The following is a 72,089-nucleotide window of genomic DNA, read 5'->3' as shown; positions in this document are numbered from 1 at the left end:
CATGTATAGAAACCACAATACATCAAAAAATATATAGCTCCTCCAAAGTTGATATTTCTTATGCTGGTGTTGCTGAGGTTCAACCAAGTAACTGCCTTTTGTTCTAAGCTAATTCTCATAGCTTTTCTGCTCATAGAGAGCGATCCAGAGAGATATCAAAGAACGATCCATAGAGAGATCGGGTGTGTGTTTTTTGCTTTGTAGGAAGTCTTAGTGAACTGTTACAAAGCATCATTAGTGTTTTTTTTTTGTCTATAATGTTATTTTCGTACAATTAGTAATAAAATTCTTCAATAAGTGTTTCATTTTATAAAGTGGAAATCCTTCATTTAATTTGTAAAACTTTCCTCCTACCTCTACTTGGTTTCTGATTCATGTTTTTTCTTGCATTGCTTTTGCAGCAAACGTCTGCGGATCTGAAAAGCAAAGGTTGTCAATTTCTGGGTATGGTTTTTATAGGTATGGATTGGTTGCCAAGACCATTTGCTATTTTCTGTATTGTTAATGGCTCCTAAAAACCAATGTTTCCTCAACATTCCTGGTTTGATTTTCATGATTCTTTCTGGCTTTTTCATCACAGAGTATAAATATTTTGTGTCTTTTGCTTCTCAGTTACATTTTTTTTTCCAAGAAAATTCTGTGGGTAATAGCAGGGAAACATTGTAATGATTCTGTACTCTTTGACTGAATCTTCAAGTTCTCCGAAGCTGTTCATCTAAAACAAAAATGCTAGTGATTACTTATATATCTTGGTATTGAGTCAAAAATGGGATCTTAATGATGCAACTTCTTCTGTTGGTTCTTTGTTTCAAAAGTGTTAAAGTTTTGAACTTGGAGATAACTTTTGTATGTATTGTAAATTTGTCATAGGTAAATTTGATGATTGAAAAGGAATCTCGGCGGATGAACTAAGGAGGCTGGTGGAGGTAGATAAGCTTATTGCTGTGGCAAACTAGCTTAGATAAGCACTTTTGGTGAGTGTTGCTAAGCTCTCTCTTATTTTGTACTAGTGTAGCATATAGGTTTATAATATATGTTGTTGTGTTTGTTGATGTGGTTGTTGATTTCGTTATCATTAATATGATGCAATTTATAATATACATGTTCGTTGCTGTATATTTGTGATGATTGCAATGGCTGCCTAAGTGCTCTATGATTCTATGACATGCATATATATAGTACACTTGTGGTTGCGATGAAATGTTAGGTATATTAAGTTGTTTTGTTTTGTGGTTGCATCCTTGGAATATTTATATGTTGTCTGGCTTTCATTGTAAGATGGACAAATCATGGATGCATGCTGATAGGAGATCGCGAGCTTTTGAGTTAGGAGTTGAAGAATTGATTATGTTTGCATTAGAGAGTGGTTGTGATGTCAATAAGGTTTGCTGTCCTTGTATGAGATGTGGTCATGGTAAATCTTGGAAGGCTAGGGTAGTAAGGGATCATTTGGTTGAGTTTGGTATTGATAAAACTTACACAAAATGGATATGGCATGGGGAACTCTCGTCAAAGGAGAGTAGCGAACCCGAAGGGAATTCTGAAACTGTAGAAATGGCAGGTAATGACACTGTGGGGGGGGTCTAATGATCATGAGTTTTCAGTAGACTCTGATGAGTTTTTAAGGTTTGTTGAGGATGGCGACAAACCTCTTTACCCTGGCTGTACGCGTTTTACCAAGTTAAATGGACTTGTTAAAACTTACAACCTCAAAGCAAAGCATGGGTTGAGTGATGCTTGCTATTCTGACATGTTGATATTGATTGGAATATTGCTTCCAGAAGGTAATGAAGTGCCAAGTTCTTTTTATGAGGCCAAAAAGAGTTTGTGTGCGTTGGGAATGAATTATGAAAAGATACATGCGTGTCCTAACGACTGTATCTTATACAGGGATAGTAATGTTGATACCACTAGCTGCCCTACTTGTGGTCTCTCTAGGTGGAAGTTGGGAAAGAATAAAGTAGAAAAAGTCGGGGTTCCAGGGAAAGTGTTGTGGTATTTTCCACCTATACCTAGATTTAGAAAGATGTTTCAGTCGACTAGTACAGCTAAAAGCTTGACATGGCATGCTGATGAGCGACTGAAGGATGATTAAATGAGGCATCCGGCTGACTCCCCTACTTGGAAGTTAGTGGACGATAAGTGGCCTGCTTTTAGTTTAGAGCCTAGGAATCTAAGGCTAGCGCTGTCGTCTGATGGTTTCAATCCCCACAGTTCCCTTTCTAGTAGATATTCTTGTTGGCCTGTCATACTAGTGACCTACAATCTTCCCCCATGGCTCTGCATGAAGAGGAAGTACATGATGCTCACCTTGTTAATCTCTGGACCTAAACAGCCTGGAAATGACATTGATGTCTATCTCCAGCCCTTGATAGATGATTTGAAGATTTTGTGGGATGGGGTTGAAGGGGTATATGATGGTTATAGAAAAAAGTACTTCAAACTTAAAGCAGTGCTCTTTTGGACCATTAACGACTTCCCTGCATATGGGAATTTGTCAGGCAGCATTGTGAAAGGGTACAATGCTTGTCCTGTTTGTTTACAGCATACCAAACCTCATAGGCTGGCTCATGGTCAAAAGATGTCGTATATGCGGCATCGGAGATTCTTACCACGTTACCATCCTTATCGAAAACAGGCAGCAGTTTTCGATAACACTGAAGAACGTGATCTCGCTCCTATTCCATTAAGTGGACATGAGGTGCTGCAAAGAGTAGAAGCTATGAACTGGCCTTTTGGTAAAAAGCACCCTCATCCTCCATATAAGGGTGCTGAAGATGAGAGTAGATCATGTTGGAAGAAGAAATCTATTTTCTTCGAACTTGAGTACTGGAAGTTTCTTCCCGTTCGACATAATCTTGATGTAATGCACATCGAGAAAAATGTTTGCGATGCATTAATCGGTACATTGTTGAATATTCCTGGGAAAACCAAAGATGGGGTGGCTGCTCGTTTAGATATGGTGGCAATGGGTATAAGGGCTGGTCTGAAGCCTAAAATTGGGGGGGAAAAGGAGAAATTACCTTTGGCAAGTTGGAATCTCATGTTAGAAGAAAAGAAAACAGTTTGCAAATCTTTTTTTGGCATGAAGCTTGCTGATCGGTTATGTTCTAATGTGAAGAGTTTAGTGTCCATGGATGATCTACGGCTTGTTGGTATGAAATCACATGATTGCCATACCGTCCTCCATCACTTGCTCCCCATTGCAATTCGTTCAGTATTAGAGAAACCAGTTAGATATGCTATCATTAAGTTCTGTCTCTTCTTCAAGGCCATATGCAGTAAAGTCATAGATGTAGAGAAGCTAAAAAAAATTCAAGCTGACCTTGTCGAAACAGTTTGTGATCTTGAGAAATTCTTCCCACCGTCCTTCTTCGATATCATGATTCATCTTTCGATCCATCTTGTTAGAGAAGTTGAGCTATGTGGCCCTATTTTCTTTAGATGGATGTACCCTTTCGAAAGGTACATGAAAACATTAAAAGGATATGTTAGGAACCGTAACCATCCAGAAGGTTGCATTGCTGAATCATACATCGCCGAAGAAGCAGTAGAGTTTTTGGCAGAACGTAATCTAACTGAACCTACTGTTGGACTACCATCTAGCAGTACATCTGACCAGAAGGGGAAGTGCAGACCTATGTCAGGTGCCACAATGATCTATCCAAATCAAAAGAAGTTGCAGCTAGCACATCTTTGTGTGTTGCAGAATACGAATGAAGCAAGGCCCTACTTTGAGTAAGTCATGTGTTCTGTTTATTTGTTTTTTATTTTTTAATTTTTATACTGTGTCATTTCGGTACAAATAAATACATGTAGTTGGAGTTTACTAAAGGTTTTGCATTTTTCTTGTCTTTTGTAGTGAACATTTGGAATGGTTGAAACATGTTCATCCAAATTTTAAAAAAAATAAGAAGTGGCTAAAGGAGAAACATAATAAAACATTTGCGAAATGGATACAAGACAAGGTAAGTACAATGATCTGTTTATTCCAGTACCTTTTATAGTTTGGGTAGATATTAAGTATAAATGACAGTTTAACTAACCATAATGTTATTTCTTTGCATGAAGGTTGCTGCTGGGTGTATTGATGATCATATTAATGTTTTGGAACACTTAAGGTGGATTGCTGATGGTCCTAGTTCAGAAGTACCAACATTCAGTGCTTACAAGATAAATGGGGTTAATTTCAACACCAAGGATCGTGATGATGTTCGAGCAGTTCAATGCAGTGGTGTTTCATTGTTCGCCAATGCAATGCTAATCTCTAGTGCGAAGGATAAAAACCCGGTTAATGATGATACGACTTTTTATGGAGTCGTTAAAGATATATGGGAGTTAGACTATCATAGCTTTAGGGTTCCTGTATTCTACTGTGATTGGGTTGACATTGATAAGAGCATTAAAATAGATGATTTGGGTTATACATTAGTAAATTTGAATAAGTTAGGTCATTTTAATGATCCTTTCGTGTTAGGTACAGATGTGAAGCAAGTCTGTTACATAGATGATCCTCTTAACGCTAATTGATCTGTGGTCGTACGATGTCCTGATAGGGATTACCATGCAGGTGATGATGAGGAGGTTAGAGTCATTGAACTTGAGAACGAGCTGTTTGATACCACAATGCCTTCGATCGACACTACAGATGTAGATGGTGACCAAACTAGCAATTATATGCGGGATGGTGACGAAGGAATATGGATTGACTGATGAAATGTGTCAACTCTTAGTTTAGGGTTTATTATTGTTATTGTTGGCTATGTACTTTATTTATTTGAATTCGGATGAATCTTTTTTTAACTTGATTTATGAATCGTTGTTTTTACTTGATTTGTTTCGTTTCTTATCAATGACAATGTTCCTTATCTGTTAAGCTTTCTGTTTTCAAGATTGATTTTTTTTTTCTTTAAACTTGATAATTTTACAATAAGGTCAATATATATTGCTTTACTATATATGATCTAGCATGCCCCATTTATATTTAACTAATTCTCATGTGTTTTTGGTTGTAGATCATGGCTCCTTCAAAATCTAGGGCTGCCACTAGAGCAAGGCAGAATATTATCAATGCATTGAAAGTGACAAGAGCGAGATCTGCACCAGAACTAGCATATTCTGGTCAGTCAAATGCATCAGAAAATAAGCCATCACCAAAGAGAGCAACGACATCGTTAAGGGTCAGCAAGTCATTGACAAAGCATAAGAAGAAAAAGTCATCTAAGGCATCCAGCCCAGAAAAAAGCGGCTTAAAGTTGCTGAAGCGTGGTTGTGTTACAATGCACAGGATTATGAGAAGGAAAATTCTTGGGGTAAAGTTGAAAGTCTTGTTTAATCAAAAGGGGTCGCCTTATGGTGCTGCAGCCAAGGAAATGCAATCATATATTGGGGTACTAGCACGTACTAAGGCACCAATATGGAGACCTTCTTGGAAGCAGGTCCCAAAGGATCGAAAAAATAAGATTTGGAGGTGTGTCGAGGTATAAAAATACTGATCCTTCTTTTCTTGATTAATATAAAGATTCCATGTTCATAGACTGGTTTTAATTTTTGCTTTATCATTTGGTTAGATGGCATTTGAGGTACCTTCGGAGGCAAGGAGAATGGTCCTATCTTCAGCTTCACAGAAGTGGAGAGAATTTAAGAGCAAGCTGACTACACAGTACATCATCCCACATAAGGATGAACCTGAATTGTTAGAGTATCCCCCAGCTGATTACAACTTCATCGAGAAGTCTCATTGGGACATCTTTGTAGCTGATCGATTGTCTGAGGAATTTCAGGTACAGTTTGTTTGTATTTTCATGTTTTCAGAACTTGGATAAATTATAACTACTCATGTTATAACTATAGTGAATTGAGTTATGATGGTCATTACTTTGATGGTTTATAGGAAATGCAGAAGGTGCAAAAGGGAAAGAGGTGTAAGAACAAGTACCCTCATCGCATGTCGCGTAAGGGATACACAAATCTGGAGGCTGAATTGGTGAGCATATGTAGAGTGATTTACTTTTATATCTTGCATGCTGAGTTATTGTTAAGGTTAAATGGTTACTTATAGTTATATTATTTTGTAGTCTGAAATCAATCCTGATTCGGAAATCGACCGAACAACAATGTGGATAAAGGCACGGCAGGATAAACACGGCAACTTCAAAGATGTTGAGGTAGAGAAGTGTGCCGCAGACATAGTAAGTAAAGTGTTATACTTGTTTTAGCTTATCTAAGCCATTTACTACAACTACATTACAAGATATACAACTTTAAATCAAAAACTGATTTAAATTAAATAAAATTTCTTCTTTTAGGAAAAGCTGAAGAGACAAGTGAGTGACGGTGAGGTGACATCTTGTGGCACTGATGATGTATTGACAAAGGCTCTAGGTAACCGTGAACACCATGGAAGAGTGCGTGGTGTGGGGGGTCATGTCAAGCCTAATGTATATTTTAACCTACTGAGGCAAAAAAGGAAAATTGTTGAAGAGAGAATTAAGGAAGGCTGCAAGAAATTAATAGAGGAGGAGGCAGAGAAAATTGTGGCACGAGAGAGAGCATATTGGGCTGCAACAATAATGAGGTTGGAAGCAAAAGTTGATGGGAAAACCCTTCCCATTGAGTCCCCTACGGCAGGCCAGAAGGACCATGGTTGTGGACAAGGTAGTTGCTCTACTTTGCGGGAGAAGTGTGCATTACAAAAGATTGAGGACGCTGCTGGTATCTCTGCAAAGAAGCGGTTACACTTAGTGGATGACATTGCGAAGGAAGTGGAAGAAGATAAGGTTGTACAGGTTCCGGTGGAAGAACCAGCTGCTGTAGTAGTTCATGAGAAGGCTATTGAGTTGGTTGAAGTTACACAGCAGGTATATATGCTCTAATCTACGACGTAGATAAATTAATTAAACTGTTTTGATGCATGTGTTTGATTTGTATATTAATAATCAGTGTTGATATGTCGAGTTGTCCTAGATGGCTGAATTGGTTTCTCTTGAAATATGTGTGATTGCATAAAACAGGAACTTAAAGAGTTCGAGTGCAGATTGGCTTTAAGGTCGATCGACAATATTGTTGCTATTGCAACCATTGTTGAAGTGGACACTAATTGCGAAAACCAGACACTTCATGGTGTTGCTTTGGAAGAAGGGAATGTGCGAGTGTCGATTCTGCGTCCACTTGATCCTCAAGCTAAGGTTCCATTCCCAGTCAACGATGAGATAGTTACTGTCAAAGATGCTGTTGGGACTTACATTGCTTGGCCAAGGGACCTCATACTTCAATCCCCTCCCGACACTATGAAGGTAAACTAACTGAAACTGCAACTGAAGCATGCATGTTCTTCCATTGTTCTTCCATTGTGTATTTAGTAATAACTCGATATGTTATCATGTAGAAACAACCAAATAAGTCCAGTAAGGGTTTGAAGAAGAGGAAAATGCAATTAGGCAGTCCTGAAGAGGAGAATATTGACATGAAGAAGCTACCAAAAGATTACCCTGCACCTTTGAAGTGCTTGTGGATTTGGACAAGGGACAATTTGGCAAATGGGAGGACAATCTCCTTCAATTTGGAACAGAAAGTGTTTGGCATCGACAGGAAGCATTATCTGTTTAAGTCAGACATTCATGCATTGTGTACAATGACTGAACTATCAGGTGGAGTAATCTCAATGTATATATGGTAAGTTGGAAAAATCAATAGGCTCCGATGAATTATTATCTCATAAATGTATTCAATATGTATACTCTTATTTGTTTTCAAATGTATTAAGGTTATGTACTTTTACAGCTACTTGCATGAAGTCTTGAAGAGAGCAAAGATGTCACACATGGTTAGCTTTGTGGACCCTTCACAGATTGGAGCAGCTGGAAGTGGAAATACAACGGAAAGATCGTGTTTTCTAGCAAATAGGTTCACAACTACAGAGAAGGGCCAGATTTTTTTGTTGCCGTATAATGCAGGGTGAATGACTTATCTTGAACTTGTCTAATTAATTACTTCAAACATGTCGTTTAGTAAGTAATATATATATATATATATATATATATAATAAAAAAATTGCAACTGACTTAATTTCTTGGTATAAAATTATAAGTAACCATTGGATGTTGACTGTTGTCAATCCGGAGGAAGAAACTGTCTATTTCATGGATCCATTGCGGCGTCGACTAGTTGGTGGAGAATGGCAAACTGTTGTAGAAAAGTAAGTCTGACCAAGTCTGTGATTTTGATAAAATACTGGAATGATGATTTTTATGTTGGTTTGTTTGTTGCCGATTGATTAAACTTACTGCTGTCTTCTATTTTATTGTTGAAGTGGGATCAAAATTTACAATGCTCAAAGAAATAGGTCTGGCCGGAAATCAATAGTGTGGCAAAACATGGGAGTATGGTAGTATTCATAATTGTAGGTTCAGATTTTGTACATGCTATGGTTAGTGCACTGCTGAGATTTTGTAATGACTGGTTTTAGGGTATTCCGGCACAACAAAATGTGAAGGACTGTGGCATATTCATCATGCGGTACATGAAGGAAATAATTGAGGATAAGAACCTGGGTTTTGCTTCAAAGGTAAAGCCTTAAATTTTAGTTCGACAGCTTTATAACTTAATGTTCTTGTTGCTGCATGATGTTGTGATGTTGAGATTGTACTATGCCTTTTGTTTCAGTGGCAGCGACGATCCGAATTGTTCTACACCCAAAACGATGTTGATGTTGTGAGGTCAGAGTGGGCTAAGTTTGTGATGAAGTATCATATTGCATAGCTGTGATGGTTGTTCAAGGCAGGGCTCTTATTTTGGTATTTTGATCACCTGCCTCCTGCTAGCTGGTTTTAGTTTTTTCTTTAGTTATAGGCATGGTTAATGCGCAGTTGAAGACATTTTTGTTTTGGTATTTTGATGAGCCTCCTGCTAGCTAGTTTTAGTTTTAGGCATGGTTAATGCGCAGTTGAAGGCATTTTTGTTTTGGTATTTTGATGAGCCTCCTGCTAGCTAGTTTTAGTTTTTGCTTTAGTTATAGGCATGGTTAATGCAATGTGGACGCGTTTATGTTTTCCGGGCTTTATGCAGTTATAGCCACTTAGGCAATGTTAATTCTTATGTAAATGTTGGGATGAATATTGCTGATGAATGAAATGGCTTTTGGAATCAAGGATGTGTTCAATTGTACAGAATGTATGTCTTCTCTTATATCTCAGACAATTCAAAACCAACAGCAAACCATTGTCTAACAAATGAACATGATGAAAAAAGAAAGAAAAATCTGTTGTCTGAATCATATATCTACAATAGTTATTAAACATATTCAGTTGTCTAACAAGATATGACAAAAAAAAAAAATATGTTCTGTTGTCTGATGAAAACGAAGACCACAGAGAATTGAAAAGCTACAATTGTATGAATTGATAAACTACTACAGCATCTTGGGAGGCCATATGGTTGAAAAGAGACTTTAAGGATCCATGAAGCAAGAAAGCTGTAGTTCAAGAAAATCTCAGACAACAGTCTATTTTAGGATGCAATAGTATGAAGCAATGATACACAATGGCTTTAATAGTTTTGCTCTTGTCTTGTTCAAAGTCAGTCAATAGTATTCAATTACTTTGCAGATGTACAAGCTTCCTTCAGACAACAGTTTTTTTACAAATCAATGTTCTCTAAATTTTCATTACACGTCCATATTCTTCTAGGGTCTGTCAACTGAAATTACTTTGCACAAGAGTTAAGTTGCCAATTGCTGTTGTTCTTCGTGGTATTCAGACAACAGACAATATAGTAGTCGATGTTGAAGTAAACTTTATCAGACGACAGTTTTTGGTATTATTGTTGTTGTTCTTCGTGGTATTCAGACAACAGACAATATAGTAGTAGATGTTGTAGTAAACTTTATCAGACGACATTTTTTTGGTATTGTCTGATTATGTATCAGACGGCATTGAGATAGACAACAGCAAACTCTATAATCAGACGACAGTGAAAAACTGTCGTCTGATTGAAAAATTGGTGTAGTGAGATGAGGTGACCGTTAATGGCTTTGAGGCGACGCTGTGGTACTAGAAATGAACTCAAAATTGCAAAGCCCAGATTGTCATCACGGAGGAGAGAGAGATATATAGCATGGAGGAGAGAGAGAAGGGAGATGGCACCGTCGCGGTAAGTCGAACTGGTGGCCGGAGAGAGCAGGCGGTGAGGTCAAGGGAGGGCGTTGTCGTCTTCAGGCGTGGATGCCATCACTGCGCCGGATATCGGAGATATGAGAGAGAGAGAGAGAGAGAGAGAGAGAGAGAGAGGATATGGAGGGAGGAGAGAGATAGAGAGTGGCATGTTGCAATTTCTTAATCAGGTTAAGGGTAAAATGGTTATTTCTTGTTAAATTGTGTAGGTGGGAATAAAAATTTGTTGCTGGGGTAAGTGAGATAATTTTAGTTTATTTTGGTGTTTTGGGTCAATAAAACCGGATGCCGGACTCCAATCACCTGTCGCCGAAGGTAGCCTGAGGTCCCCAAATAGGTCTTTGAAGATCTTATAGGTCACTGAAGAGGTCGCCGGAGACTTTTATTACCCTAAAATAAAACTCAATAAATTCTTATTGGGGGGCAACACAAGTTTATTGGGTTTTATTGGGGGGCAATAAAAGTTTACTGGGTATCATTTCGGGCAATAAAATCGGACACCGGATTCAGATCACCAGTCACCGGAGGTCTCTAAAAAGATCGTCAGAGATCTTATATAGGTCGCTGAAGACTTTTATTACCCGCAATAAAACCTAATAAATTTTTATTGGAGGCAGTAAAAGTTTATTGGGTATTTTTGGGGCGGGAGGGAATAAGTGTCTTCGTGTAACTTATGAGATCTTCGATGACCTCTTTAGGGATTTCCGGCGAGGTTTTCGGAGAAGTTTGATGACCAGCTATAGGTGATTGGAGTCTAGCAACCGGATTCTTGTGGCCGGTGACCAGAGTCCAATGAAGTCTCGATAACTTCTTTAAGAAGACAAAATTGTCTCAAAAATAAATTTAAAAATAATAAAAATAAAAAAAAATAAAAATTTAATTAGATATTAGGGCAACAAATATGTAATTTATTAGGGTAAGTAGAAAATTTTTTTCAGAGTAAGTGAGAATAAAGTAAAACGATTCCCGCGCTTTCCATTTCATCAGCCCGCCAAAAATAGAGCCTTTCCCTCTCTGACGCGATATCCAAGACCCCTTGGCCTCTCTCTCTCCCTCTCTCTCAGTCTCATCATCTTTCAGACGTACTTGAGACTCAGAAAAAAACAGCCCAAAAAGAGCCCCCAGGATATCAAATGGATGCTTAGCTCTCACAGTACTGGGAATGCTCTCTCTAAGGTCAGCCACTGAAATCGTTACCTCTGCTCATCTGGGTCTTTGTTGTCTTGCTCTATTATCCTTTAACCACTTTGTTTCTTTTTGCTGCTGTTGTTGTACTTTTGTTATAATCTGGTGATTTCTTTATTATAATCTGGTGACCTTTTAGGCTTAGTTTTGTATTATTTGGAATAGGTCTAGGGTTTGGTTTATTGATTTCAAGAATGAGTCTACGGATTATATATGGTGGCAGGTAAATGGGTCTAGACTTTGTTTATAGCATGATTTTGATGTTTTGGCAGGGATTTGGGTATTCCAAACCTTCTGAACGTCTAGTACCACAACTTGAAAGTCAGAAAGCTAGACTATAGTCTGGGGTTTTCATGAATGTTTATCATAGTTTCTTGTTTTCCCTGATTATAGTCTGGGGGTTACTTATTAAGCTTGCATTTATTGTATGGCCTTGTCAATAGTTAAACTTTGTCGCGCTGGTCGAATCTCTACATGTTGCATACTGTATGTTAACTATGATACCTCTTTGATTATGTAGGGAAATTGGTTTGACCTGAAGAGAGACCGTTATTAACTAACAGCATAGCACTCCTTGCCTTTGTCTCATAATTGCTTGGATTGGTGGACCGTCTGAATGACAGCGGGTTAAGTGGGTCAATCCCCAGCGATCTTGTAGCATTCAGCCTCAACGTTGTGTGAGTGCTTCTTGTACCAATTTAGTTCTTCTAACCCTTCCTTTTTGTCCTGCAAATGTGGAAGTGTTCGTACTATCTATTATAGACACTAAAAACAACTGAGTTATTTAAAATTGCCACTGTACAAATAATGTCAATTACATTCCCATGAGAAGCATGGATCATTTTTATGTGGATGTTATCATTTGGATCATTCTCATTTGCTATGTGCTCTGTGCTTCTGCGTATTGTATCAGTCCAGTTAGAGTAAATGGTCTTGGGATTGATCTAACTTTACAATATATTTCTTTGAATTTAGAGTTCTATCGATCTCCTTCTGTTGCTTTAAATTTTCTGTACTTTTGAGTATCACTGGAAAATGTGTCATTGTTACAAGTGCTTCCAGATGTGAAACTTTTCTAGTTTGACATCGAGTAAAATGTACTACTGTTATTTTTGGTTTGATTGGGTGCTAGAATTTCATTTGTCTCTGGAAGTTGGGCTATTTTTTTTTTCAGGTAATCCTTTCAGTTCTCTACTGTTTCATTTTAAGTCTTTTTTCTGGATTTGTCTTAATTTTATGTTTAGTTTTTCTTCTGATAATATGGAACTTTAAAATTCTCAATTTTTACTTGAGTCCTATCACTGTTTTTTCTTGCAGCATATATATTATATGTCGTTATTTTTTTCATTGAGAAATAGAATTATATAAATTGTTCTTTCCCCACATCAGTCGTTTTAGTTGGGTCCAATTTGGCTTGGTGATCTATTGAATGAAATTATGATCATACTTTGTTCTTTCATTCTATAGGTTCCTAGGATAGCTATGAAAAGGAAAAGGAAGTCAATAGCTTATCCCACCAAAGTAGGCAACAAAGATGAACACATTGAACAAATGGGCCCTGTTATAACAGATCTTCCTAAGTTTATTTGTCAAATCATTCTACTAAAGCTCCCAACACGCAGCATTCTCATATGCAAATGTGTATGCAAGACTTGGCGTGTGCTAATTTCAGACCCGGAATTTGCCAAGATGCACTTTGCACAAGCAGAGGCCTATCCCATGGTCCGACCTTGGGGACCAACACGGGTGTCAAGAACCCTTTACTTGGTTGAACCTGAAGATGAATTCAGTTTGGCTATAAAGGACAAGGACTATTTGTCCGATTGTGACTATGGCTCATTGAAGTTTGACAAGTGTCATTTCCGCATGAATCTTGCCAAATATAAATTACCATTGCGGGATGCTGAGAAGGTAATGAATAATGATGATAATGTCAATCTGATGCGTAATAGGAAACATGGCTCTAAAAGGATGCCTTGCATCAAGATTAGGCCCAACGATCACAAATACAATGTGGTGAATTCGTGCAACGGCTTCCTTTGTTTGTCTGAACCAATTTTTAATGACCCAGTTGTTGTCTGCAACCCTGTAACAGGAGAGTTTATGCACCTTCCTGAAGCTTCTAAGCGGGAGAACCAAAAGGTTACCATCCATTGCGGAATTGGTTTCAGTCCAAAAGCTAACAGATATAAGGTGGTGCGAATCTTTGATCAAGGGTCACCTCATCCTATTACGATGGCTGAGGCACACACTCTTGGGTCAAGTTCATGGAAGCTCATTGGTAGTTGTCCCTGCTCATCATATAACCAGCTAGCGTTCCCCACCTATATTGAAGGAGCACTTTATTGGTTTTACTATGATCCTTTAAAATATGTCATACTTTCATTTGACTTGGACAGTGAGAACTTCCAATCACTTCCACCACTGCCTTTTCAACGAGAGCAATATCGTAATGTGAGCATGGGAGTTTTGGGAAATTGCCTTTGTGTCTGTGATGCTCATGGTATTCATATCAATTTGTGGGTACTGAAAAATCATGGTGCAAAAAGATCTTGGAGGAGGAAGATTTCTATTGAAACAGATCATTTTGGGTTTGATGGTGAAAGGTGGCCTTCTGGCTTATATAAACCAATGAAATACTGTAAGGATGGGGGCTTGTTGATGTTTAACTATCGTACTAACGCGTTGATTTACCATCATCCAAAAACCCACAGATTTATTTATCTCAAGCTTCGTGGCATCAAGTCAAATTTTTCAGCTATCAGTCATGTTCCAAGCTTTATTTCACTCAAGGACATTTTGGTGGGGGATGATGTCAACATACTGAATATAAATTCGAGGTAAGAGTGATAGTTTGAAGGTAATTTGACATGCACACAGGTACACAAATATGTGTTATATATTTAAAATTCACTCCATGTTCTCACAGTATTGCTCATAATTTGTCATTGTGGTTGCGGTTTCATTACTCCATCTATGCACACACTATGGTTCATTAATTTACTTTCAAACTGTCAATTGTCACAGTGATATATCTTTTCTTTTGGGACAATAATGCAGTTCCCATGTTGAAATAGCCTCAATTAGAAACAACCATTACAATATTTCAGCTAGTGGGAGCTTCTCTAGGGGTAGAAGAACACTGAATACATTATATACATTTTACACATCATGAAATATGATTAATGTAGTCCGTAACATTATTTGTGTTAGATCCTTTCTATGTCCACAGACTTTCCAAAAAGATGAGTCCTTTTCTGGCAATTGTTATTTGGTTTTTTGGTGAGAATATACATGTCCTGTAGTGAAAACTATTGATGGCGCTTTGCCAATATTTTGATGGCACACTGAACACAACACACACACACATATTTTATACCATGGAATATGATTAATGTAGTCCATCACATAATATTTGTGTTAGATTTTTTTTATGACTGCAGAAATTTCCAAAATTTCCAAAAGATGAGTCCTTTTTAGACAATTGTCAATTTTTTTGGTGTTAGGCAACTGTCAACTTTTCTGGTGAAAATATACGCCCTAGTGTAGTGAAAACTTTTTATGGTACCTTATACAAGATTTTGAAAAAAAAATAAAATAAAAAACTGATGTTGGCATTAGTTCTTAATTTTTTTATATTTTCTTAGTTTTTCATAAAATAAAAAACTCCTTAATCCATGTACAAGCGCACATATAAACCTATACATGTATATCTGTTTGTATCTGCAAGTCATGTTGCAAGATGTAGGATTTGGTTTTTTCCATTTGTGTATATTGCTACCTTATCCCTTATTGTTTTATATATCACATTGGGGATGTAGAAGCTGGCAAAGATGGTGTATATTCTGTTTTTAACAGATTACATATCGAGCATTAAGAGAATATCATCTGATCCACTATTTCCAAGTGCCTAAAAACGAAAAGTTCTCTATTTGAGGGGCTGCAATGACAAAATACATAAGATCCACTCTTGTGAGGCATCAATTTAGACCGTATTGCATGTTTTCGTATCTCATCTAGTTGTTATCTAAGATTATCAGAAGAGACTGTCATGCTGATGTTTATACAACGGTACACATAAAGCCAAATAAATAACAGCAATTTTTGTAATTATTTTGCTTTGCAGTTATAGGGGATACGTGCTTATTAGAAAGTGACGTTATGAAACTACTTGGAGTGACTATTATTTGTTGAATTATTTTGTAGGTGTGCACAGATGAAGCTGCTAGGAGAGACAAGAGCTCTTTTTCTGGAGGAAGAAATTGCAGATTTAGCATCAGACTTTTTCACGTCTGATAGTAGCGATGAAGACTAAAATAGATCTGGAGGGCTGAGTTGTCGAGTGCACCGTGTCCCATTTTGCTGAAGGATTATAAGTGGCCGTAGTATCTATGTAGTTGGAACCTTGATTCCTCTCACCTAAACTGACCGGCTACTATTTTGTTCTAAGCTACTTTTGTTAGTCTTGCGTCCGAAATTTACTTATCATGTTTATTGCATTAGAATGCTAAAGGCTTTGCTTAGTAGGGCGCAAGTATTTCATCTATGGTTTTCCAAATATTAAGAAAGATCGTTTGTTAACATGTTGATTGTCTCTCCCAAAATTACTTGTGAACGTAGAGTTTGATTGAGTTAATTATCATGATCTTTTTTTTTTCTTTAGCAAAGAAGCATTCTATTAGAGAACAAAGCAGAACAGAGAAGAAGGGCAAAAACCCATAACAAAGTCCCATTCTCAAACATCAAGGGGAATAGCACTTGCATCATACAAAAGGATGTGAGGCCGATTGATGACTCAATCTGGAGGAGACACTTTCTGACTAGCGAAGCGGGCCACAGTGAGGCGTGGACCACTATCAGCTACAAGAGACAAAGGAATGAGAGAGATCCTTGATAGTGCAAACTAGAGGGGCTATAAACTACTCTTCTAGCACAGAAGGCCTAGATAGAGCATGAAAAGAAAGGCAACCAACTATAAAGACTCCAAAAGAGCGCACCCCTCTGCTGCACTTGCCGAAATATCCCCTCTAGTTCATTGATCCAGCAGTCACAGCCATCTTCTACAAGTGGTTTTGTAGGATGTCGCATTTTTGTTTCTGTTTGTAACAAAATTGAGTGATTAGGCTTTTTAGTACGAGGAGATAAGAATGATTGATGTTCGTAAGTTTGTAATTTTGTATTAATAAGTGAGCTTACTGCTTTCGAATGAACTTTATTGCCAAATGCGATCAGCCTTTGGCTTGAGATACTAGCATGCACGAGGGGTTTAGTGCGAAGGATGTCTGAGTAGTGATACAATATTCGCACAAGTCTATATATAAGTAAGGATTTAAATTAGAGAAGTTTTAAATACACGCCCCTAATTACTTAATACACACTCCTTACTCAATACACCAATCATTTAATTACTCATTCTAATATTTTACTAAATACACAACCCAAATTACCTAAAATATCCTTACCCTAAAAAACCATGAAATACACTATTATTTAACTACATTAAGGCTACTATTTAATTTGATTAGTATATATTAACATATTAGTACTTTATAATTGACCATATTAATTACTTGTGTTAGTTATTGAGAAATCCATAAGGAATTATTATTGTTCCCTTCAAATAGATGCTTAGAAATAGGTTTTGTATTATTTAAGTTCTCATCCACCAAACACCATATTGATCAAGTATAAAATTTTGAGTCGAACATTCAACCAAGACTGTATCAGTAGTTTCTCCACAATGGCGAAACTACGAAATTGTCATTGGATGGTCAAACAAATTAACAATTACAAAATTTTATACCTGTGATTTTTTTATATTAGATAATAAATTGACTAATCATAACTTTTAGAAAAAAAAAAACTAAAAGTGGGAGTAAAGCGATTTGTTTTAAAAACATTTAATGCCATTGATCTTGTAAATGATATGGTTTCTCACCCCATTTAATTACAATTTATTTAAGGAAAATTTAAATTAGATGGTTTCTAACTTTATTCTTGTTTATAATTATAGAATCATATAAGGAAGATATGATTATTATTATTATTTTTCTTCTAATATATAGATGTCTATTTTGGTCATTTAATCTACCTATAAAATCTGATTTGAAATATAAAATAATAGGGATGTGTATTAAGTAGTTTGGGATGTGTATTTAAAATTTCTCTTTAAATTATTTGTTTTGTTTTTTTTTTATCCAAATATACTACTTATTTAATTAAGTGGACCTAGTTGTCACACCCTAACCCGGAAATTTGCAATTTTTTTTTTCCGAGTAAGGATGTGAATAACTTTTAATTGTCAAATATAAGAAACACTTTGGCAAATAAAAACTATATTGAAAAATAAGAATCAGAGGTGACTTGGTTTTTGAACTCTTTATTATATAAGAGCATCTTTAGCAATGCTAGCCATTTTGTAGTTAAATTTTAGCTAAAATAGGTAGAAAGTCATTTTGGCTAGCCACTTTAGAAATACGTCTGTATCAATGCTCTCTATTTTAGCTAATTTTGAATTTATATTATTTTTTAAATGATGACTAAAGAGTTTAAATGTATTTATAAATTACATAAAATAACTTAAAAGGAATGTTTTAAATTATAGAGAGCCTCATCTCGCTCTCTATATTTAGGAGCGAGATAGCTAAAAGTTATAATGGAGAGCCACTTAGGAGTCTGGTGCAGCTGCTAAAATAGATAAAAAGCTAAACATGCTCTCCAAAATAGCTAAGGAGCTAAAATAGAGAGTCTGCTAAAGATGCTCTAAGTAAGTTCTTACAAGAAAAACAAAAGCAAGCTTATAAAATAAGCTTTATTGTACAAAGATAAACCAAAACAACAAACTAAAAATTTATTTCTCCTTCTCCTACATCCAGATTTCCAGAAATTAAGTTCTAATCCTCAAGAGTATGATCTGCACAATATCATAAAAGGGGTGAGCTTAAAGCTCAGTAGAGCAAACCTCATACATATAATTAGTGATGGTGCAAGACAGAAAATAACTCCTTATACTCTAGTTGTTAGTAATCTTGTACTAATCTCGGTCACCAGTGTCTTCTTGCCAAACAACAGATCGTTTTATCAATAATAATTGAAGGGGTTTCTCTCCCCAAGTGTATATACCATTGGCTGACATTGCTGGTCCCTTACGAGTATTAGGCTCAACTACACAACCATTTTTACTCTTTCTTCAAGCTAGGATCAGATAAAACAACATGATGATGAACTAAGCATATATTTTACACAGCATAAACATTCTGGTCAGCAGTAAATGTCACTAAAAATCATATCAATAGACCTATATAATCAAACTTGAGGTCCCCAAAACTTACCCTACCTTAAACCTGGTTTAGTAAAGCTGAGGCTTTGTTTCCAGACCTTAAAAAATTTGTTTCTGGACCCTGCTGTTTCCAGATTCTCTAAATTGTTTTTCTGCTATGTTTCCTAACTTGTGTTTTCTTACTGCAGGTAAAGGCCCCTTTATACTAGAAGATGTAATAATCAGAACCTATGAGTAGACTAGCCACCTCCTATTTACTCTAGCTTAGCTTATTCAGCTAGATAAACACCTGAGAGTAGCTTACTGCTAGCTCCTGCTTAGAAAAATCACCTAAAGATTATCCCAAACTGCCAGCTCTTGTTTTGAGCTTGCTGCCCAAGTTTTAAGCTGCTCTAAGAGCAGCCACTTGCAGCACACAATTAAATTTATGTCTGCAGCCTCTTATTTATGGTTAGAGGTGTACAAGCATGTGTTTTCAACAAGCTACTAGGTGACACAACAGTTAGATAAAACAAAATAACACTCTAGATTTTTTATTTTTATTTTTATTGTTCTCTAATCTGTTTCTATGCATGTGTTGCAGGTTTTAACAAAATTTCCAGCCAAAGAAAACTCAAGAAGAAGAAGCATAAATAGCTAAACGTTTGCTGGAAATTTTGATACTTTTGCAAAAATGTAATGGTAGCAAGTCAAGGAAGCTATAAGTACACATCATGAACAAGAAATTGATGTAATGTGGCATATGGAAACATGTATTAATGTAGATATAATACTTTGTAGATAGCTATGTATGTCTCCTTCTTGAAACCATGTACAATTGGTAGTATCTCTTTTCTTTTTCTTTTTGACAAAGATTGTATACAAGTTAAAGTTTGTTTTTTTCTTTGTAAGAAGTACTTGTGTTCTATTCTAATATTTTGTCAACAAAAGCTAGTTAGTTTTTGACAAAAACTAAAGTAAGCAGAAATCAAGCAATGAACCCATACACAAAGCTAGACCTCTATATTTGACCCTTCTTTTACTAAAACAAATAAGTATATAGCTATAACATAATTTAGAAGTAGTAAACTATACTTTATTAACTTAAACCAAGTCAAGTTTTCACACTAGTGCACCCTTAGGGTTTTGAGAGTCTCTTCTTTGAGTTATTTTCTCTTGTACCTTCTCTGTTGATTTGTCAATGGTGGCCATAGGAGGCTTAAGCCTGTTCATCTTGTGTGTTTATGGAGCGATCGGTGGTGGCGGTGGTCTAGGCCATTAGGTCTCGAATGAAGGCGGCTATTTGGTGGCTATGGGTGAGGGGAGTGCTTTTGGGGCTCAAGACGAGCTGAGTGGTTTGCGGTGGTGGTTTCTGGATCCATTTCTGCCGGATTAGAAGCCTAAAAGCACGGCTGACGAGGGCTATCGGAGGACTAAGGGTGCGGCTAGAACACTCGGTGGCGCCGAGGACGAGTCACGTCGACGATCAGAGGATTCTAGGTGGGGTCCTCCTCTCACTGCTGTTGGTGCTTTAAGCATGAGTTCAATATGGTTCGTGTTCAGGGTGTTCAGGAGGGGACCAATGCTGCTCATGATAGGGGTGATACGTATTGCAGCGGTGGTTGGAAGCTGGTGATGGAAGATGATCGAGGAAGACCTGATCGGTGCAGGATTTCTTTGGCGACGACGGCGGTACGTAGTCGGTGACTTGGGCGATATGCTATTATGTGGTTGAAGTGGGGTGCCCTTAGTAATCTTGCGTAATTGCCATGTGGGTTGGTGTTCACTGGTGGGCCTGATGGGCTTGCCTAACTTTGGAGGGGATGGCAGGTGACTTGTCATCTTCCACTCCTAACATTTAGTTCTTTTTTGGGTTGCAAAAACCAGGTGCTCTGAGGGTTCATTTTACTACTTGCTTCGGAGTTTTTGGGTTTTTGTTTGAAATAATGGTGCGTGGACTTTCTAAAAGTTGGGTGTACTGGAGGCATCTTGGGTCTTATTCTAGTTTCGAAATAGGTTTTAGGGTTTTCTAAGGAACGATTTTTCTGTCGACCTTTACGGGTGTTTCATTTTTGTACTGGTTGCTGAATCTGTATAATGGACTAACCTCTTTTCATTGAAAAAAAGAATTTAAATTATTTTGAAATTTGTCGAAATTTCCGTACATTACTGATATTTGACCAAAACCGAAAATAACTTTGAAATGAGTTGTTAATTAGTACCAATATAACAAGCGGATATTTATCAAAATTCCAATAAACACTCAAAGTTTAAGTTGATTTCCACCGAAATGAGTGAAGACTGTTTTTCACTTCTGACATGTGTTTATCTAAACATTTGTTCACTTGAACATATTATGGCAGCGTGTCTTATAATATATTCTTTTAGAATGAAATTCACATTTCTAAAACCCTTTCTAAAATTTTGTCTTTATTAAAAAAATTAAGATCTTTTCAAAAAAAAAAAAAATTAGGATACACAAAATGTCACGCCCCAGATTTTGAATAACTAATTCAAATCCGAAACATGAATAAACAACTTCACCACACACCACACAACTTCAAATCTCAAATTAATTAATACAACTCACTTGTACAAGGTAAATTTGTAAAGCTCCAATTGAGCATCACTCACCTCACAATTTACAAAACTGTTAAACTAAAACAAAAACTCTAATCCGCACAATCTCCGCCATGATCCTCCTGACCTGCAGGACTACCCGCTACACAATTTGAATAGTGTACCGGGATTGCAACAACACCAAACCCGGTAAGCCATGACAGCCCGTATGAGTAAACAAGAAGGAACTGTTGATTTTAAATCATATTTCTTTTAAACTCAAGTAAACAACTAACAATCTCAACATCTGTAAGGAAACATCAAACAAAACACGGAAAATCCACAACGAATACATTTCCACAATCCTCTAACCACAATATCACCACTTTGGTCCATCCCAACTGTTTGGACCCAACACCAACAACACATTAGAGTTCTAACTACATCGTTATCTGTCACCTCAGCCAAGGCTTAAATAAACGATATACATCTCAGTTAATATTTAACCGGCGGTCTTCGGACTTTCCCCCTGTCCTCAGAGCACTACATCTCGGTTATTATTTAACCGGCGTTCTTCGGACTTTCCCCTCTCCTCAGAGCACTACATCTCGGTTATTATTTAACCGGCGTTCTTCGGACTCTCCCTGTCCTCAGAGCACTACATCTCGGTTATTATTTAACCGGCGTTCTTCGGACTGTCCCCCTGTCCTCAGAGCACTACATCTCAGTTATTATTTAACCGGCGTTCTTCGGACTCTCCCTGTCCTCAGAGCACTACATTTCTACCCTCTAATCAACTCAGGTCAACATGATTATCACACATATTTATCGGTTAACATTATCATAAATAATCATGGCAATTTCAAAGACAATAACATATCAAAACCAAGTTATCGTAATTCCACACACACTTCAATGTCACACCATTCCATATATATATCCACGTAAATATATATATATATATATACGTAATCATCCGCTCAGGGATAATCACTAATACCAACTATAAATCAAGCACAAAAATCGTGAAATTCATTTTGTATAATTTTAAAATCATTTTACTTACCTATGGACCGTAATTGATCAAGTCTATATGATTTAAAACAAATATTTATTCCATAAATATTTTCACACAATTACCTCAGAAAATAAATTAATTAAAGGTACTCGGTTCGTAATATGAACCACGTGAGGTTTACTCACCTCTAATCCCGCTGCGTCTTCAATTTCACAATACACACCAAAACCGCTCACCAAGGAAGACCGTCAATCACCTAATCAAACATGATCTTAACTTAGCCAAAAACTCAAAAATATAAATAAACGACGATCCAACGGTCGGATCGAAATTAAACGATGATCCAACGGTCGGATCCTCGTAATTCGATAATCGAAACCCTAAACTTCAGGAATTCATAATTAATTCCAAGATCCTCCAAAAATTACCAAACTTCACATACAAGCTCTACAATATTTATGTGATTTAACTAACTAAATAAAAAAAAGAATTTTAATCACTGTTCATACACCGCACTATTCACCCATCGCACTGTTCATGCTGCAAACACTGTTCATGCGGCGGCCAACTCCTCCTCCGGCCACCAAATTTCATCCACAACATCATCTCAACATTTCCAATAACTTTCTCAACTGTGACAAAGTCAGAAAATACCTTGAAGTGGCCGAACAATTAAGCACACCGAAGTACAGTGAAATTTTCCAATTATGCTTTCTTCCTCCATGCTTCGATCTGGGTTATGAAACTTGGCAAGCATGAAGAGTGGCTCAAGGCGCTTCTAATGGACCTGGGTTTAAGACTGGAGGTGGCCGGAAATCGGCGTTGACCGATTGCTACAGTAAAAAAATTGGCTTCAATCTCCATATTTCCGGCCAAACCGCCATAAACAACTCCTACATGCGTGTTAAGAAGGAAGAGACGAGTCTATTGACGCTCGCAGCTCGCCATTTGGTGGCCTAGAGGTGGAGGAAGAGAGAGTTGCAGAAGAGAGAAAGAGAGAGTTTGCAGAAGAGACACAGAGAGAGCACGGGGGAAGGAGAGAGAAAAGAAAGAAAAGTTATCCGGGCACAGTAACTTTTCAAATTTATACCAATCCACCCTAAACAGTAACTTTCATATTTCGCTTATAACTTTTGCATACGAACTGCGATTTTTGCGTTCCACATATGTACGAGATCGTATCGACGAGCTCTACAACTTTTATAAGGAAGTTTTCCCAAATTCTGTACGTATAAAAAGTCAATTTTTCGCGTGCTCTTAAATAACGTACGTTTTCGAAATAAAATCGTTCGAACTAATTTCACAACTCCTCAAAGCTTCGTACTTCCTCCCATGACCACGAAATCATTACTAAAATTTCCTCGGAAAATAATTTGAATTTACGGGGTATTACACAAAACAAAAACACATGGAGTGTGGATTGTATCATTGTAAAATAAAGAGTGTGAATTTCATTTTCCAATTTTTCCTGCATTTGATGTTAGGGTAGTAAATGAACCGTCATATTATCAACCAACGGGAGCTTTTGTATATTGGTGTGTACTACAGTACAAATATCTCAGTGCGATAATAAGATGACCGTCTTCTGTGTCGTGAAGCAAAGCAAGTGAAAACAGAAAACCTAGCCGTTGGGTTTTAGATCGCGCTCTCTCCATCCAGGGCTATCCAACACTTTCAGGTAATACTCCTCTATTATATCTCGGTTTTTCCTGTCTCGCTATGCAACTTTGATCTCGGTTCGTATATCTTCTTGATTTGTATAATCATTTTCGTGATTTCTCTCAATTATATCGTTTTTCCCGCTCGAATCAGATCAAGTATGGGATAGATTCTGAAACTTTTTTTTTTCCTTCACCAATAGATTCATCATTCATAGAATAGCCATGAGAAGGAAAAGAGCGAGGAAGCCAAAAGCTGACATCCAAATAATTAAAAACAATGAACAAATTCAACAAATTGTGGATGGTCCTTTTACAACAGATCTTCCGAAGTCTATAGTTCAAGTAATTTCAGTAAATCTCCCAGTAAAGAGCATTCTCATTTGCAAAATTGTGTGCAAGACTTGGCATGGTGTAATTTCGGACCCTGAATTTACTCATATGCACTTGCATTTGAACCAAGAAGAGGCCTATCCTACGTTCCGACCCTGGCATAGATGGCGTGTGGCAAGAACCCTTTACTCAACAACTCTGGTTTTGATTTGGAAGACCATGCTGATGACGATGGCACTTTAAAGTCTATTCCCTGGCCTGTCCGCATGAGTATTACCAATTGCAAAATTCGGTTGCGCAATCCTGGGGAGGCATTCAACTACCACAATAAGCTCATTAATTATATACTTAACAGGAAACGTGGTGCTAAAAAGGAAACATAGATCTTGCATCAACGACATAAATCCACTCGATCACAGGTACATGTTGGTGAATTCGTGTAACGGCTTGCTTTGCTTGGCTGAAGAATGCATCGGACCTTCTGTCGTCTGCAATCCAATAACTGGCGAGTTCATGCACCTTGCTCAAGTTTTGAAGAATTAATGAGAGCCACAAGAGATGTATTAGTCGAGGATTTGGTTTCAGTCCGAAGAATAACAAGTATAAGGTGATAAGAGTCATTCACGAAGGAGCAGAGCATCCCATTGGGGTGGTTGATATAGAGATACACACACTTGGGACTCATTCATGGAAAGATGTTGGTAGTTCTCCCTTCGCCGAGCATATGGCATATCCCAGCAGTTTGGATTGCATAGCTTCTTTTGACTTTGACAATGAGTTGTTTCAGTCAGTTCCACCACTGCTTCTTCAGCTGGATACTTGTGACTGGGGGATGGGGGTTTTGGGAGATATTCTTTCTGTGTGTGGTACTCACGATAATCATATCGATGTGTGGACAGTGGAAGATCATGATGCACAAAAGTCCTGGACCAAAAAGGTTTATATTAATATGGATGTTGGGGGAGGACTACTAGGCTGGCCAAAGGGCACATATATACCGATGAAATACTTAACAGATGGGGCAGATGGGGCTCTATTGATGTTTAATTGGGATATTGATGCCTTGGTTTACTATCACCCAAGAAGAAACTACAGATCGATCATTTATCTTGACCTTAAGATTAGAGGTGTATACGGAGAAGGTTACGAAGTAATTCATCATGTTCCAAGCTTAATGTCACTAGCTCGAGGACATTTTGATAGATCGATCGAGCATGATGTAGAAGTACTGAATGTGTATTTAAGGTATGAAATTTCAATAAATCCTCATGTAAATTGGTTTGCTAGTAATTTTTTTATTAGCATATTGAGTAGATGTCACTCCATGTGTGCTTTAGGGAAGTTGGTTCGTTTGATTCTTATTTTTTTTTATTATACATGATTAGACTTCAGTGTTATCCGTATTACTTCGAGTGTACTGTGTTTATGTGCAGGTAGATTGCTCATCTCTACATTCTATAAAAAATCTCAGTATAATATTATCGTGAGTACCACAATTCTTGTGTCTCGGATCGTTCTGCATACTGTAGTAAACTGGATGCAATTAAGAGTGAACTGTAACACCATTACTATTATTCTCTTCTCGTCACTGCCTTTTTATGTTTTTTTTTTTTTTTGCCGAATAATGTTGCAGAATGTAGAGTTTGATGTCAGTAGCAATTAGCCTTGGAAAAATGATTGGAATAACTAATATTTATTCAAGCATTATAATTTAAATGCTGCAACTGTTGAAGCTGCCGCGGGAGACTATAGAGGTCTTAAATTGAAGACAAATGAGTGGTGACATAAGTCAATCTGACACCTTGATTTCCCTAAGTAAGGTGAGCAGTTAGCATACAGCTTCAATTTTTGTATTTTATTCTTTTTTTTTCTTTCTTTTTTTAATATTTTTTTGCGAGGAAAAATATTTATTAAAAGTAAAAGAAAATACAAGTAAGAGGGGAGGACATATCCTGCACCTTTCAGAAGTAAAATACTACTGATGAGGAATGACAGACATCATTCTGCCTTCCAAAACAAAAGAAATCATCTAAAACGAAAATTAGGGAGACCCAACTTATCTCTTAAACAAAATTGATTAACGAAACTAGGAGATGAATCAAACCAAGTAAAGCCCGTACCAGAAGCGCCAAAATTGGCCAATGCATCAGCCACCTGGTTACCTTCACGAAATATATGTGAGCAACGAAATTGCATCATTGTATTTTATTCTTTTAAGTTACTTTAATGATTTTGGATCAGAAAATTACTGTCATGTCTATGAAACTACAATGCCAAAGACTTGCCTGAGTGGATGCTATATATCAGTAATATCCTTGTATTGTGGTAAATAGGTTATGTAAGATATTATAAACTATTTAGGATACGTGTCTTAAAACAAGGAAAATTAGTAGTTCTAAGCAGATACAACTGCTGAAGTTTCCATTTTCTTATTTGTTCATCTTGATTGCATGACTGGTGGTTTCATATAGCATCCCACTATAGAGCATCCCACTCAGGCAAGTATATGGTTAGGAATTAATTAAATTCAGAGGAGCATTCCAGCCTAAATTAATTAATTCCTAATATCCAAACTCCAATGGTCATGTCTACGGTTTTCATTATGAATTAATTTCAAACTCCAATGGTCATGCCTACAACACGTTATCAGCACGAGTTCTAACCCTAGCTTCAGAAAAAAAAACCCTAGAAGAAAAATCATTTTTCTTCTCTGCCGCCAACCCAAAACCAAAAAAAAAAAAAAACTCCATACCGGCCGTCCACCACCAGCCCTATAGCTCCGCACCTCAGCAGCCTCGCCGCAGCCTCCAGCCACACCGCCTCCGTAAGCAACAGCAGCAGCCCAGTCCGCGCGCAGCCACTGCTGTCCAACCGCACCACTCCAGCCACCGCACCTCTTCACCTCTGCTGCAGATCGGAGACCAGAAGAAAGAAAGAAAAAAAAAAGGAAGAAGAGAAGAACCAGAAGAAAGAAAGAGGGAGAAGAACCGGAAGAAAGAAAGAGAAAAAAAAAAGAAGAACAGAAGAACCAGAAGAAAGAAAGAAGGAGAAGACCAGAAGAAAAGGAAAAGAAAAAAGGGGAGAAGAATCTCCCACCCACGTGCCAGCAAAAGAAAGAAAGAAAAAAGAAAGGGGGCCCAGACGAGAAGAAAAGGAAAAGGGTGGAAGAAGGTGGACACAAAGTCAAAAACCAGAAGGAAGAAAAGAAGAAGAAAAGAAAAGAAGAAAAGAAGAAAGAAAAAAAAAGGGAAGGCAGGCCTGGGCCGAGAGAGAGAAAAAGAAAAAAAGAAGGGGAAGCAGGCCTGGGTTGCGAGAAAAAAAAAAAGGGGGGCAAGAAAAAAAAAAAAAAAAAAGAGAGAAGGGCAGCCCACCAACTGCCAATTTCCGACCAGATTCCAGCAATCCTAATTTAGTTACACGCCTGCATCAACACGCGCGTGTATTCAACCCAAGAATAATCACGTAAGTTTTTATTAAGGTTGCTGCTTTCATGTATTTTAAATTCTTTTATTTTATGCAGAATATTAGAATATATGTTGCCAAATGATTTTGAGTATTTAACAAAGCGGAATTGTGGGGATTCACGCTTAACGAACTAAGAGTGTTCGTATAAACTAAGAGTGTTCGTAAGAACTAAGATTGTTCGTGTGAACTAAGAGCGTTCACAATGCTTGGACTAAGAGCGTCCGTAAGCATCAAATTGTGACCATATTAAAACATGATTGTTGGTCTAATCCAAAAGAGATTCTTGGAAATTGATTTCCTGGTAGCATAGCTCGGAAATCTTATTATTTTAGTTTTTGTGGAAGTTTAGCTCCGAAACTAATATATCTTCTCTTCATATTTTCAGGATGTCGAATAAACCTAGACTCGACTTTCCCATGCTTGACTCAACAGGCTCGGATTACCACAGTTGGGTAACCGATGTTGAGAACCATCTCACTTCAAAGGGAATTTTACCCATAATCCAGGCACCTAACCCGGATCTTATGTTCAACCGAACATCTACAAAGCATGCTCAAGCAGTTATCTTGATGCGACGCCATATGGACAAGGCACTCAGATTGGAGTATATGTCGATCAAGGATGCAAGAGAGCTATGGGTAGCGCTAGAAGAGCGCTTTGGCAATGTCCAAGATTCCCTCCTCCCTGACTTGAAGGTTCAATGGAACAATCTGCGCTTTGCTGACTTCAAGTCTGTTGCTGAATATAATTCAGAGGCTCTTCGCTTACAATCCATGTTGAGATTCTGTGGGCAACCTGTCACAGAGCAAGAGCTAATTGAGAAAACTCTCTCCACCTTCCCCGTTTCAGCCATTGTGGTATCAAAGCAATACCGTACTGAAGTCAATGCTGGACGGATCACGAGATTCCATCAGCTTATTAATATTATATCTGTAGCTGAGAAACATGATAACATACTCGTGAGGAATTATAATTCAAGGCCCATTGGAACTAAGAGCGTTCATGAGGCGAATTATAATGCACCCAAAGGAGGGCGCAAGGAGCGGTACCCTAAGAATGGGGGACAAGAGGGACGTATGGGCCCATATAACCGCCCTAACCAGGAAGGAAACCGCAAGTTTGGTGCGGATACACGTGGTGGTAATGCCACACGTGGGAGAGGGGGTCGTGGTATCCCTAGCCGTAATAGTGGCTCAATGGGTCGTGGTGGTGGCACCAACCCTCCTAGGGAACGCCCGCAATGTGCACAACGTGCACCTCAATTAAAGGGAGGCAGCCGCAATGATGAGTGTCATCGATGTGGATCAATTGAGCATTGGTTCAAGCAATGCAAGGCAAGCGAGGAACTAGCTGCAAGCTACAGGGCATATAGGGACCTGAGAGAGCAAGAAGTGTACCTTGCAGGAGAAGAAGAAGATGGTGGAGATGTCAATCTCACCATAGAGGACTTCAAAGCTGAAGATGAAGTGCACATGGATGCAACAGACTTTGATTAGATTAGTCCTTTTTATTTTTCCAAGAACTTTTGTAATGGCAATTTGCCTTAGTCAATAAATGACAATTGTATTAACTCTTTCTTATGTGGCAGACCCAATAAAATGTGATGTCTAGGAAAGTCATTGAGATTCTTGGTACTTAAGAGAGCCTCGCTCCACCAACATCTCTCTCCACTTTCCTGGTCATATTTGATTGGAGTTACCAAACGGATAGAGTGACTACAATGTGTCTTACTTTGATTTTATTTTGGATTAGACTTTGGAAACTTTGATGTAATCATTGGCTATTAATAAAGTGTCAATTCTTTTACTTAATATCTTGGACATACCTTAATTCGAACTGTATTATATAAGAGCCAATGGTTTTCATGTGGAAACACATTATGAGAATGGACAGAGTTCCTTTGCATCACCTCTAATGACTACGGACATAAACGAGTATTAGAGAAACTTATGTGTCGCTCTAGTGGGTTGTATGCAACCACTATTTGAGTTATTGAATCCAACTATGTCATGAGAGACGACTTATGGGATTTTGGCACATATAGGCTTTGACATGATGATCCGTGTATTAAAGACTCACACGGACATCCATTTTCAGAACGAAGAAAAGTAAGAACCAAAAATTGGTTCGAGGAGCTGCACATGCGCCTCATGGCGCCATGATTGTGCAAAGATAGGCCATACATGGCCAGTGCCGCCTACCCCCTGCGGAAAATACATGGCATTGATGCCATAAACTCCTCTATCTACTTCTCAAGTCTATTGTGACACTATGGCTTCACCAAAACCTTTATCGGTTGATTATAAAGCCCATGTTTCGTTCTGTAAAGCCTGTTATTTAGGATTGAGACCATCCTATGCAAAGGAGATTGAGGAAATAATTTCATTCTCACAAAGAATCCAAGGGAATTCTATGGATTTGATCAACCAACTTGCGGACCATATAGATGTTTTATGGTGTTGGTTGATACGCAAACACGCTGGTCACGTGTTGTGCCATTATCCACTCGTAATGCTGCTTATACTACACTCCTAGCACATAACATATGGCTACGGGCTCACTACCCAGATCATCCCATTCAGTCAATTTGACTTGATAATGCTAGAGAGTTTACATCGACAATTTTCGATGACTATTGCATATCTTTGGGTATTGATATCAAGTATCATATTCCCATGTACACACCCAATTGGTCTCGCGGAAAAGCCACCATTAAATGAATACAATGGTAGCCCAGACATTGGTAATGCGCACCAATATTTCCGCTTGGGTTATGCAATAACGCATGCAGCTATGCTAATTCGTCTACGACTCATAGCAGCCACTCAACTTTTATTTGCGTTACAGCTAGTGACTGGGTTCGAGTTTAATATCTCGTATTTTTGCATATTTGAGTGTGCGGTTCATGTGCCAATTGCGTCGCCACATCGCATCAACATGAGTCATTGCAACGAATGCATATAAATTTGTTGGACATGAGTCTCCAACTATAAGTCCGCTATGTAGAATCCTTGACAGGCGATCTCTATTTTGTTGGATTTGCGAATTGTCACTTTGATGAGACAGTCTTCCCGTCGTTAGGGGAGATTAGAACGTCAATGTTCAACAGGAACGACAGGAATTGTCGTGGTCTGTCCCCACTATGTCTCATCTTGATCCCCTAAAAGTGACGAGATCACATATACCTGCTGCAAACATGCCTGCAAGGATTGATGTCCCCACAAGAGGACATGGTGCCACCTAGAGAAGATGGGTACTGCACCACTACCATGGATGGTAGTATGGTGACGCCACAAAGGTGGCATAATGGCGTCATAGGCCAGGGGTTCCGCTAGAGAGAGTAGGAGACCCATAGGTTCGATGGATTCTCGCCCTAAGAAGAGAGCGAGTTTGGCACAACTTGATCCATTGATCATTGATACTCATAATCCGTCTCATGAGAATATTTTGGATTGTGGTTATGTCCAAGAGACATCGTTGGGGGACGCCTCAATGTTAGAACCAATTCTTAAGAATATAGAGATCTCTACGAACTACACTAGTGTACATGAGGACGTGGAATTATTGAGACCAATGACATCGAACCTTACTCCGTTGAAGAATGCCAACGTAGAGAAACTTGGCCTAAATGGAAAGATGCGATCCAGGTTGAATTGGATTCACTAACGAAGAGGAAGGATTTCGTGCCTGAGATGCCAACACCTCCTAACATAAAACCTATTGACATTAACAGGTCTTCATTAGATAGCGTGATGAGAAAAAGAGATGGAAATCTCACCTTATGGCGCAAGGTTTCTCACAACGCCCTGGAATCGACTACGAGAAGACATATTCTCTCGTAATGGATGCATTGCACTCCACTACCTTGTCAGTTTGGTAGCTTCCAAATAACTGAACATGCAGCTTACGAATGTGGTCACTACGTATCTTTATGGGGATCTAGATACGGAATACAATGAAGGTTCTTGTGGACTTCATTTACCCAAGTCAAGTGGCTCTAGACCACGGAGCGCATTTGCAACGAGGTTGAAATGCTCACTAAAATGACTACTTGATTGGGAAGGGATATGGTGAACTATGCCCACGCGTTTCCATGACAAGTTCCGGATTTGCAATTGTCGCGGTTTATGTTGATAAACATGATTGGAACCCTTGAGAGTTAAGGGAAACCGCTGAACATCTGAAATCCGAGTTTGAGAGGAAGGACCTTGGGAGAACACGGTTCTGTCTAGATTCAGAAGTTGTATACCATGTCAATAGACATTTTTGATAAAGTCAAAGATGCACCATGGTCTTCCGTAGTCTTGGCCCTAAAAGGGATCCGTTTCGTCCCAGGGATGATGACGAAGACGTGTTAATAACAGAAGTGCTTACTTATGTACAATAGGCGCATTATTGTACTTAGCACAATACAAGACCGGACACCTCAATTATTATGAACTTGTTGGCTAGATATAGCCCCGCGCCAACGCAACTCCATTAGAATGGTATAAAGACAATCTTTCGATATTTGAGAGGTACGATTGATATGGGCTTGTTCTATCTCTACAGAGAAAAGAGATGACGGAAGTGTGGGATCGGACCCCACAAGGCAAAATGCCACCTTCCGTGCTCCTCCTCCCTCCATTGAAATGACAACAAGCATTTCTAAATATTGAAATGAACCGAATCCGATCAGAGGATAATGTAGCGGACTTATTTACTAAGTCGTTACCAAAATCCACTTTCGAGAAACATGTGAAGAGCATCGGATTGAGAAAGTTATCCAAACTCCCATGATTGTAGCAATCAGGGGGAGATATTGACATCAGGGGGAGGCATGATGTCTACATGTTCGATCTCGAAGAGTGAAGGACGTGTTGTGCTCTTTTTGTCCTTCGACCAGGGTTATTTTTGTCCCACAGGGTTTTTGTTACCTGGCAAGGTTTTTAACGAGGCAACAATCAAAGCGTCATTACCAAGTTTGAGCGGCACAAGGGGGAGTGTTGAAGGATATCGACATAATGTGTGCCTCTTCAAACTAGGGTTTAGAGTTGTAATAGGAAAGTACCCTAGGTATACTAATTGTATTCCGATTCTGTTACCTTTTGTGTACTCTGTAAACTCCCTATATAAAGGGCTCCTATTATCAATAATAAACACAATTTTATTCTCCTACAACAGTTAATTTATATATTTCATTTCTTAAGACCAGATAACGGATGACGATCTTTCTTACCACATCTCACCCTTCAAATTAACAGATGTAGGCACAATCGATAAGTGAAAATAAGCTCTTGAAATTGGAAGTACCACGAAGCTTCCAATTGTCATGGCAGCTAGCTAGCTGTGAAGGGCTATTGTTCGAGGTTTCATGAGAAAAAACTACAATGATAAGAAACAAATTCTTTCTCTCATACACTACCAAATAATCTCTCTACCGTCTCGTTTTAGGCACAGGACCGGAACTACACCCAACGTCACAATCAAGAGACTGCATCTACAAAATAAGTTTGCTCGATCACGATCAATACTAAAGCCTCCTGTTTTTTCTCAAATTCGTTCGGAGAAATCTCACTATAGGCTTCCAAAATCTCACCACAGTCAACATGCAGCCTTAGCATTGCCGTCTAGCATGTGAATGATCTCATTACCTGTCAATACTCTCGAGTCTCAACTGGCAGCTGTCTGTGAGAGAAATATAAATGTCTGAAGTCTTAACATAAAAGACTAGTATAAAATATTCATACATAAGTCACTGTGGCTTCTTACCGGTGATCAATGGCTGAAAAAAGATCCAGCGTCAGACTCCAGTATGCAACATAACACCTGAAGAATAAGAATGAAGAAAGGTTTTAGTTGGTTTTACATGTGGATTCTCTATCAATTTATATTATATATGGCTTTACATGGATTGTTAGATTAGCACATAACTAATGGTTGATCGATGAATATACAAAGAAGGCATGATCCAAAGTACTGTTGCTCCAAACATATGTAGCAGCTGACAAGATATAATAACTTTTCGAAAATGAATATTAGTCTTTCATATGACGCTGAGCAGAGTCTATCTATTAATAGTCAAGAAAATTTGATGACTTAGATGGTTCTAAATCTCAACTCAACTGGAAAAAGTAACACAGCTGATAGAAAATAAATCATACAAAATGTAAGATCTTTAGTACTTCGTTAAGAATAAAAGGAGTATGATCTTGCTTACCACAAATCTCTTAGTCTCTCCCTTAAGTTTAGCTTGCTGCAATGGGTTCCAACCTTTGAACATTTTACTATTACCTCTTTGCATTTGGAATATAGTTTGACAGAAGCCTAGCTCACTGTTCAAATAAGAAAATGAGACTAGTATAAAAAGAACTATGAAATTAGTAAAACCAAATTAAACAGATTCTTTCCTACGACAGTAAACAAAAAAACATAAAGGTTTTGACTTTTTCTGACATTGAAGTACCTGGGACAACAGAATGAGAATTTGATGCTCGAGTATTCAAGGTCTTGTGGATATGGAGGACCAATTTGGTCCTTTACTCCATTTGCATCTGTTTTGTAGTCGAGGACCTAGATGGACTAAAAGTTGTGCTTGAACAAGGGAAGCAGCCTTCAGGAATGAATTGAATTCCCTTTCCAAACTTCGTTTAAGGGATTTGGGAAACAATGTACCATCTCACGCTAACAGTGGCTTATAAGTCTTGACATCATAAATTGGAAGTTTCTGCATTAGCTAGCTTGCTGTAGCATCTGCAAACAACATATGCTTAAGGACATGAACAAAAAACAACGTACTTAACTGTATTAAACTATATTGTTTATGTAGAACTAATCATTTAATAGAAAATGCAAAAAACAAAGGGGTTTGAGTTTCTTAAATCCTTTACGTACTTTAATAAATTATGATGTTTATGTAGAAATGTAGAATTAATCATACTGGCATGAACTTGATACAAATGCACAAGTAAAACAAGGTCCCACACTCGAGCTCTGTATCAAGTATTGTGGATGAGGAGGTTGAATAACAAAACATTAAGATGATCATAAATATCTAAATAACTGTACAGGTTTCAGAATGATATTCTGATAATAATTTTCTGATTAATAAATGTTATTGAGTAATTTGTAAGGAAAAACAGAATCTTGCTTACCGTAATCTCCTCTTTAGTAACTGGTGTAAGGAGTTGTACAACATTTAAGTACATGCAGAATGTGTTGTGCACTTGTGCTTAGTCTGGATCAGCTCTCTGCAAGTGGAAAATATAATGTATTCATATCATTATAAAGAAGTTGGAAATTAATTACTGAAAAGTGAAAACTAATAAAGTTTTCTCTGAATTGGAAGCAAGTACCTTGGAGGGAGTAGAACCGGATGTCCATGCCTCCATTAGTTATGCAAGGGATGTGGGCTATAGAGGGCCAGTATCTACCTTTCATTGGTTTGCACCTCTCTTGTAGCAGAGGACATTGAATGACATAAAGTCGATTAAGTGAAAGAGGCAAACCCCCTTCTGGAATTGATGCTAGTTTAGGACAAGAAGATACTTCAAGATATTCAAGAGAGGTGAGGAATTGAAAGCCTTCGCTGAGTTTAGTAAGATTTGGGAAGTCGGCAATTGCGATTTGAATGAGAGATTTGGGCAGGGGTGGTGTCATCTTGTCCTCGGGTGGAAAGGACACCAAATCTGGATCTTCACCACTGATATACAACTCTCTAAGAGAGGTGAGTCTGTGCAATCCCAACTCCAATAGCGCCTTGCAATTCTTGACTTTCCAAACTACTAGTCTTGTTAGATTGGTGGGAAAACCCTCATCTAAAAATGACGCCAAACCATGAAAGTCCTGAAGAGAGTTCAGGTTCTGCAAGCCTTTGGGGATGCCCTCCAAATTAGGGCAGTTGGAAATCTCTATCTTCCTCAAGTTGAAGGCGCTTCTTGGAAACACTTCTGTTGGAAAGGAAACAAAACTTCCACAGTTTATGATCGATAGTGATAGAAGATTGGTAAGGTGGCATAGACCCTCCGGGAAGGATTTAAGATTTGGACATGTCCATAATTGAAGTTCTTCAAGAAGAATGTTATCATGGAACCTTTCGACTATTTTCTCCATATTTTCACAGGCCGATATCCGAAGATGTTTAAGTGTCCTGATTAGTAGGTAGCCTAAGGACGTCATAGAGGGACAACTAATTATTTCCAAGTCCTCGAGACTAGTTGTCTCCTTTTGCATCATACAAGGAGTAGAAGCAGAAGATGAGGAAGACCAACAAGATGAAGTCTGAGTACTTCCTACTTCAATCTCTACTACTGATTTAAAATTTTTGCAAACCCAGATACTTAATCTTCTCAGTTGTGGGGAAATCTGGTATCTTGCGAAATACACAAGAGAATGGCAACGCATAATCTCTATTTCTGCAAGAAAAGGTGGAAAACAAACCTCTTCAAAAGAAATTATACTAGGGCAGTCGTATATGTGAAGTTTCTGAAGTGATGATAAGTAATGAAACAAAAAAAGGTGGGAGTTGCTTCCAATGAAGAAATGAGGAACAGAAATCAGGTTTTCCTGTAATCTATCCTCATTCTCCCTTAAAAATGTCGGCTTCTTAGAAACTGTAATCTTCAGATCTTTAGTTTTTGTCAACCCTTTCACAAATTCCTCTGCTTGGAGTACGAACTCTGAAACACTTGAAAGCTCTAGGGCCTCTAGCGACTCAAACTGAGCAGCACTTCTATGGATCACCTGTCTGCAATTATTTATTTTCAATTCACAAAGGCTTGTATAATTTGTGATTGAAACCACTAGCTGCTCACATTGATGAATCACAAGCGTGGACAGTAAATGAAGGTTCTCAGGTAACCGACCCTGCAGTTTCCAGCAGCTTTTGATGGAAAGCATTTTCAAGCAAGGGAAAGTTTCAAGTCCCTGATCTTGTTGATAGGAAAACCACTCCTTCCAAAGGTCCATCCGCTCAAATTCCAGAATTTCTAATCGAGGGAAAGGCAAGCTACCCTCCCCATAAAACTCCTGCCCTACATTTACCACTCCAGGCATTTTTCTTATATATAGCTCTTTCAGAGAACACAATTGCCCAAGTGGTGGCAAGAGCTGGCCGTTTCTACAATTTTCTAACCTCACCACCACCATTTTAGAGAATAAAGAATCTCCAATCCATGCTGAAAATTGCAATCCCCTGAAACCCCTTACTGTGAGCATTTTGAGGTTTTTGTGAGGTTGCAACATGTCAAGCACATCTAGTCTCATTTCTCTGTTTTCACTCCATTCGAGTACCAACTCATCAAGCTCGTCCTTCTTAATACAATTGGCCATCTTTGCATCCTCCGCATCATTCACATTCTCCAATCTTGAAAGATGCAATGTCCCCCGGAGATGCAATAGGGGACCGATCTGACTTATCCCTGAATCTCCACTTTCGGCCACCAGAAAATTATTCAATGTTTGCAGATTTGTCAGACTACCAAGTTGGCCAGGCATTCTTTCCAACAAATATAGTTTCGAATTGTGAAGATGACGCAAACTGATTAGATTCCTCATGTTTGTAGGTAGTGTTCTCAAAAAATTACAATCATTTACTATCAATGTTTGTAAGTTGTAAAGAGTACTGGCAGATTCAGGAAAATCCTTTATTACTGCATGAGAAACATCAAGATACCGTAAAGACTTCAACTCCCCTATCGATTTTGGCAGAGCTGTGATTCCATAGCCATTAAAAGATAACACCCTTAGGTATGGCAGTTTTGGCACTAGATCATGAGTGATCTTACGAGTCAAACAATGTCGAAAACCTGGCAGTGTTGAAACAGTAAATGGTAGAAAAGTCCGCAGATGTTTGACTTGATCAAAGGCTTCGAATTTTTGAACACCATCAGATATGCCAGAAATGTAAGACAATTGACGAGCCTTCGGAGAAGATCTAATTTGCCTGTAACTATTCTGTGCGTCCTCCAATCTAAAACATATCGCTCCTGTGATCTTTCTTGCCAAATCACTAATGAGATCATGCATTACATATCGTGCATTGCTTTTGCTTGAATTTTGAAAGAATGATCTAGATAACAACTCCCGAAAATAATCAGCACCTAAATCTTCCAATTGTTTGTTGTCTTTCGGTTGTGGAATTAAATCCTCTGCCATCCATAGGAGGATCAACTGCATTTCCTCAAATTCATAATCTTGTGGAAGTATCGAGCAATAAGCAAAACACCTTTTCAAATCTGAAGGGAGATAATGATAGCTCAAATTTAACACAGGGAGAATGTTACTATTATCAGATAGACTCCACAGCTTGTTTTCAAGTATTTCTCCCCATTCATGTATTTCTTTACAACCTAAAAGACCACCAAGAGTTCTTGCAGCCAAAGGTAATCCACCGCATTTGGCAACAATTTGCCCCCGAAATACCTCAAAGTTCTGTGGTCCGCAATTACTAACATCCAAGAGTGCATGTTGCTTGAATACTTTCCAACAATCATCATTTGATATATAGTCCAAATTGTGAACATCAATGGCTCTCACTATTTTTGCAACTCCTGCATCACGTGTTGTCACAATTATTTTACTTCCTGGTGCACCAGCATGAAAAGGGGACTGTAGTGTCATCCATAGATCATAGTCACATGAGTTCCAAATGTCATCCAAAACAATTAAATACTTTTTACTTGCTAGTTCCTTTCTCAAGCCATCTTGAATTTGACTGAATTCCTTCCATTGACAGTGTTGGGACGTGACTGATTCAAGAATTGCTTAGTTACTCGTACAATGTTAAAGTTATCCGACACTGATACCCAGACCTTAAGATTGAACTGTTTCAGGACATCATCATCACTGTCATTGAATATATACTGAGCAAGTGTTGTTTTCCCCAATCCAGGCATTCCAACAATGGCAACAACATGAAAATTGATTGTGCTAGGCTCATCTCTTGAGAGAAACTCAACAATCTTTGCTTTGTCCACATCTCTTCCAACAACAGGTGTTCCACCCAACACACATGAACTCGGTGGCCTTAGCCATTCCTTACTAGTAGATATTGTCCCAATATAAGTCAAACCAAGCTTGTCTTTCCGTTCAGATATGTCTTGTAACTGATCAGTAATAAGCTTTATCTTGGAGTTAAAATTGAAGCTAAATCTAATTTTAGGAATGAAGCCTCGTACCTTGCTCATGGTAGCCCCATATTGCTGCTCCTTGACTTTGCGGTGTATCATCTCAGTGGAAAACTCATCCAAAACATCTTCCACATCATAAGCCAGGTCTTTCAGATCATCTAGCCACAGTTTCACTGCCTCGCTCGTCAGTTGCTTCTCTTCAGCATCATGCAGCACAGCTCCGATTGCAGCCAGCATGTCCTTCCATTTTTTCAGCTTCTTGTCAATACCCCCTTGTCGTGCAAAATTGAGGAAGTCATCCGTCAGCCTATTAAGCAGCACCTTAAGGAATGACGCCAGAAAGATCTCCACCACTGCCATGGTCTTTTTGTTGGAAAAAAGCAATGAAAATTGTTCCAAGATAAAAGCACTTGGGCAAGCAATAATCAAAGAAGTTCTGAGTTTTCTGTGAATGCTTGGAATATTAAGTAATTTCTAGTATTGGCTGTATGCAGAAAGTCAGAAGAGCTAGTTAGGTGGGTAAAGCATTAGAAAATATCATGGACAGCTGCAAGTGTGTTTAATAAAATGGATAGTCGTATATGTAAACAAACTACAAAAAACACGCTAATCTTTGAATTTTTTAAGTTTTTAAAATGTAATGATATTGATGCGTGAACAAATTCATTAAATTTTTCAGTGAGTACTTTAAATATAAATGATGGGATAGGTTAACTTCATTACTATAAAGTAAAAGATTAAGACCGAGTCAAAATTAAAAGCAAAGAGTTATATAAGGAGTATCTGATGAAGCAAGGAACTCGTCGCCAACCTAGAAGACAAGACACACAAGATGTGCAGCTCAGGACCAAGTCTGCCTCACCCTACCACATATCAGTTGGGACTTATTGGGACTTATTGCCAGGATAAAGTTATATCCCACAAACAAATAATAATAAAAGAAAACAAGAAAATTAAAGCTGTACCAATAATGACACAATGACCCACTTGGGCCCAAAAGCAAAGCCCAAACCCAAAAGTCCAAGGTAGCAAAGGTTCCATTTCATCAACCTAGACTAGGTTTGCAATTGCGCGCGCCACCACTCCACCACAGTTTTTAGTTTTTTTTTTTTTTTTGAAAAATAATTAAAATAAATAAATAAATAATAGTCTTGTTCATCTACTTCGTTGATTATTTGCTCAGTTGTGCTAAATTGTCGTTGGATTTTGCTCAATTGTGCTAAAATATCGTTAGATTAAAATCCAATAACAGAGAATAATAAGACCGTTGAAATTAATTTAATTGTATATTATTCCCATTATTAAATTTAAATCAAAAGACAGTTTTTTTTTTTTTTTTTTTGGAGAAATGAAAGTTTATTTACATGAGAAACAATTACAAGATATAAGTACGGAATTGTTTTGACAATCCAAAACCTAATATGCAAGTCAGAAAACAGTGAGTGTTTTGTTGGATAGAATTAAGCAATGAATATGATAAGTGGAACTCATAAATAACAGAAAAACAAAAGATAAAAAAGAAAAAGTGTGGCCGAAACCCACCCATTGGTTTACTGGTCTGGGCCCAAACGAAGACCAGGTTCAATATTAAACGGAAAACACAGGTATTTGTTCCATTTGGAGAATGCATGTTCTTGGAGGTGGAGGCCATGGCGGGTTTTGGGGTTGGGACTCTCTACCAAAGAAACCCAAACAACAAAGAAAGCGATTCGATTCCAAATCCTCCAATTCTGTCGAGGCAAACGGAGGACCCTGTTTCCGGTTCCCGTTAAAGCAAGCAGTGACGGCTGGCTCACTGGCCCTAACCGGAGACACAATTGCTCAGCTCAGAGACCGCTGGAGAAAGGCCAACACTTTAGACCAACAAAGCAGCGGCTCCACACCCACCTCTCAGGTTTCGTAACTTGTCTCGTTTTCGTTGTGTTGGGTTTGTTTTTGATTGGTTTCTGAGACAATGTAGAAAAAGTTGAGCTTAAAAAAGAAGAAGAAATGAAGACATGTAATGAGGTTTATATTCTGTTTTTTTATTGTTCTGTTTGTTTATGGTTGGGTAAGGAACAGTTCATTGAGACATTTTTCACATGCATAGGTTTGTAGCTGGGTTTTGTTATAGATAACTTTGTCAAGGTTGTTGCAAATGCTCATGTCTATGCTCAGTATGTGTGTACTATGTCAAATTGAGGAACTCGAATGTTGTTTCTGTTAAGTTGAATAAGTGCTGATGTCCAATTTTGGTATATGCATTCTGCTTGATTGCTGATAATACTTGCTTGGATGGGGAAAGGACAGTGAATATAAACTGTAGTTGGAATGAAAAGAATTGGTATTTGTCTTACCGGAAAAACGAAATATTTGTACTCGCGCTTTGCATATTGACAAATGTATAGGGCAAGTAAAGTATCCACAGAAGACGGTAATTGAATCAAGGCTCGTGTGATGCTGAGATGGATAGGTAGCTGGATACGAACGAGAAATTATTTAAGTGTAATCTATCACTTTGGATGGCACCATTAGACCACAACTTTCCAGCTTGAAGCTTGTCGTGTCATCATGGTGTCTTGGTTCTAGAGGGTGCAGTGATGAATTGCTCAAGGCTTAGTGGTTTAAATTTTGAATAAATTTGGCACTGGTATCTGTTTCTTGTAGATAAAAATATACATGTAAGAGAATTTATGGTGTGCTTCCTAATTGATATGGGCATTCCATCCTCAAGGCATGTTAACTATAGTGATGAATCAATTGTTCTAATCTTTTCCAATCCTAAGGCCCTTATAACTCCAGTCTAGTTTATTATTTTTACTTGTTATAGTTTATGTCTTTTATGTATAGATTGTTGTATCAATATTTTTCTTTTTTAAGTATTCTTGAGGCTCCTTTGAGTTTAATGTTTAACCAAAAGCGCTTCCTTAGGATGTTACTCAAGTTCTCTTATCAGACCACGATTGGCTTCGTGCACTTCGGATGACTTCCTATGGGTTTGTGTTGTACGGCCCTGGCTCATATGCTTGGTACCAGTATCTTGATCATGCTTTGCCAGAGAAAACAGTAGTGAACCTTTTGTTGAAGGTACAATTGTCGTTACATTTCATTATCAGTGTTGGGGTATTATGACTTTTAAGGACCTTGGACAAACCCCACAAAGAAGTGACCTTATTGCTTTTTTCGTGACAGGTTTTATTGAACCAAGTTGTGCTTGGTCCATCTGTGATTGCTGTTGTTTTTGCATGGAACAATTTATGGCAAGGGAAACTCTCACAGCTTCCAGATAAATACCGTAAAGATGCTCTTCCCACATTACTTTATGGTAAAAAGCACTTCCCATCATTATTTTTGTTCACTTGATCCTCCAATCAGAGTTCATGAACTGATTTCTTACAATTATGAGCACGATCATTTCTTATGCAGGATTTAGGTTCTGGATACCCGTCAGTCTATTAAACTTCTGGTACTTTCTCCTCTTGTTAGTTTGGTTTTCCTGCTTTTTCTCCCCTTCTAAATGGCATGAGAAATTTATGCATTGCTTCTGAGAGTTGTGACATAGTACATTATTGTGCTTCATCCTCTGCTCTCTTGTAATGGTTGAGGGTGACTTTAAAGAAAATCCATATTGATATATAGTAGAACCACATTAACATCCATTATCTCATTTTAGAGGGTAAGATACAAATGAAGAACAATGTGAATATATATGTATCTATCGATCTGTATATTATAGTTCTCATGTAAAACAAATAGGGTTGACTTGCCCAGAAGCTTTTCATTCTCAACATCGGGAAATCTAGTTAGTTATCTATATGACCCAATTAGACAGAGACAGATTGTATGCAGACACTTGTATTCCAGGAACTTACTCTTATAGAATTACAATTTTTAGTGCCAAAATTTAGTAGTTTTGACTTTTATGTGATAATATACACTAAATGCTATTGTAAACACAGTAATTTACTGTAAATGCCTCTGTGCAGGGTTGTACCTCTTCAAGCCCGTGTAGCTTTCATGTGTGTGGGTTCAATATTCTGGAACTTCTGCTTGTCTTCAACAATGAGCAAGTAAACATATGAGCATTCGTCGACATTTTATATCAGCAATCAGAACTTTGATTACAAGGTACCAGCAAATGTCCAGAAGAAATTGGTAGACTTCATGTGCAGAAGAAATTTCCAGAAGCAACTTCTTAATGCAGTTGGCGTCAACTTTAGAGATGATTGTAAAACCTTGGACCTAGTGAGCAGTGAATCAATTCTATTCTACTGGTCCAGAAAGAGTGCAGACTGATACTTTTCCTAATTTATCTGGTGATTACTTTTGGTCTTTCACATAATCAATTTTTCATGATATCATTTGCTCGACTTTAACCGAAGCATATACCAAGTTATAAGATAAAGCAGTAAACAGAATATTGTGCTGGTCCACAAGTGTCTGTTTGGGAAGGACTGGAATGAGTACAAGCAGAAAGATACTGATATTGCCAGTGGAATTGTTAATGACATGTTAATATGTCACCCCCTCAACAAATATTGGAGTACAAGATCATGTCTATTCTAAAATCACTGGCCCAAGTGCAACTTCTAGTGGACTGGAATCAGATACATAAACGTCACCCAGTACAACGAATCAGCCCATATACTGATTGGGTATATGACGTTCTCACTTCTGAAAAGCCAAATGCTAATTCCTAATTCTTCATCCTCAATCTTCAACGTTCCTAATTCCTCGTCCTCAATCTTCAACGTTCAATCGTTTTAAGCAATCCATCACTAATTCATCATTAGTCACCAATTCACCATTAACAATTCATCACTATCTCTTTCACTAGTCACCACCATATTGTTCCACCATCAAGCAGACAGAGGTCAAATTCATGTCTAGAGGCAAAAGACAGCTACTAAACCTCGACCAAGTACCTCTGGTTTTGATAATGGTTCTTCTACAATAACTAGTACTCCATCTGTGACACTGATAAAAGGTCCAATTGAAGCAGCAACGTATGCAACCCAGGAAGCTACTTCGAGTTAGCAACAACAAGCTCATGTAAGTGACGTTCCTCATGCTCCTTCCTCCTTTATTGTTTGTGTTTGCCCGTGATTTGTGACATGTTAGTAAATTATAATTCCAACATTATAAAGGTCTTGAGTTCGATTCTCACTGACATAGGAAAAAAAAAAAAAAACACACACACACATTCCTCATGCTCCTTCTGCTAGTTCAACTCTTAAACATAGTTGGATTTGAGAACATTTTAATATCTTGAGGATTATTATATTAACTAATAGAGGCAAGGTAGGAGTGGACAGTTCAAACATTGGAACATCCAGTATGCTTAGGCACGTTATGGGCCATTTGGTGACAGGTTCCTTTGTAATGTCACTAGTTTGAGAATAAAGTTATTGTTAATGTCACTAGTTTGAGAATAAAGTTATTGTTAATAATAATAATAATTTTGTCTGTTTGTACAGAGCTTTTGGCATTTCAAAAAGGTTATCTTGATGGTTACGGACTGGTTTTTCAAAGGGAATGAACCCTAATGAAGTAAGTGAAAGCTGAGCATCTAAAGAACGAGCAATATATTGTTGCCTCTTAGATGCCTCGGAAAAGTTTTTGGGGTGAACTGAAATATCACTAGGAATAAAGTTTAAAGCACTACTGGACTTTAGTTCCAGAGAAAAGCAGAATTGCAATATCAACGTACCATTTGAAATTTAGTATTTTAGTATTAAGTAAAGTAAACATTTCAAGTAACATACTTTTCGTTTCGTGAGTACTTGAAATGTTGCATATTCTTTCATTCGTAATTTATATGTGAATAGTGTTTACCTTAGCCCTTAATTATCTAATGTTACTCCTCTTTTTTCTCTTTTTTGAGTTACAAGTAGAGAGACACCAGTCATCAATGAGAGCTTTAGAGACTTCAGCAGGGGGCTGGATCCAGCTCCATAATCGACCTCTAAACCAATCGTGGAAAGGCCAGCCGCCACCATTGCCTTCTCTCTAAAAATATGATATATTGAACTGAAAGTCTTCAAAGCAGTTTTGTATTCTGATAATGTTTACAGCTTAGTGTTTCAGACTTTCAGCTCATCAACAACCTTATTCATTGTAGAGATTTACCAAATAACATGAAGTCTGCTGATTTGCTGCAACTTGTACTAATTAACGGATGATAATTGTTCACGCATGTACCGGTGAGTGACATTGTACGTAGTAGGCAAATCTGAATCGTAGAATGTGTTGGACCCTAGTCACATCCATCAGAGGAACAAGAAAAAGATATATAGATGTATGTATAAGCATCGATTCCTATCTTACTTTCCGTAAAATTTATGGATGTTTCATTCAATCCATTTGCCAAAGAATCTAGAGGATGGAGAAACATCGATCACATACTTCACCACTTTGCATCAGAATGAAAAAGTGTAGATGAGAATGTATAAAAGCTAAAGATGAAAAATGAGGAGTACGTATCCACAGAACAATTCATGCGTGAATGACCTTGGAGCAGAGGAAGGAATTATAAAGCTACAAAGTCTTAAAAATCCCAAAACCACAAGCATTGCATCTACTAGGGAGGTAACCAAAGTTTTGCGGATTTAATAGAACGAAGACATGATGAACAGAAGAACCAACTCTAACAGTTCAGCCACATTTAATCCGAGACTTGCCTACCCTCCTCCTTCTCTTCCTCCTCCTCCTCCGCCTCCTCCTCGTACCCATGATAATCCATATGACTACTTTTTTCCATCTTCTTCTCCACCTTCCCTTTCTTCTCCTCCTCCGCCCTCCCTTTCTTCTCCTCTTAACCATCTTACTCCATATGACTACTTTTTTTCAATTGATGATGATGATGTTAATGATCACTGGCATTTCGAGGAACCTGTTCAGCCCCTGTCAAATACCTTCCAAGTCACCCGAGTAAGTAAATACTCTCTCTCTCTCTCTCTCTCTCTCTCTCTCTCTCTCTCTCTCTCTCTCTCTATATATATATATAGGAATTTTCTCAGGTGCGGACGTCCGTACCGAATTTTCGGTACGGATTTCCTGTTTTCGACCACTTTCTTGCCACATTTTTACATCTTAACCGTTCATATTTTAGGTCCTAGTGTATAGATCATCTCTACAAAATTTCAGCCAATTTGGTAATCGTTAAGGCATCCAAAACTGCATTTTACACGAACGGACCGAATCTGTCGAACCGGAACCGTTCGTATTTATAATGGTAAATTGCAGTTTTGGATGCCTTAACGATCACCAAATTGGCTGAAATTTTTCATAGGTGATCTATACAGTAGGACCTAAAAACTGAACGGTTAAGATGTAAAAATGTGGCCGGAAAGTGGTCGAAAACAGGAAATCCGCACCGTCCGCTCGGTACGGACGTCCGCACCTGAGACGGACTGTATATATATATATATATATATATATATATATATATATATATATATCTTTCTCTTAAGAAGCTATGAATATATGTCTTAATTATCAAAGATGAAGAGATCGTACATTTTTTTCGTAACATTAACTGATCACCAGGTTACCAGAACAAGGAGGCCATTTGGGGGAGCGATAGGAGTAGCACAACCACCGGGCTTTGCAGGGTAATCTATATCCTCATAACTCTTTCTCACTCACATATCACTCGAACTGACTTGAATGCATATATAATCTCCATGAGTAACGTTTCGACTTTACTGATAGCAAAATTGCAAAGACTTAAATTAATAATATGCAATACTTTGTAAGTATTCAGAATAATCACTACTAAAAACTGCTCATATATACCACACTGAATTGTACACAGGGTGGGGTGGTTTTGGATTGCTAAAGCTAATTAATGAGGTATGTTTGTACTTATATATGCAGTGTATTGTTCACAGTACTAAATAGATCAAGTTGCTGCTTTTGGAATAGATGCATTGCCAAGTTTTCTAAGAACACCCTAGGAAACTATACCAGAATTGAGGTTTAAGCTTTATACTGTCTTCGATCTACTAATTAACGCATCTCGAACAGCCATTAAATTCGATAAAGACATCTGAAATTCTCGATGGGTAATATTATCTTGGTGAGATGGATGTACTCAACTGTTCATATTATTACTCGTTCATATTTTTGTTTTTCCCTCTCTTGCAGCTCACTAGCACCACCAGGTTCCCGAATTCATGCTTTGCTCCTCGACAATCCAAGGACTAGACAGATCATCAGCGGCCAATGGACTCTGGCAGCTCCTAGACAGGAAGCCGACTCCAGGTTGACCTATAATGAGCAAAAGAAGGCATTGCAGAAGCTCAGGAAGCAGATATACAATCCTTCACGGAGAATATCGCCAACGGTCAACTTGTATTATAGAGGTACTCCTGTTCAAGACAGTGGCATAGGAAGAAATGAGGGTAAGAGGTGTACCATTTGCTTGGAAGATTTTGAGCCTAAAGAAGAGGTTATGCTCACCCCATGTAACCATATGTTTCATGAGGAATGCATTGTGCCATGGGTCAAGAGCAACGGTCGGTGCCCGGTCTGTAGGTATGGGATAAGTGACTAATCACAAAGGAAACCTAGGTTTCCCTGTTGATCGAGTGATGTTATATGTATCATATTTATTGATTACCATATCGGTTGCCCTAAGTAATAAAGAGATTAAAACTTCTATTCAGGGATTTTTTTTCTGCGAAGTTTACTATCAAGAATCTTAAAATAAGGGAAGTGTATTCATTTAAGAGTCTATAAGATTTTTTAAAATCTTAATGTATTCAATTAAGATTTAGAATTATCCATTCAAATCTGCAGATATTCAAAAGTATACAGATTTTTAAGGATTTTATTAAATGCTGGATTTTTAAGGATTTTATAGTGTTTTTTATACATAACAAAACTAAAAAACAATCCAACCACTTCCTAAGAGATTTTGATGGATTTTTTCTCACTCAAAAAATGAAAAATTTCTTCACCAAAAAACAAAAAAAGCAGCTCTCAATAGGTGAAACTCATCCATTTTATCTTAGACCTATCTTCCCACTATCTTCCTCTGCCTCTACCTCTACTTTCATCTAATAATTTTTTTTTTTTATCACTATAGCTCTGGAAGCCTTACCTTCTAGCTAATTAAGTTCATTTTCAATTGTATTGTTAAGATGATACATACACACATGTTTCTTTTGTAAATTAGATATGAAATAAATTATGTCATCAGTTTACTACTTTATTTTTGTGCAACATTTTGGCTGATTAGTTTACTCTTATTATTCATATATCATTACACACAACATAAAGAATGGTAGATTGCCACACACACACACACTTACTTTTTTTGTCATTGATATATTATTATAGTTGGATCTATACATCCATTATTTTAAGAGAGGGTGATTCTAGTTGGACCACCAAATTTGATATTTAGACCTCCAACTTTTTTAAATTATTAATAGACTTTGTTAAGTTATATGAAAAGACAAATAAAGACAAAGAGAGAAAAATGGAAAGATAAATAAATAAATAAAAATACTCTTCTTATGTAATAACCGATAGTGGGATTACTGTGGATAAAGGAAAAGAGGAGCATGTTCCCGTGTTTTGAGCAATAAAGGGAAAAGCTGGGTGCTGCTATAGTGAGAAGTGTCGGTGGAAGGAACTGCAGTTCTCACCCTCTCTCTCTCTCGTCCGAAACCATCCAAGAACAGAGCATTTATTCTCCAAGCTTGTTCTCGCTCCACAGGCCATCGATCGACCCCAGACCACTTCCTATAGGTTCGCCTCGACCTTGCGCAGCTGCAGGTGGCAGCCTTGAACCGCAACACGGCCACCAGCGGCGGCGGGAAGCTCCGCCCGGTTTGAGCTCGTTTTGGTTCCAAGATTGATATCTCAAGCTACCGGTCACCAATCCTCACCAAACTTCATCCTCGAGATCACCTCAACCTCCTGAAACTCCCAGAAGTGTCCTTGCACGGCGGAGCTGCCTCTAACGGCGGCGGCAATCTTGTTTCGATTTGAGTTCGATTTTAGTCAACGCCTGTTTTCTCCTAGCTCCGGCCACCAAAACTTCCGATCCTTAGCTCTATGAACTCGCCTCAACCTGCTGATCATCATACCGGAAGGATCGCATCTGAAGTGACCGGTTTCACGTTCGTCGGAGCTCGACCGGTTTTCGATCCGAAACCAAAACCTTTCGATCGTGATATCTCGAGCTGTAGTGCATCGTTTTGATTTATTCTTGAACCAGTGAGTTCACCTTGATGTTCTTAACAACTCACCAGAAGGAATAGAGGCCTGAAATTGAAGTTTTTACGTCGAAATCTTGGCTCGCCGGTTTCTGCATTTCTTCGCCGGTTTCTGGAAAATTTCCGGCCACCTTCAACTGTTCTAGGTAATTTTCGACCACTTCCGTTCAATTTCAGACTTCATGCTAGTTAGGAAAATTGTTGGGCTTGATGAGATGAAGAGGAGCAGCCTGGCCCCGACACCATTGGCGGTGGTCGGCGGCGGCTCTGTCCAAACTCCGGCGGCCCTTTTCCGGCCACCTCCGGGGGTCAAAAATGTGATTTCTTTACATTTTTAGATTCTACGTTTCGATACGATCGTTTGCTTAAGTAATTCATAATTTTTGGGTAACGTATGATTTAGTTATGAATTTGACGATTTCGATCGATTTCGATCGTTCGATTTGTGATCTGTGAAGATCAGACCGTCAGATGGACTTGTAATTTTAATATGTTTATCGTATGACTGTACCGATGACTTTGTGTGGTCACGGGCGAAGATCCGACCGTTGGATCTTCGTATAATTGTGAAATGGTGTTTTGGAAGGCGATTCGTGAGAATCTGACCGTCGGATTTTCATATAAATCTGTGGAGATGTTATTAAAGGCGATTCAGGAAGATCCGACCGTTGGATCTTCGTAATAATTTTGGAGGATGATCCTAATGGCGATCCGTGAGGATCCGACCGTTGGATCATCATATAATTTCGATCCGACCATTGGATCGTTTTTATTTTAGAATCCGACCGTTGGATTTCCATGTACGTGTGGTTTATGAATGATTCCTAAGTTAAGATCGTGTTTGATTAGGTGATTGACGGTTTTTACTGGGCGAGCGAGTTTGGTGTGATTGTGTTATTTTGAAGACGCAGCGGGATTATCGAGGTGAGTAAATCGCACATGGTTCAATTACGAACCGAAATTCGGTGATTTTATTCAATTATGAAATTGTGGAAATTGTTTTATGAAAATAAATATTTGTTTTAAATTATATGGACTTGTTTGACTCCGGTCCATAGGTAAGTAAAATGATTTATTTATAAAAATGAATTTTTGTTTTAATGCATGTGAACTATGGTGGTGTTAGTAATCATTCCTGAGGGAATGGTTTGGTATATAATATTTATGTGGAATAAATATTGGATGGTGTGATATTGAATGAAGTATTGATATGGTTAAATGAGTTATGATTCGAGCATTACTCTTGTGAAGATATAAATTATCTTATAAGTTGAGTTGAGTATGAGAATGAGTATTTGAGTAAAGTGTGATAGTTGAGTTGAGTATGAGAATGAGTATTTGAGTAAAGTGTGATAGTTGAGTCGTTGAGATGAGATAAATGAGGAGTTGAGAGAATTGAGGCAAATATTATCGTAAAGGTGAACCTTGGCCAAGGTGACACATTACGATTCAGTTAGAGCTCTAGTCTGTCTGCCTTTGTACTGCATGGGGGATAACCTCGAGTTATCGTATGCCCATTGAGTACACTATACTGCATGGGGGATAACCTCGAGTTATCGTATGCCCATTGAGTACACTATACTGCTAGGGGGATAACGTGAGTTATCGTATGCCTTGGAGTATAATTATACCGCATGGGGGATTAAAATAAAAATCGCATGCCCATGAGTATACATTTGTGTTTTAGAGAGAGAACGTGTAGTCGTGTTGTAGTGGTCATTGTGAGGCGTGAGTTGATTGATGTTTGAAGTGACGTTGTGCACTTCAATTATAATGCAAAAGAAAGAAAATGCTTGAGTTAATTTTATGCCTGAGTTGATTTTGTCACTTTAAATCGTGCAATCCTTTCGTTTACTCATACGGGCTGTCAAGCTCACCGGGTTTGTATTGTTGCAATCCCGGTACACTATTTCAACGGTGTAGCGGGAAATCCTGCAGGTCAGGAGAACCAAGACGGTGATCGGGCTGCTTAGAGTGGTAGCACTTGAGTTACAACATTTTGTGAGGTTGTTATGCTCATTGAGCTTACATGTAATTTTGGGGAGAGTGTGTTGTAATATTAAACTCTGGAGGATTTGGTTTATGTATTAATGAGTGAGGCGAGGTGTGTTTATTTGTGAGAAAAAAATTCAGGACGTTTAATTGTATTTGTTATTATTCATGTTTCGGATTTGAATTTCTTATTCAAAATTCGGGGCGTGACATCTTACCTCCTCCGACTAAATATAACATTCAATCAAATTATTTTTTTTTCCCCAAAATTTTCTTATATTGCCTATATAGTTTTATAATTTACCTAGAACAATTAAGTAAAAATAATAATTTCTATACATGGCCTATCATTTAATACAAAAGTAAATTCAAAACAATCTGATTTGGAATTTTCTTAAACTAAATTATTTGAATATTATGATATAGTTATTATTTGATCTTCCAACTCAAAACCCTTGAAATTCTTCTTTTAGCAAATTCAAAAGGATTCCAATAACATATCAAGATTGAGAACCAACCCTCTGATTAATTTTGGTGGATGAGAGACCTATTCATAAGAAAACAATATCATGTGATTTTGATTTATTATTCTTCTCATAGTTGAAGATGGATAATAAAAACGAGAGTAACAGATTATTGTATCTCATGTTCAAGGGCGTTTTGGTAAAAATAAGGAGATCTAATTAACTTTTTAAGTATTCAAAAAAGTACATTAGAGGTGTACTAAGTAAAGGAGGTCCAAATATAAAATTTTGAGGTCTAACTAGAACCACTCTTATTTAAAAGAAGGAAAAAAAATAACCTACCAAAAATTTCATAAGAACTTGTAAAATCAACATGAATACCAATAAATCAATCAATTAGAATCAATCAGAGTCCATATAGAATTTAAACAATCCGTGGATTAAGTAAATCGATGGATTATAAAAACTCAAACAAAATCTTTTAAAATCTGAATTGAATACACCCCGCTAAGTTTTTTATGAGATCGAGCCAACTGCCTCAGCTAAGGAAGTGAATCAAGTTTGTACAATAAAAGAAAGAAAGCAAGTTATTCATGCACCAAGTTCATCTATATTATTTTCTCTTCATGCACCAAGTTATTCATGTTGTAAATTTCATCTATATTATTTTCTCTTCATGCACCAAGTTATTCGTCATTAAAAGAAAGAAAGCAAGGAACAAGTTTTCAAATAATTGACCCTCATCTAAGAGCGGCTTTTTCTACTCATCGAGAATGCTCTCTAGGGTTAGGGTTCGCGTTCAGTATCTTCCAAGTATCGATCGTTCTTGCTTGGAACTGTCGGGGCATCAACAACGACACCGCCGTTCAAGCGCTACAGCGCCTTATTCAACAAAAGAAACCTTCTTTTGTTTTTCTCAGTGAAACCAAAGTCCACGACCCAGATTATGTGAATGCCTTGCGGCGTCGGATTTGTTAGAAACATTATGCTTAAGCAATCACAAATATATAATTTAGAACCTATACTAGATCAAATCATGTATGTTCAAAAAACTGAATTCTGTTCCAACAGTGTTTGGAAATCTCCTTGAGTTAAATCCAAGTGAGAAGAAATCTCCTTGAGGAAGATTCAAGTGAGGTGAAATCTCCTCTAGACAGATCTTGGAGAGGTAATATCCCCTTGAGATGGATCCAAGTGAGGAACAAAATCCTTAACGGATCCCTTTGAGACAGATCTAATCCTCTTCAATGGAAACTGATTTCCATTCAAACTCTAACACTGAATGTAAGTATGAAATAGGGATTGAAAACAACATATCAATCCTGAACCTGCAGAAAACAAGAACACAAGATTATGAACCCAGAAAACTTACTCGATGCACTCTCACTGTCCATGATAGCCTTCTCCTGATTTCACCCTTATGTTCTTTTAGTATATGGGACTAACAACAAGAACAACTCGTGCATCAGAAGGGACCAATCTGACATATACATATAGCAATGCAGCAAATCAGTTTCATCCATAAAGAAACTGATTTCATTGCTTAACTGCCTATTTAACTGCTCTGCAACTGTATTTCTATTTTGAATTCAAAATAATATATATAAGCTTATCCATAAGTCAAGATTAATTGACAGCTTATACACCTATTGTTTAAACTCTGATCAAATTACATATTTATATGAATATATGTACACTCGCATATCAGTGTATGAACTCTAAGCAATGTCCAGTTCCATATGTAAGCCATGTCATAGCTTACAATCTCCCACTGAACTTGACATTGCCTCAAAATCATATATGACAATCATACATTATATACATATTAATTGATCTACTAAAGTGTGCACTGTGAGTTTAAACACTTAAGTGATTCAAATTCAATTGATTAATAATTCTGTCAATTATGTCTGCTTCAAGAAACCTAAGAACAACATGGTGAATGAGGATAGACACCAGTGTTCCAAGATCACCTTGTAACAGACTATAATCACATGAATTTCACCCATAGCAGTATAAGCATACTTGTGTTATAAATGCATTTAATCACATGTATGCTTGAAGTCCTACCGAAATTTCTAAATTAATAGAATTGGCAACCAAATTATATTTCACACTACTTAATATTGTCAATCTGCAAGATTTGCTATTCATTGATAGCCAACTGAATTTGTACAACTTGAGTATGCAAAAAGACAATAAGGTGAAATTGCAAAAATGTAGATGAACTTTACTGACCAATTTACTGCAGAACAATGAAAACCACTCTATGCCATAATAAGTAAGGATGACGAATATCCAACTAGCCTTGTATAGGACATATTTTCCATGCTTTTCTTCGGTAATGCATTCTTGGGGTACTAATCTTTATGAGACTCATCTCCCTTGGAAATTGTTGACTCTCCTTTTGTTTCCTTCAACAAACAAATATTGCTGCTAGAAGATAACATATGATCATCAACATATAGGATCGAAAAATAAAGTTTCTCCCACTGGTCTTAGTGATCATCTTCTACAAAACCTTCAAGCTGCTGCATTTAAATCTCTGCATTTTTCATTATTCATATAATGCATTGCTTCTATAACTGAAATAGGATCATTCTCTTCTTCTAAATCAGTCACCATGACGATCAGATACATGTAATTATCATCTGATGTGGCTGGTTTTCTTGCTCTTACGGATTTTCTCAAGATTATAGCTTGTGATGCTTCTGCAATTTCTATGGTTTATATTAACACTGTACCACCTGCAATCTGCTCATTTTGTACATTTGTGCCAGTAATGACATTATCCATAATTGAATCATGTTGTGTTGCACACTTGGATTTTTCTCCTTTGTCTAGGATTGATATATTGCTGCATTCCTAATCTGAAACTGATATATTGTTGTCTTGATAGATAAATCACTTATCCATTTCATTAGCTACTTGTGATGAGTCTGCATCTCTTTCTGAACCACCTGCTGCTATATTTCTAGAATCAGCCATTCCATAAACATGTATAGTCCCAACCTCCTCTCCTGTAACATACTCCTTAATCTCATTAACTTTACTTCTTGCTGCCTAGCCAAGTACTTTTGTGTCACTGCTTATCATATATCCAACTACTTTGGATTCTTCAACATTGATGACTTTGATGACTTTGTTATATATATGATTGTTGTTGCTTATCAATATATGTATTTATATGCATATACACAAAATCGAGACAATTTGCAAACCTGTTATGACTTGTAAGAATGTTGATCTTTGTCTTGATGATGTAGTTGATCCAACTTTTCTCCATGTGTTCTTGCAATGCACGAATTTCTTCTGATGTATGAAGACCATGCTTGTAAATCTAATTTCCAAACATCATTTTTGCAATTTCTGATACTTAAAATCTCCTTAGCTGCCCTTTTATTGAGGCTTTCAGCAGCTAACCATTCCTCTCTAGCCTTGATTGAGTGTTGTTGAGCAGAATAATGGTCACCTCTTACAAAGACATTAGTGGCAGCTTTCGAATGCTAAGACGCTGACCTCATCATCCGTAATGCATCTGTTCGTATCCTCAAGTAAACATCATCCTCTTCCTACATAGGTTTGATGGGTACAGGCTCCAAAATCCCAGTAGTTAGTTTCATATCTCTAGCACCATTAGAAAGCTTTAGTCTATATAAATCATTATTCATTGCAGCCATAATATCCTCCACCAAAATGTAATCAGCCTAGGAGTAATTTGATCCTCTTCATGTAATATCTCTTGTAGAATTTCCATCTAATAAGGATCTTTTACCATCCCTATTATCTGTCATGATAGTCTTTAATGCTAATGGCTGGGAGGATGGCTCAATTTGTTTTGCTTGGTCAGTTGCTCCATGAACATCTATCGTATTGCAACTTTCTGCTCTATTTTCTTTGTGCAACTTCAGTATCTATCAATCTTTCAGAACTTTTTCCCTCTCTATTTTCATCAATGAATTTAACCACCAATTCAAAAGCCAAAATAGTATGTATATTCCTCAACTTCTTTTCCAAAATCCAAAATGTCAAGAACAAGTACAGAAATCCAACACCGCCATTGAAAATGGTCGAGACTATTTGCTAACTTCAAAAGCCTAGATAACTTGCTGGAACATAAACTCTTTTTGAGGACTTTCATATACATACTGAGCAAGAGCACCACAAGAAGAATTATGTCTAGGAAATTATCAATGCATGATTAATGCATGAAGAAGGAGGAGTCAGAAAATCAAAAGCTGGAACTCTCACAGATTTCCCATATAATCTGGTCCATAAATCCTTCATTATCCTTTTCAGTTACTCTAGACCTCTAGTGCTTTTCTTACTCAAACTTTAGACCCATCCAAAAGGTGTACCCTTCCCTTTTTATAATGAACTCCACCAACATTGCCTCGTCTGTTGAAGTTGAAGAACTGGATTAATTCATTTTGATGCATCTCCTTGCTTCTATTTGCTGCCAGTTCTCAGATGGATTTCCTTCAGGACATGATCATAATCTTGTGCTCCCAAGTTCAACTCAATGTTCCTCTACCATTTTCTGAAATTTGAGTCATCATGTAGTTCAACCTGATTGATGCTCAAAGGAAAATGAATAGATATATATGAAATTGATCAGTAAAATCATTCTAGTTTATCATAACACTAGAATTGTCTATATGTCCCAAATAAAATGAAAATTCATGACTTGAACATTCATTTCACACCAAATGCATATGTTCAGAAAATAGAACTCAACCATTTTCAAGATTTTGACATCCTTTGGGGTGTACTAATCTCTAATGATATCTGAATGTTCAATTTTCATCATATACAAAATCAAGAACCAAATGTTTGATACCAGACTTCTTTGGAAATAATGATCAAATTAAATTTTAAGTTGCTTGATTTTATTGTTGAAAACCAAACAAGACAATTAATCTCCTTTACACTAAGCCATTTTGACAGCATTTAGCATCTAAGAAGATTTAATTGACTTTATATCAACAATGTGATCATGACCAATCTGAAAGCCATTTACTGAAATATGTATGTATATATGCAGAAAATGAACTCTTCTATTTTCGAGATTTGACATCCTTTGTGGAGTATTATTCTCTAATAGTTCTAAATGCTCATTCACCTAATATATACAAGATTATGAAACCAAATGTTTGATGCAGAATTTCTTTGGAAATTAGGACCAAATTCAATTTTAAGTTTCATAATCTCTTTTCTGATGAAATTGAAGACAGTTTCATTGCTATCTATATAAGACTATTTTGATAGCATTTTCATATGCAAAATGCAACTGAATTCATTCTATATATTTCATCAGTTTTGTTGATCCTTTAGGATATTCATATATGAGGCCACTTTGACAGTACACCACATATGAAGTTTTCAAAATCAATATTAGAAACCTTAAACATGCATATCCATCATTTAGCATTTCAAAATAACATGGATAACATAAATATGCATTGAGATGAATACAATGTAATCTTCATATGAAATAGAGATCCTCTTTGAATCAAAAGTGCTATAAGAGTCTACCTTTGGCTAAACTTAATAAGCTGATATCAGAAAATTTCTGTGACTGACTCCTGACTTTAGAAAATCATAACTAATCCCAGAAAATTCCGTTTTGGGTGATTCCAGTTCCAAATGACTCTTTAAGATGTCTACTAAAACTCTTTAGTATAAACTGACCTCAAATTCCCAGTAGATCAATACAGTTTTGTAAAAGAAAGCGACTGGGTTGAAATTCCAGAAAATCTGAAAATGGCTAAAATCTCTTTCTTTGGCCAAAAGCCTTTTCACCGCACAAGAAAGGCATTGTGATTTCTAAGCAATGTTCTAAGGCTATTGCTCAGATTGAAAGCACATCAATTAAACAAGTAAACAATCACATGTCCCCATGATATAATGCTCAATCTGTAATGTATGAATGACAAAGCCAAATTTGTTCTTGTTGCTGACCATTAAAATAACAATTATCTCTAACCATGTAAACACTTGGACATATATAGCAATTGAGATAATTAAAATAGCAACAACATTTGTCAAGATCTGTCATGCAAATCATGCATATACAATTGATTATGAATTTTGGTTAATTATGAGTATGCCATTACACAGATCAACACATGCTAGATAATTAAGATGACTATGCCAAATATACGATTGTAAATCAACAGTAACATGAATCAAGGCCAAAACACAATCTGCAGCAAATTAAATATTAAAACCAGAAAACAAAACTGATAAGTGTATGTGATACTAACACGATGTAGTTCCAGAATCCGTTGATGCTTCTCCAAGATCCACTCATCAATTATAATCCAAGTAATTAATACATCAACACATACTAATTAATTTAGCCACACACTAACAATGTAAGCAGCATACATTAATATCAATAACCAAATAAAATTACAGTTTCACTATAATACCTCAAGGGAACTCACCAAATCGAAAACTAATATTTAGGATAGGTATCTTATCTGCTCATAAAGTAAGGCCTGGATCAACACCAACTTGGTAGAAGGCTCTATTTGATGATCAATAGAAGTGATAGAGGTTGGTGATTGCCTTAATTGCTCTCTGGTCGTTTTCTCCTCCTCTCACTAAATGAGGGTAATGGATACTAAATTTGGGAGAACCCAATTTTATTTACATCAATCCAGAGCAAAATGGATTTGCAAAGGTGAGAGCATGCATGTGTGGATAGATGCATCAGATATGCAATATACATGTAGATAACTGTATGCGGATTATATGAACAAAAAATTCCCAGAATTCACAATTGTAATGCAGTTAGTTTCTTCAACATGTAATTGATCTATGTATGGTTGCTCTAATACCAATTGTTAGAAACATTATGCTTAAGCAATCACAAATATATAATTTAGAACCTATACTAGATCAAATCATGTATGTTCAAAAAACTGAATTCTGTTCCAACAGTGTTTGGAAATCTCCTTGAGTTAAATCCAAGTGAGAAGAAATCTCCTTGAGGAAGATTCAAGTGAGGTGAAATCTCCTCTAGACAGATCTTGGAGAGGTAATATCCCCTTGAGATGGATCCAAGTGAGGAACAAAATCCTTAACGGATCCCTTTGAGACAGATCTAATCCTCTTCAATGGAAACTGATTTCCATTCAAACTCTAACACTGAATGTAAGTATGAAATAGGGATTGAAAACAACATATCAATCCTGAACCTGCAGAAAACAAGAACACAAGATTATGAACCCAGAAAACTTACTCGATGCACTCTCACTGTCCATGATAGCCTTCTCCTGATTTCACCCTTATGTTCTTTTAGTATATGGGACTAACAACAAGAACAACTCGTGCATCAGAAGGGACCAATCTGACATATACATATAGCAATGCAGCAAATCAGTTTCATCCATAAAGAAACTGATTTCATTGCTTAACTGCCTATTTAACTGCTCTGTAACTGTATTTCTATTTTGAATTCAAAATAATATATATAAGCTTATCCATAAGTCAAGATTAATTGACAGCTTATACACCTATTGTTTAAACTCTGATCAAATTACATATTTATATGAATATATGTACACTCGCATATCAGTGTATGAACTCTAAGCAATGTCCAGTTCCATATGTAAGCCATGTCATAGCTTACAGGATTGGGTTGTTGAACTGTGAGGCCATGTTCTCTTGCGGTCAGTCAGGAGGTCTTGCTATGTTTTGGGTGGATGGCCTTGACGTCAAATTCAAGATGAAGTCAATGAATCATATCGATCTGGAGATACATTCAACTGATGGCACTGGTCTGCAATGGAGATTAACAGGGTTCTATGGTCACCCTACCACGTCGGAAAACCATCGTACATGGGGTTTGCTACGGAGTTCAAGAGATGCCTCTGATATTCCATGGGTGGTGGTGGGGGATTTTAATGAAATCTTTCATGCCAGTGAGAAAGAAGGGGGAGAGAATCGTAGTGAAGGGCAAATGTAGCTCTTCAGGGACACGTTGTCATTTTGTGATTTGGTGGACTTGGGTTCTTATGGTGCCCCGTTCACATGGAAAGGGCCTGGCATGCGAAGTCGTTTGGATCGAGCAGTAGCATCCCTGACTTGGATTGATATGTTCATGGAAGCTAGGGTTACCAACCTACCTCCTATCCATGGTGATCATGTTCCTATTCTAATAGAGGTGTACTCCACGCCGACTCAGGTTCCATGGCTGAGTTGTCAGAAGCAATTCTGGTTTGAGAGTTTTTTGGTGCAGCATGATGATTGTTTAGCAGCGGTCAACAATGGGTGGCAAGTCCCCGTTCAGGGTTTTCTGATGTTCAAGGTGGTGAAGAAAATTACGAATACTAAGTTTGCCCTTAATGCCCGGCAGCATACCAAATTTGGGAATAGAGGTAGAGAGATTAAGGTAATCCATGGTAGACTGCAGCAGCTTCTTGAACTCCATATTTCAGTTTCCAATCAAGATGAAAGCCTTAGTTTGTCCATTAAATTGGACAAGTTACTGAATGAAGAGAATGCGTATTGGAAGCAACGCTCAAAAGTCATCTAGTTACAGGATGGTGATAGAAATACAAAGTTTTTCACAAGAAGGCTTCAAATAGAAGGGCCAAGAATAGGCTGACAGGGCTCTTCGATCAGCAAGGTGTTTGGCAATCATCAGAGAGTGGGATGGAGGGAGTTGTTTTGGAGTATTTTTTGAGAATGTTCCAAACTGCTAATATTGACTTCTCTCAGATGCAGTCCAAGGTTGAGTTGATCTAGCCAAAGGTCATAGCTGTTATGAATGCAGAGTTGTGTGCAGACTATATGGTGACATAGATTAGGGAGGCTCTATTCCAAATGTACCCCACTAAAGCTCCGGGTCCAAATGGTATTCCATCATTATTCTTTCAACAGTATTGGGAAGTCATTGGTCATGATGTGGTTGAGGCTGTTCAACACTATGCAATGTTCGTCCAAAGGTTGCAAATCCAGTTTAAGTTTCTGATCGATCTTCGTCCTATTGCATTATGCAATGTTCTATACAAAATATGCTCTAAGGCTGTAGCTAACAGGCTTAAGAGAATTCTGCCTCTTTTGATTTCCCCTTATCAGAGTGCTTTTATTCCCGGTCGAATGATCACTGACAACACACTCATTGCCAAGGAGGTGTCTCATCATATTCATACTTGTATGTTAGCCGCTGAGGGAGTCATGTCTTTGAAATTGGATATGAATAAGGCGTATGATCATATGGAGTGGTGTTTTTTGGAAGCTCTGTTGTTACTGTTTGGATTTACTGAGTCCTAGGTCCGGATAATTATGTAGTGTATGGCCACGATACGTTATTCTTTTCTGATTAACGACAAACCGAGGGGTTATCTTATTCCCACTAGAGGCTTGCGTCAGGGTGATCCATTATCACCATACTTGTTTCTTTTATGTGTTGAAGTCTTCTCATCTTTATTGGAGAGGAAAGCTTCTCAGGGTTTACTACAGGGGGTGTAGATTGCCCCGAATGCACCGGTTGTCCATCATTTACTTTTTGCTGATGATAGTCTTCTTTTTGGGAAGGTGTCTGTTGAGGAGTGTACTCATATACTGTTTTGAGTAACTATGAATTGCATTGGGTCAACAAGTGAATTTTTCAAAGAGCAGTGTAGTTTTCAGGAAGAAGGTGCCAGCAGAACTGTAGGTGCAATTAGCTTCTCTGTTGGGGGTTGTCATTGTTCCTAAGCATGATAAATACTTGGGGCTACCCACCTATGTTGGTAGGAATAAAACTACCACTTTTCCGTATATCAAAGAGAGCCTCAGTAAGAAGCTTGAAGGCTGGCAAGGTAAACTTCTCAGCGGTGCAGGGAAGGATCTTCTAATCAGAGTGGTTGCACAAGCTCTACCTTCATATTCGATGAGTTGCTTTCTTCTTCCAAAAAACTTTTGTGCATCGTTACACCAAATGTGTGCTAAGTTTTGGTGGGGTTGTAAGAAAGACAATCATAAAATTCATTGGATGTCTTGGGAGTGACTCTGTCAACCAAAAGAGTCGGGTGGTATGGGTTTTAGGGATCTCTATGCCCATAATCTTGCTTTACTTGCGAAGCAAGGGTGGAAGTTAGTATTCTCCGAATTCTTTACTTGCTCGATTATATAGAGCAAAATATTTTGCCACTGGTGATTTTTGGACAGCTACTTTGAGTGGGTCTCCATCTTCTTTTTGGAAAGACATTATTGCAGCACGGGCAGTGTTATTAAGCGGCATCAGATGGCAGGTAGGGGATGGGGCTACTATTCGCATCTAGGATGACCCTTGGTTACCTAGACCTTCATCTTTCAAGCCTATTGTTCGGCCTATTGCTGGACCGAATTTTGTGAAGGATCTATTTGGGGACAATGGTAGCTGGAATAAGGAGTTGGTTTTAAGTCTATTTGATGTAGCTGATGCTAATTTAATTCTGAGTTTTCCTCTAAGTTGTAGACCTATACCAGATAGAATTATTTGGCACTATGATGGTAAAAGAATCTTTACTACACAGACTGCTTATCAACTGGCTTTTAGTCAGATGTACGTGAGGGCTTCTTCTTCCTTACCTGATGATCACACATCTATTTGGAAGAAAATCTGGTCGGCTAATGTGTTGGGTAAGATCAAAGTTCATATATGGAGGGTGGCATCTTATATACTTCCCACAGTTTCTCAATTACATGGTAAGCATGTTTTCCTTGAGAATGGCTGCTTCTTTTGTAATGATAGTGATGAATCCATTGAGCATGTCTGCCGGGATTGCTGGTTTGTTTGGGATGTGCTTTCTATGTTTGCAGAGTTTAGTGGCATTACCTCTATTCAACTTGTCCATTCTTCCATAATGGATTGGTTTGAGTTGTGTTTGGGGATGCTAAGTGGTGAGCAATTTAATTTGCTGCTCACTTACTTGTGGTTTTTATGGAAAGAACACAATGGCAGGGTATGGGTTGGTAAAGGCATGACGCCGACACAATTGCAGGCCAAGTGCGTGCGCATATATTGCTTGCATGTTCAGTGCGGCCACAAGCTAGACAGGGATGCTCCAGGCCTCTCAAACCTTGGACTCCCCCTCCTATTGGATGGTTGAAAATCAACCTTGATGGTGGCTTTCAGAAGAGTACCAACAAGGGTGGTATTGGGTTCATTGTAAGGGATCATTTAGGGATTGTTTTGGGAGGTATGTGTCGCACAATTGACTACGCTGAGGCGTCGGACGTGGTTGAGGCCATGGCAGGCCGTGCAACAGTTCAATATGCAATGGAGCACGGGCTGGAACTGGTTAACTCATTGCTTTCTGTTGATGATGATCTCTCTAGTCTTGGTACTATAGTCGGGGACATTGTGTTTCTCAAATAATATATTCCTTCTTCATCTTTTGTTCACTGTTATAGAGAAGCTAATTAAAAGCCCATAGGCTAGCTAGTTTAGCTCTAAACTCCGATCTAGATCTTGTATGGCAGGGGCCTGTCACTGTAGCTATCAGTAGCGCTGTAGCTACTCCATGTATGAACTAGTTCCTTCATATATAAAATTGACGTCTTCCCCCTCAAAAAAAAGTTATTTGTCATTTTTCTTTTTCTCAATTTAGTGCTCAATTAAATCATATTTACTAATTTTGAGAAATTTGGTTACTAATCTTAAATCGATTCTTGAATTAAAGTGGTTACAATAATTTTGAGAAATTTGGGAAAGTGTTTTGGCCAATGAAAATTAGCCTCAAGCTATTATGTGAAAGTTATACTTATGGCATTCATTTTTGTTCACTTAGATTTATTTGACATGATCATAAGTTGCAATTTTGTATAGTTACGTGGAAAGTTGTTCTTTTGGGGGTTTTATGTGCATGGTGTAGTTAGAAATGTTGATAAGGAGGGTCAAACCTAAATACATTTTTAAACTATAGAAAAATTATCTATTTATATAAAGCTTTGAATAGTCATATAAATTATCGATTAGTAATAAAGAGATGATATGCTAAAAGAAAGTGCGCTTAGACTTTGAAACTTCTAGAAATTACTTAACCAATAATTTGATTTGCTGATTGATTCATGTACTAAGAAAAAAAAAATTAAAAATTGTATTATTTGTTTAAGTATATTGGTATTGAGAGAGATTGATGAGAGAAGTGTGTTTCATTATAGAGAATAGGAGCCCTATATATAGGGATTACAAAGTGCATAATCTAATGTTACAAGGAATACCAATCCGTGTAGGATTGGGAAATCTAGAACCTTCTCTCCTATTCCTATTCCTAGTTTGATAAGGCACACTAAACTTGATTTTCCTTCAACACTCCCCCTTGTGCCGCTCAAACTTGGTGGTGACGCTTCATCCGTTGCCTCGTTAAAAACCTTGCCAGGTAACAAAAACCCTGTGGGACAAAAATAATCCTGGTCGAAGGACAAAAAGAGCACAACACGTCCTTCACTCTTCGAGATCGAACATGTAGACATCATAACTCCCCCTGATGTCGATATCTCCCCCTGATTGCTACAATCGTGGGAGTTCGGATAACTTTCTCAATCCGATGCTCTTCACATGTTTCTCGAAGGTGGATTTAGGTAATGACTTAGTGAATAAGTCCGCTACATTATCCTCTGATCGGATTTGTTTCACTTCAATCTTTAGAAGTGATTGTTGTTGCTGATTATAAAAGAACTTAGGCGATATATGCTTGGTGTTGTCGCCCTTGATGAAACCTAACTTCATTTGTTCAATACAAGCTGCATTATCCTCATAAATGCATGTAGGTTCATCTGTGGTAGACTTCAAACCACAACTTCCTTGAATGTGTCTAATTATAGACCTTAGCCATATACATTCACGTACGGCTTCATGTAGAGCAATAATCTCTGCATGATTCGAGGAAGTAGCAACAAGGGTCTGTTTTGTAGACCTCCAAGATATCGCGATGCTTCCCATGGTAAAGACATAACCCGTTTGGGAGCGACCTTTGTGAGGGTCAGAGAGGTACCCTGCATCAGCAAAACCCATCAAGACATCATTGTCGTTTTGATGGAGGGGGGATAGGGTGAGGCCGGCCACCCTTGATGGTGGTGGCGGCGTTGGCAGCAACATGGTCGGCCACTATGTTGTGGTGGACAGCGGCTTCATGCCTAATGGGGTCCGATCCCATTCTTTCGTCATTCCTTTTCTCTCTGTAGGGATAAAATAGGCCCATATCAATCGTACCTCCTGGGTATCGAAAGATTGTCTTTTCACCAATCCAATGGCGGCGTGTTGGCGCAGAGCTATGTCGAGCTAACAAGTTCACTGCGAATGAGATATCCGGTCTTGTGCATTGAGCTAAGTACAATAATGCGCCTATTGCACTTAAATAGGGCACTTCGGCCTCTAGGGGTTCTTCGTCCTCATCCCTTGGACGAAACGGATCTTTTCCGGGCTCAAGATTACGGCCGATCATGGGAGTACTCGCAGGCTTTGCTTTATCTTCATTAAAGCGCCTTAGAATTTTCTGAGTATATGCAGACTGATGGATCAAAATCCCATCACTACGGTGCTCGAGTTCTAAACCGAGACAAAACCGTGTTTTCCCAAGATCTTTCATCTCAAATTCGGATTTCAAGTATTTAGCAGTTTCCTTCAACTCATCTAGAGTTCCAATTAGGTTCATGTCATCGACATAAACTGCTACGATTGCAAATCCGGAACTTGTTCTCTTAATGAACACGCATGGGCATATTTCATTATTAATATATCCCTTCCCAATCAAGTAGTCACTTAGACGGTTATACCACCTCCGTCCGGATTGTTTTAATCCATATAGTGAGCGTTTTAATCTTTTTTGAAAACGCGCTCCGTGGTTTAGAGCCACTTGATTTGGGTAATTGAAGTCCATCTGGAACCTTCATATATATCTCTGAATCTAGATCACCATAGAGATATGTTGTAACCACATCCATAAGCTGCATGTCAAGTTTTTCGGAAACTACCAAACTGACAAGGTAGCGGAACGTTATAACGTCCATTACGGGAGAATATGTCTCCTCGTAGTCGATTCCAGGGCGTTGTGAGAAACCTTGCGCCACAAGGCGGGCTTTATATCTTACCACCTCATTTTTCTCATTACGCTTTCTAACAAAGACCCATTTATGGCCAACAGGCTTTACACTTGGGGGTGTCTGCGTTACAGGCCCAAATACCTGTCTCTTTGTTAGTGAATCCAATTCAACCTGGATCGCATCTTTCCATTTAGGCCAATCTGCTCTTCGTTGACATTCTTCAACAGAGCGAGCTTCGATATCATCATATTCTATAATCCCTTTCGCAATATGATATGCAAATGCATCATCAATTGCCATAGAATTTCTATCCATCATCTCATGTACACTAGTGTAATTTATGGAGATCTCTCTATTCTCTTGGAGTTGGTTCTGACATTGGAGCGTCCCCCAATGATGTCTCTTGGACATAACCATAATCCTGAATATTCTCATGAGATGGATTATTTATATCGATGATTAATGGATTATTCTGTGCCAAACTCGCTTTCTTTCTTGGGCGAGAATCCATCGAACCTATGGGCCTCCCGCGCTTCCTGGCAGGAGCCGTGGGCCTAGCCATAACGTCACTACCACTGTGGACGTTGGCGCCATGCTCAAGTGCCCTTGAGGTGGCGTCATGTCCTCTAATTTTAGGGACATCAATCCTTGCAGGCACGTTTGCAGCAGGTATGTGTGATCTCGTCACTTTTAGCGATATCAGAAAACGCATCAGGCATCGATTCTGCTACGTTCTGAAGATCGAGAATTCTCCGCAATTCAATTTCGGACTGTGCGGTTCGGGGATCAAGATGAGACAGAGTGGGGACAGACCACGACAATTCCGGTCGTTCCTGTTGAACATTGGTGTTCTTATCTCCCCCTAACGATGGGAAAACTGTCTCATCGAAGTGACAATCCGCAAATCTTGCGGTAAAGAGATCGCCTGTCAAGGGTTCTATGTAGCGGATAATCGTTGGAGAATCATAACCAACGTAAACGCCTAATCGTCGTTGAGGACCCATTTTGGTGCGCTGTGGAGGCGCAATTGGCACATAAACTGCGCACCCAAATATGCGTAAGTGTGAGACATTGGGCTCATACCCAGTCACCATCTGGGACGCAGAAAAGGGTTGAGTGGCAGTGGGCCTCAGACGAATAAGCACAGCTGCATGCAATATTGCATAGCCCCAAGCAGAAACAGGGAGATTGGCGCGCATTACCAATGCCCTAGCGACCATTTGTAGTCGTTTAATGGCGGCTTCTGCGAGACCATTTTGGGTGTGAACATGAGGAACAGGATGTTCAACATCAATCCCAATGGATATGCAATAATCATCAAAAGTCTTTGATGTAAACTCTCCAACATTGTCTAATCTTATAGACTTAATAGGATGATCAGGGTGGTGAGTCCATAACTTAATTATTTGTGCTAGGAGTTTAGCAAATGCAGCGTTCCTTGTGGACAATAGCATGACATGTGACCAATCTGACATATACATATAGCAATGCAGCAAATCAGTTTCATCCATAAAGAAACTGATTTCATTGCTTAACTGCCTATTTAACTGCTCTGTAACTGTATTTCTATTTTGAATTCAAAATAATATATATAAGCTTATCCATAAGTCAAGATTAATTGACAGCTTATACACCTATTGTTTAAACTCTGATCAAATTACATATTTATATGAATATATGTACACTCGCATATCAGTGTATGAACTCTAAGCAATGTCCAGTTCCATATGTAAGCCATGTCATAGCTTACAGGATTGGGTTGTTGAACTGTGAGGCCATGTTCTCTTGCGGTCAGTCAGGAGGTCTTGCTATGTTTTGGGTGGATGGCCTTGACGTCAAATTCAAGATGAAGTCAATGAATCATATCGATCTGGAGATACATTCAACTGATGGCACTGGTCTGCAATGGAGATTAACAGGGTTCTATGGTCACCCTACCACGTCGGAAAACCATCGTACATGGGGTTTGCTACGGAGTTCAAGAGATGCCTCTGATATTCCATGGGTGGTGGTGGGGGATTTTAATGAAATCTTTCATGCCAGTGAGAAAGAAGGGGGAGAGAATCGTAGTGAAGGGCAAATGTAGCTCTTCAGGGACACGTTGTCATTTTGTGATTTGGTGGACTTGGGTTCTTATGGTGCCCCGTTCACATGGAAAGGGCCTGGCATGCGAAGTCGTTTGGATCGAGCAGTAGCATCCCTGACTTGGATTGATATGTTCATGGAAGCTAGGGTTACCAACCTACCTCCTATCCATGGTGATCATGTTCCTATTCTAATAGAGGTGTACTCCACGCCGACTCAGGTTCCATGGCTGAGTTGTCAGAAGCAATTCTGGTTTGAGAGTTTTTTGGTGCAGCATGATGATTGTTTAGCAGCGGTCAACAATGGGTGGCAAGTCCCCGTTCAGGGTTTTCTGATGTTCAAGGTGGTGAAGAAAATTACGAATACTAAGTTTGCCCTTAATGCCCGGCAGCATACCAAATTTGGGAATAGAGGTAGAGAGATTAAGGTAATCCATGGTAGACTGCAGCAGCTTCTTGAACTCCATATTTCAGTTTCCAATCAAGATGAAAGCCTTAGTTTGTCCATTAAATTGGACAAGTTACTGAATGAAGAGAATGCGTATTGGAAGCAACGCTCAAAAGTCATCTAGTTACAGGATGGTGATAGAAATACAAAGTTTTTCACAAGAAGGCTTCAAATAGAAGGGCCAAGAATAGGCTGACAGGGCTCTTCGATCAGCAAGGTGTTTGGCAATCATCAGAGAGTGGGATGGAGGGAGTTGTTTTGGAGTATTTTTTGAGAATGTTCCAAACTGCTAATATTGACTTCTCTCAGATGCAGTCCAAGGTTGAGTTGATCTAGCCAAAGGTCATAGCTGTTATGAATGCAGAGTTGTGTGCAGACTATATGGTGACATAGATTAGGGAGGCTCTATTCCAAATGTACCCCACTAAAGCTCCGGGTCCAAATGGTATTCCATCATTATTCTTTCAACAGTATTGGGAAGTCATTGGTCATGATGTGGTTGAGGCTGTTCAACACTATGCAATGTTCGTCCAAAGGTTGCAAATCCAGTTTAAGTTTCTGATCGATCTTCGTCCTATTGCATTATGCAATGTTCTATACAAAATATGCTCTAAGGCTGTAGCTAACAGGCTTAAGAGAATTCTGCCTCTTTTGATTTCCCCTTATCAGAGTGCTTTTATTCCCGGTCGAATGATCACTGACAACACACTCATTGCCAAGGAGGTGTCTCATCATATTCATACTTGTATGTTAGCCGCTGAGGGAGTCATGTCTTTGAAATTGGATATGAATAAGGCGTATGATCATATGGAGTGGTGTTTTTTGGAAGCTCTGTTGTTACTGTTTGGATTTACTGAGTCCTAGGTCCGGATAATTATGTAGTGTATGGCCACGATACGTTATTCTTTTCTGATTAACGACAAACCGAGGGGTTATCTTATTCCCACTAGAGGCTTGCGTCAGGGTGATCCATTATCACCATACTTGTTTCTTTTATGTGTTGAAGTCTTCTCATCTTTATTGGAGAGGAAAGCTTCTCAGGGTTTACTACAGGGGGTGTAGATTGCCCCGAATGCACCGGTTGTCCATCATTTACTTTTTGCTGATGATAGTCTTCTTTTTGGGAAGGTGTCTGTTGAGGAGTGTACTCATATACTGTTTTGAGTAACTATGAATTGCATTGGGTCAACAAGTGAATTTTTCAAAGAGCAGTGTAGTTTTCAGGAAGAAGGTGCCAGCAGAACTGTAGGTGCAATTAGCTTCTCTGTTGGGGGTTGTCATTGTTCCTAAGCATGATAAATACTTGGGGCTACCCACCTATGTTGGTAGGAATAAAACTACCACTTTTCCGTATATCAAAGAGAGCCTCAGTAAGAAGCTTGAAGGCTGGCAAGGTAAACTTCTCAGCGGTGCAGGGAAGGATCTTCTAATCAGAGTGGTTGCACAAGCTCTACCTTCATATTCGATGAGTTGCTTTCTTCTTCCAAAAACTTTTGTGCATCGTTACACCAAATGTGTGCTAAGTTTTGGTGGGGTTGTAAGAAAGACAATCATAAAATTCATTGGATGTCTTGGGAGTGACTCTGTCAACCAAAAGAGTCGGGTGGTATGGGTTTTAGGGATCTCTATGCCCATAATCTTGCTTTACTTGCGAAGCAAGGGTGGAAGTTAGTATTCTCCGAATTCTTTACTTGCTCGATTATATAGAGCAAAATATTTTGCCACTGGTGATTTTTGGACAGCTACTTTGAGTGGGTCTCCATCTTCTTTTTGGAAAGACATTATTGCAGCACGGGCAGTGTTATTAAGCGGCATCAGATGGCAGGTAGGGGATGGGGCTACTATTCGCATCTAGGATGACCCTTGGTTACCTAGACCTTCATCTTTCAAGCCTATTGTTCGGCCTATTGCTGGACCGAATTTTGTGAAGGATCTATTTGGGGACAATGGTAGCTGGAATAAGGAGTTGGTTTTAAGTCTATTTGATGTAGCTGATGCTAATTTAATTCTGAGTTTTCCTCTAAGTTGTAGACCTATACCAGATAGAATTATTTGGCACTATGATGGTAAAAGAATCTTTACTACACAGACTGCTTATCAACTGGCTTTTAGTCAGATGTACGTGAGGGCTTCTTCTTCCTTACCTGATGATCACACATCTATTTGGAAGAAAATCTGGTCGGCTAATGTGTTGGGTAAGATCAAAGTTCATATATGGAGGGTGGCATCTTATATACTTCCCACAGTTTCTCAATTACATGGTAAGCATGTTTTCCTTGAGAATGGCTGCTTCTTTTGTAATGATAGTGATGAATCCATTGAGCATGTCTGCCGGGATTGCTGGTTTGTTTGGGATGTGCTTTCTATGTTTGCAGAGTTTAGTGGCATTACCTCTATTCAACTTGTCCATTCTTCCATAATGGATTGGTTTGAGTTGTGTTTGGGGATGCTAAGTGGTGAGCAATTTAATTTGCTGCTCACTTACTTGTGGTTTTTATGGAAAGAACACAATGGCAGGGTATGGGTTGGTAAAGGCATGACGCCGACACAATTGCAGGCCAAGTGCGTGCGCATATATTGCTTGCATGTTCAGTGCGGCCACAAGCTAGACAGGGATGCTCCAGGCCTCTCAAACCTTGGACTCCCCCTCCTATTGGATGGTTGAAAATCAACCTTGATGGTGGCTTTCAGAAGAGTACCAACAAGGGTGGTATTGGGTTCATTGTAAGGGATCATTTAGGGATTGTTTTGGGAGGTATGTGTCGCACAATTGACTACGCTGAGGCGTCGGACGTGGTTGAGGCCATGGCAGGCCGTGCAACAGTTCAATATGCAATGGAGCACGGGCTGGAACTGGTTAACTCATTGCTTTCTGTTGATGATGATCTCTCTAGTCTTGGTACTATAGTCGGGGACATTGTGTTTCTCAAATAATATATTCCTTCTTCATCTTTTGTTCACTGTTATAGAGAAGCTAATTAAAAGCCCATAGGCTAGCTAGTTTAGCTCTAAACTCCGATCTAGATCTTGTATGGCAGGGGCCTGTCACTGTAGCTATCAGTAGCGCTGTAGCTACTCCATGTATGAACTAGTTCCTTCATATATAAAATTGACGTCTTCCCCCTCAAAAAAAGTTATTTGTCATTTTTCTTTTTCTCAATTTAGTGCTCAATTAAATCATATTTACTAATTTTGAGAAATTTGGTTACTAATCTTAAATCGATTCTTGAATTAAAGTGGTTACAATAATTTTGAGAAATTTGGGAAAGTGTTTTGGCCAATGAAAATTAGCCTCAAGCTATTATGTGAAAGTTATACTTATGGCATTCATTTTTGTTCACTTAGATTTATTTGACATGATCATAAGTTGCAATTTTGTATAGTTACGTGGAAAGTTGTTCTTTTGGGGGTTTTATGTGCATGGTGTAGTTAGAAATGTTGATAAGGAGGGTCAAACCTAAATACATTTTTAAACTATAGAAAAATTATCTATTTATATAAAGCTTTGAATAGTCATATAAATTATCGATTAGTAATAAAGAGATGATATGCTAAAAGAAAGTGCGCTTAGACTTTGAAACTTCTAGAAATTACTTAACCAATAATTTGATTTGCTGATTGATTCATGTACTAAGAAAAAAAAATTAAAAATTGTATTATTTGTTTAAGTATATTGGTATTGAGAGAGATTGATGAGAGAAGTGTGTTTCATTATAGAGAATAGGAGCCCTATATATAGGGATTACAAAGTGCATAATCTAATGTTACAAGGAATACCAATCCGTGTAGGATTGGGAAATCTAGAACCTTCTCTCCTATTCCTATTCCTAGTTTGATAAGGCACACTAAACTTGATTTTCCTTCAACACTCCCCCTTGTGCCGCTCAAACTTGGTGGTGACGCTTCATCCGTTGCCTCGTTAAAAACCTTGCCAGGTAACAAAAACCCTGTGGGACAAAAATAATCCTGGTCGAAGGACAAAAAGAGCACAACACGTCCTTCACTCTTCGAGATCGAACATGTAGACATCATAACTCCCCCTGATGTCGATATCTCCCCCTGATTGCTACAATCGTGGGAGTTCGGATAACTTTCTCAATCCGATGCTCTTCACATGT

General features: G+C 38.1%; 4 protein-coding genes across 6 annotated transcripts; 3 read left to right on the top strand and 1 right to left on the bottom strand.

Moving 5' to 3' along the window:
* The first annotated feature begins 11,209 nt into the window (after positions 1 to 11,209).
* LOC112183313 (F-box protein At3g07870) lies at positions 11,210 to 15,937 on the top strand. Its single transcript, XM_040513573.1, has 4 exons — positions 11,210 to 11,345; positions 11,875 to 12,031; positions 12,822 to 14,194; positions 15,561 to 15,937. Exons 3-4 carry the CDS (start codon positions 12,837 to 12,839, stop codon positions 15,667 to 15,669), a joined length of 1,467 nt encoding a protein of 488 aa, XP_040369507.1. The 5' UTR covers positions 11,210 to 11,345; positions 11,875 to 12,031; positions 12,822 to 12,836; the 3' UTR covers positions 15,670 to 15,937.
* A 16,902-nt stretch (positions 15,938 to 32,839) lies between these two features.
* Positions 32,840 to 38,268, bottom strand: LOC112185367 (putative disease resistance protein At3g14460). Of its 3 annotated transcripts, none has more exons than XM_024323606.2 (6): positions 34,980 to 38,268; positions 34,779 to 34,874; positions 34,091 to 34,377; positions 33,845 to 33,959; positions 33,397 to 33,453; positions 32,840 to 33,312 (listed from the first exon to the last, which is right to left on the bottom strand). In XM_024323606.2, the coding sequence occupies exons 1-2, from the start codon at positions 38,242 to 38,244 to the stop codon at positions 34,867 to 34,869; spliced, it is 3,273 nt and encodes a 1,090-aa protein (XP_024179374.1). In that variant the 5' UTR covers positions 38,245 to 38,268; the 3' UTR covers positions 32,840 to 33,312; positions 33,397 to 33,453; positions 33,845 to 33,959; positions 34,091 to 34,377; positions 34,779 to 34,866. The 3 variants fall into 3 exon arrangements, with proteins under 3 accessions (XP_024179374.1, XP_040369293.1, XP_024179375.1); XM_040513359.1 differs by having other exon boundaries at positions 32,840 to 33,308; XM_024323607.2 differs by having other exon boundaries at positions 32,840 to 33,278.
* Positions 38,269 to 40,315: 2,047 nt separating this feature from the next.
* On the top strand, positions 40,316 to 43,102 carry LOC112187797 (protein sym-1). The gene is made up of 5 exons (XM_024326732.2): positions 40,316 to 40,647; positions 41,664 to 41,819; positions 41,925 to 42,057; positions 42,159 to 42,198; positions 42,719 to 43,102. The coding sequence occupies exons 1-5, from the start codon at positions 40,378 to 40,380 to the stop codon at positions 42,804 to 42,806; spliced, it is 687 nt and encodes a 228-aa protein (XP_024182500.1). The 5' UTR covers positions 40,316 to 40,377; the 3' UTR covers positions 42,807 to 43,102.
* Positions 43,103 to 45,160: 2,058 nt separating this feature from the next.
* On the top strand, positions 45,161 to 47,400 carry LOC112189523 (RING finger protein 44). The gene is made up of 3 exons (XM_024328866.2): positions 45,161 to 45,662; positions 46,281 to 46,345; positions 46,881 to 47,400. The coding sequence occupies exons 1-3, from the start codon at positions 45,357 to 45,359 to the stop codon at positions 47,287 to 47,289; spliced, it is 780 nt and encodes a 259-aa protein (XP_024184634.1). The 5' UTR covers positions 45,161 to 45,356; the 3' UTR covers positions 47,290 to 47,400.
* The last annotated feature ends 24,689 nt before the right edge of the window (positions 47,401 to 72,089 follow it).

Source organism: Rosa chinensis, chromosome 2 (assembly GCF_002994745.2).
Source record: "Rosa chinensis cultivar Old Blush chromosome 2, RchiOBHm-V2, whole genome shotgun sequence".
Lineage (NCBI taxonomy): Eukaryota > Viridiplantae > Streptophyta > Magnoliopsida > Rosales > Rosaceae > Rosa > Rosa chinensis.
This window is presented reverse-complemented; position numbering and strand designations above follow the sequence as displayed.

Bases quoted from the DNA above. Each gene is read 5' to 3' on its own strand.
- LOC112189523 (XM_024328866.2), top strand. From the start codon at position 45,357: ATGATGAACAGAAGAACCAACTCTAACAGTTCAGCCACATTTAATCCG. The intron at 45,663-46,280 runs GTAAGTAAATAC...ACTGATCACCAG, and splicing joins ATACCTTCCAAGTCACCCGA to GTTACCAGAACAAGGAGGCC. The intron at 46,346-46,880 runs GTAATCTATATC...CCTCTCTTGCAG, and splicing joins CAACCACCGGGCTTTGCAGG to CTCACTAGCACCACCAGGTT.
- LOC112187797 (XM_024326732.2), top strand. From the start codon at position 40,378: ATGCATGTTCTTGGAGGTGGAGGCCATGGCGGGTTTTGGGGTTGGGAC. The intron at 40,648-41,663 runs GTTTCGTAACTT...GCGCTTCCTTAG, and splicing joins GCTCCACACCCACCTCTCAG to GATGTTACTCAAGTTCTCTT. The intron at 42,199-42,718 runs GTACTTTCTCCT...GCCTCTGTGCAG, and splicing joins GTCAGTCTATTAAACTTCTG to GGTTGTACCTCTTCAAGCCC.
- LOC112185367 (XM_024323606.2), bottom strand. From the start codon at position 38,244: ATGACACTACAGTCCCCTTTTCATGCTGGTGCACCAGGAAGTAAAATA.
- LOC112183313 (XM_040513573.1), top strand. From the start codon at position 12,837: ATGAAAAGGAAAAGGAAGTCAATAGCTTATCCCACCAAAGTAGGCAAC. The intron at 14,195-15,560 runs GTAAGAGTGATA...ATTATTTTGTAG, and splicing joins ATACTGAATATAAATTCGAG to GTGTGCACAGATGAAGCTGC.